The 64,794-nt window shown below is 42.5% G+C and overlaps 1 long non-coding RNA gene across 1 annotated transcript; it reads right to left on the minus strand.

Annotated features, from left to right (window-relative positions):
• Positions 1–20,056: 20,056 nt before the first annotated feature.
• On the minus strand, positions 20,057–60,438 carry LOC129061043 (uncharacterized). Its single transcript, XR_008528009.1, has 4 exons — positions 60,269–60,438; positions 55,999–56,069; positions 55,619–55,679; positions 20,057–21,484 (listed from the first exon to the last, which is right to left on the minus strand). It is a non-coding gene; the product is annotated as an uncharacterized LOC129061043 (long non-coding RNA).
• Positions 60,439–64,794: the final 4,356 nt, after the last annotated feature.

Here is a 64,794-nt window from a genome sequence, read left to right on the forward strand (position 1 = left end):
AATGTTGCTGGCTTCATGCTATGGACAGCTTTTCCCAAGGTGGCAAAACAAGAGCCCTCATCGTAATGAGACTCTAGCTCCTCTTAGTTTTTTCTCATTTATGTCTATCTCTTTCACTTGGCAGGATAATCATGTAATTAAAGTTTCACAGATACTACTGGGGGTTCCTTGACAGAATCTGACCTAAAAATATTTAGTCCACCTAATGAGTAACTTTAACTATCCTCAATACATCTATTGCTCATTCCGCTTTAATTCAACTCAGTCATGAGATACTAGATGATAGAAATACTCTGTAGTATCTATTGGCTAAATAAGAAAATGTCTGTGCTATTGCTAATATTACATGCTGTACCTGGATAAATTTCTCTGGGAACATTGAGTCTCAAATACGCAAAATAATAAAACAGGCCACATCATTACAACAGATCTCATCTAATTCACCATAGTCATTTGATTTACTCAATTGGTTGCCTTTAAGCCTAGACTCATGGCTCAAAATTGTTATATAAACTGAGATTATCATATTACTATTATTTTTCCTTCGTATTTTCTTTTCTTTTCCTTTTTTTTTTAACTTTGTACCCGTTGCTTGTCAAATTTCTACAATACAAATCCTAACAAAAGAATGCTAGCCCAGCACTTTGAGATGATAATCAATGTTTATGGAACAGACAAAATTAAACTTAACAATGGACTACAGGTAGACTTGAAAGCCACTCTTTCAGAAATTCCCTGTGGCTCAAATGTGGCTAAAAGAGTTTTGACACTGACTCCTAGTTGTCAATCACTCCCTCCAATGTGGGACCAGACCAGCCCATTTCGGGTCCATTCTGGCACCAAAATGTAACCAAAACCTAACTCCAGGATTATTGATCAGCAGTGCTTTCAGAGAAAGATCTCAATCAAAAGGGGAAATTGTAAAAGTTCTGAAAATCAAAATAAGTCACCGTGTGAAAATCCTGACAAATAGAGCCAGTGAAAGCCGTAAAGGAAAAGATCTCATACATGTGTATCTGGTAACAAGAACTATCACAAAAGACTCTGCAAAAATCACAACCTTGCAAATGGGCCACCACAATCTTACACAAAAAAAGTGCTGCTGCAATGGCATCTGTCCAGCTGCTGCTTGTCCAACCTCGGACTTGTGCTACCCTTGTTTGGATCCTTGTAGCCAAGGATAATTGTTTCAAAATAACTTATGTAATCTTCCTCATTTTTTTTTTCTTTTAAAGCCCTTGTCTTCCTTTACCTTCCCAAATATGCCTACTGTATTCTTATTGCAACGCTTACTCTGAAATAAATATCATTTAATTTTAGAGAGTCTCTCTCTCTCTCTCTGTTGTTTAAATTCTAACAACACAATACGCAGTTGTCTTTGTCTGTCTTCTTTCATTGAGCTAAGGTTTCCAGGGTTCATCAATGTGTAGCATGTGCCAGTAGTTCATTCATTTTTATGGCTGAGTATTATTCCATTATGTAGCTATGGCCCATTTTGTTCAGCTAGTCATCAGCTGATGCTGGACTTCTGGCTCTTTTCTACTTTTTGGCAATTATGAATAACCCTGCCATGACCATTCAAGTAAAAGTTTTCTGTGAACACATGTCTTCAGTCCTTGCATATATACCTAGAAGTGAAATTGCTGGGTTGTATGGCAATTCCATCTTTAACTTTTTTTAGGAATAGTCAAACTGTTTTCCAAATGACTGTACTATTGCACTCCCACCAGCAATGCATAACAGTTCCAATTTGCCCACTTCCTCACCAACAATTGTTACTGTCTGTGTTTTTTATTCGAGCTATTTTAGTGGGTGTGAGTGGTTTCTCATTGTGCTTTTGATTTGCATTTCCCTGAGGAATATGTTGAGTATCTTTTTATTTGCTTCTTGGTAATGCAAGCTCTTATTAATCTATTAATTCATTCATGTATTTGAGTCCCAGCTTTATCAGTTGTGTGTGGTCTTGGACAAGTTATTTTACTGCTCTGAACTCAGTTTTCTCATTCATAAAGTGGAAATAATAATCTCTGTCTTATGGGATTGTTGAAAGGACTAGAATGAATATATGCAAAGCTCTTGGCAGAAATTGAGAACTCAATGAAGACAGAAGAGATGTAAGTCAATATAATGAGTATGTCAAATGATGCTGGAGTTGGGTCTTGGAAGGAAAACAACATTCAAATAGGTAGAGGTAGAAAGAAAAGAGATTCCAACCAGAATGAGTGTGAACAAAGAGGAAGCCACAGTACAGTGGGATGTGTGCAATTACTGAAAACTTTGCATAGATTTGGCTAGAGTAGTAGAGTTCTCCTTCAATAGGAACAGTGGCAGAAAAAGGACTGGAGGGAAGGATGGACTCAGACACAGAGGGCAACAAGATAAGGGCAAAGGGTGTGTGTCTCCTTGGAGGCCACCATGTGCTGCCCTGCTGTTGTCTGGGGACTGGGTGAAAGTCAATATTGCCCTGCTCAGGACCAAGAGACATTGCTACCATTGGCACTGCTTGGATGTTCCTGATGCTCCCAGAACCTCTGTCACTTAGGAAATTACAAAGGTTTAGACACTTTGTACCAGAAATGAGGCAAAAGCCAAATATATATTTATTTCTCCTTATATATATATATATAGAGAGAGAGATGGGGTCTTGCTTGTTGCTCAGGGTGGTCTTCAACTACTCCTGGCCTCAAGCAATCCTCCTCTTGGCCTCCCAAAGTGCAGAGATTCATATATATATATAATATATATGAGATTATATATCATATATATCTCATATATATAATATATGTATTTTATATATATAATGACATAATACATAAGAAATATATATATTTTTTCTTGTTTTGTATTATGTCATAATCTCCTATTATTTTTATCTGACCCATCAAATTCTGCTGGAAGGATCTGGTATCATACCTTAGTATGGACTTATCCAGTGAGTCCCTCTGTTATTTCTCTAGAGGTATCTTCACCCTCAGCAATCCTCCTGAAAGATGCTCATCCTGATTGCAGCACTATTCACAATAGCAAACATGTGGAACCAACCCAGATTCCCATCAATGATAGACTGGATAAAGAAAATGTGGCACATATACACCATGGAATACTACGCAACCATAAAAAGGGTGAGTTCATGTCCTTTGCAGGTACATGGATGAAGCTGGAAACCATCATTCTCAGCAAACTAACACAGAAACAGAAAATCAAACACCACATGTTCTCACTTATAAGTGGGAGGTGAACAATGAGAACATATGGGCACAGGGAGGGGAATATCACACACTTGGGCCTGTCAGGGGGTTGGGGACAAGGGGAAGGATAGCATTAGGAGAAATACCTAATGTAGATGATGGGTTGATGGGTGCAGCAAACCACCATGGCACATGTATACCTATGTAACAAACATGCATGTTCTGCACATGTATCCCAGAACTTAAAGTATAATAAAAACAAAAACTAGAGAAAAAAAAAGAAATCCCAGATCCACTGATTAGAATGCACCATTTTCCCGGATCCTGTTGGAAAATGGTACAAGGAAGATGTCAACAATAAACAGGATGACACATGAAATAGGATGATTCATTCAAACACAAAGACACTGTGGTTTCTCTTCTCCCAGCTTGTTTAACAACATCCTGATTCACAAGCACCCTTTGCTGGTGCTGGCTCAGTGTGGAGGAAGGCATAAGTTTGGGGGACAGATACAGCAGACTCTGCCTGTGACCACTGTCACCAGGGTTGCTCCCCAAGTTTTGTTTTAGAATCTACACCAAAGATGCACTATTCACACATTACACCAGCAACAAGCAGTTTAAAGCCTGAGCTTGTTCCTGTGTCCACTTAGGTTTTCTGATTTTAAATGGGGCCTGGAATGATACATGTGGCTGCTCTGTTGAAGGATGAGGAACAGAGGCTTTTACAAGAGTTGACGTCTGCAGAAAATCAAATGCCTCTTTTCCCCACAGGTGGCCAAATGTCCAGGATGAGCATTCTGTGGAAACAGAAGACGAAAATACAAATATGTCCAGGAAAATGCTGCCAGCGGCACAATATCTACTGCATTTCTCTTTCAGGGCTAAGGAATTGGGTTACTTTGTGCCCCGCCTCTGCCCGCAGGGAAGACCATTCCTGGATTTACCCTTCCAGGGAGCAGTAGAAGCGGATCCGGCATAAAGTGGGGGACACGACTCCCCTTACACTCCCAGCACATCTCCTGGGCTGAGGCCATCTCAAATTGGAAGACCAGCTTTCCAAAGCAAGTCTCCTCCACATCATGAAGGAGAAAAAGATGAAACATTTGATGCCCTGATGGTAATAGGATCATAGATTCAAAAACATGAGGGAGGTGGGGCTGGACAAAGTCTTTAGGAGACTGCTGAATTGTTGACTTTATTCCAAGTCAGGATCCCGAGTAATCACTGAGCCTCAGTATAATTATATGCACATGAGAAGCTATTTATTTCTTGCATTCTGCTTATCTTTGCCAAGAAAACACTCCTCCCCCATGCCTTAAAATGCCCAGAAACATGGTTCTGGATGAGCCATTTGAAGGGCCAAGGGCACCTGCTGGCCGAGGCCCATGAGAACACAACAGCCCTGTGGGGAAAGTGTGGAGCTCATGTACCCACTGCCCTTTCCCTGCTCAGAGCAGGGCATCCCTACAGCAGCTATGAATGCACCTGCTCTGAGCATCTCCCCGCCAGGGTCTGTGCACTCCATCAGGGTCCTCTTCTGAGCCTGGCACTTTTCACTTGGGCAGAGAGTCCACTCAAGCCCCAGAGTCCTTGGCTTCCTTGGAAGTTCCTCCCAGGAGCATCAACACAGCCCTTTCCCCCATATCCATTGGCTTTTGGGGAGCTGGGCCTAGGAAGCCCTTTTCTCTCCCTATGCTGTATTCATGCTGCCAGCCAAGCTGGAGCCTCTGCATTTTTTAATCCAATTATTGGCAGCTGTACAGGTTTCCCAGAACACCTGGCCCTCCTCACCCTCATTCTGTGGCATTATTTAATCAAACTGGCTAGGACTATTTATAGCTCCCCTGAAAGGCAGCAGCCACTCCATTCCCAGGAAAGTGGAACATTGAGACATTAAAGAGTATTTTCAAAAGAAAAAAACTCCTCTCACGGACTCATGAGGTTGCCATCCCTATGTGTCTTCCAAAAATAGGCCTCCCGGACAGCTCCTCGGTGCCACCAGCTCTCTCCTCTGTGTACCTGCCACCTGCCAGGCTCAGAGTGAGAAAGCTACCTGCTACTGTTCCCAAATGGTCAGTTCTAATTCTCCAGCCCTCCTCCAAACCCAGAAAATCCCAATATTCTTCCCTGGGTAGATGTCCATTTGATTGAAACAGATGGAGTCAAGGGAAATAACTAAATCACAACTAAACATTCCCTCTAGCGCAAGGAGTCAATGATTCTGGATACTCTGCCACTCTGTTCTCCATGGGAGCACCAAAACCCATCTTAAATACAACCTCTTTCATGCTTTAAGACTTATGGAAGGAAGCCCAGGCCCAATGATTTGCTCAAAGTCCCAAAGGCTCTTTGGACTCAAGGCATTCTGGTGGAGCATCAGACAAATGTGTGGCTCTTGGCCAAGAGCCAGGGAGCACAGAAAAGTCTGAAGCTGGGGCAGGTGCATGCCGGCTAGGCAGAAACAGTTACAGACCTTTGGAGATGAAGAGCAACTGAGAAGGTATGGTTGGAGAGCCTAGGGCAACAGAGCTAAGCATGGGGTTCAGAAGCAGATGATGCAAGCTCTCACCCCAGCTTCACCACTGTGTGTGATCTCAGATAAGTGACATATTCTCTAACCCAAGTGTCTTTATCCTATGCAGATCACATTGTTGTATTATATAAGATAATCCAGACACCGTGCCTGACACACAGGAAGCATGTATCATGGGTTAGCATAATGTTACAGAAGAAGAAACTGAGATACAGACCCTTTGAGAGACTTGTCCAAGGCTACATGGCCCCAGGATCAGAACTGAGTCTTCTGGTTTCCAGTCTGAGATCTATTTATTATTATTATTATTATTATTATTATTACTTGTGTGTATGTGGTACCAGGAACCTCTTATAAGAGAGTTAAACAAGACAAGTGGTCAAGAGTTTCAGGCATCAGTGAACACTCAGGAACTGAAGTATGAAGAAAAAATTATAGAAAGAGGAGTATATACTCAGGGAAACTTGAATCTATGCTCCCATGTTGTAAAAAATAAAAAATAAAAATAAACCACATAAAGGAGCAAGAACCAAGAAGAACCTTCACAACTCTGGGAATATTTTGCTTCAGCCAGGGAGCCCTCACATTTTCCTGTTGTGTTGAAAGCCAGTCCTCAAGTTGGCTAAGCTGAGGGCTACAGGACAGAAAAAGGGGACACCCCAAACTGCAGGGGAAGGAAGGTGCCACTGCTTCCAGGCTGTTCCAGGCATAGGGAGGTAAAGAGGCTGGCAAACATGGGGCATCAGGCAAGAGCTAACAAGCTAGAGAGCGCAGGCAAGACTAAACAGAAAACAAAGGATAATGCAGACAAAGGGACAAACGCTGTATGATTCCACTTGTATGAGATACCTAGAGGAGTCAAACTCACAGTAACAGGCAGTAGAAGCATGGTTGCCAGGGGCTGGGAAGGGGAAGAGGAGTTACTGTTTAATGGAGACAGAGTTTCAGTTGGGAAGATGAGAGTTGTGGCAATGGATGGTGGTGATGGTTGCACAACAATGTAAATGTACTGAATGCCACTGGACTGAACATGTAAAAATGGTTAAGATGTAGATTTCATGTTATGGGTAATTTACCACAATAAATAATAGATGATAGATAGAATTTTACAAGACAGAACTGCAGACCAAGGAGTATGGTACACACCTCGGGGGTCTGTGCAGCCTGGGAGGGGATAAATTATTTTACACTGAAGAAACCAATGACAGTTTCATAAAGACAATAGTTGTGGCAATGGATGGTGGTGATGGTTGCACAACAATGTGAATGTACTGAATGCCACTGGACTGAACATGTAAAAATGGTTAAGATGTAGATTTCATGTTATGGGTAATTTACCACAATAAATAATAGATGATAGATAGAATTTTACAAGACAGAACTGCAGACCAAGGAGTATGGTACACACCTCGGGGGTCTGTGCAGCCTGGGATGGGGATAAATCATTTTACACTGAAGAAACCAATGACAGTTTCATAAAGACAATAGGACTTCAGTTAGAATTTTGTATTAGATAGGACCTCTTGGTTGTAACTATAAAAGACTCCACTCAAATTAACTTAAACACCAAAGGGTTGTTTTTTGTAAGGGCTGAGTAGTAGCCTATAGACGCAAAGCTGAACAACTAAAGTCAGAAGAAGGAGAAAGAAGGGCATCTAGGCCATCCGAAACAGTGACTTACAGTCTTGTTCTCTTTAATTTTTGCCTCTCTCTGGGTGTTGCCTTCATTCTCATTTATTGTAGACTGGCTTTCCCCACGAGTGGAAGATTTAAAAATTTATCCCAGCCGGGTGCAGTGGCTCAAGCCTGTAACCCCAGCACGTTGGGAGGCTAAGGCAGGCAGATCTCTTGAAACCAGGAGTTCAAGACCAGCCTGGGTAGCAAAGCAAAACTTCATCTCTACAAAAATGAAAAATAAATAAAAAGTAGCAGCTACTTGGGAGGATGAGGCAGGAGAATGGCGTGAACCCGGGAGGCGGAGTTTGCAGTGAGCTGAGATAGTGCCACTGCAGTCCGGCCTGGGCGAAAGAGCGAGACTCCGTCTCAAAAAAAAAAAAAGAGTAGCTGGGTGTGGTGGTTCATGCCTGTAGTCTCATCTACTCAGGAGGCTGAGGCAGGAGGATCACTTGAGCCCAGAAGTCAAAGCTGCAGTGAACCATGATCACACCATTGCACCCCAGCCTGGGTGACAGAGTGAGACCCTATCTTAAAAAAATTAAAACCTTACCCTGGGCCAATGGTGGCCAGGAGGACAAGATGCTGTGACTCTTTGCCCCTGCTAGAGCCACATGAATGGAGTTGGGAGAGATGTTCCCTCAAAGAAGGTGAAGTTCCCTAGAAACAGCTCCTGAGATGGGACGCGTGTGCAGAAGGATTACTGGAGAGTGTTCTTGGGACACACCCATAAGGAAGAAAGGCAGGCAGGATTGGACAGTGGAAGAAACTAACCCATAATGTGGTTACACCTGGGGCCTTAGCTACAGGGAGATCTGGAGCTGAGAATTGTCCCCAACTGAGACAAGGAAGCTGGACTACTGTGTCCCATTGACCGGTCATTGTTATGTGTCATTTATATGTGTCATTTCCCTATGAGAAGGTATGACCTTGGGTGAAGCTGAGGGTGATTCCCAGGGAAAGACACAGCTACAAACCATCAGCAGCGGATATTCCTAGACACCAAAGAATGTGTTTGCTGCTTTAAAGAGGGCATTGAGGGATGTACCACAGCATACAGAACTGTCCACACTTCGCCCTGTTCACGTCTATTTATTTCTTATGATAAGTTTGTCCCTATGAGAACAACTGCTCTAAGACTTTGGTTGGTCTTATTTCAAGGGAAATTTACAAGAGAAGGTTGTATATTGCTCTTGAGGTTATATCTAATACTCATCATCCCCTCCTCCTCAACTCATTCTAGATTCAACTCGCCCTTGGCTAGAGCCTGTTGGAGTGACTCAGACCTTTATCCTTGAGGAGTCTGAGACCCTGTTACCATGTCCTTCTTCGGCCATCATGGCTGTACTTATCCATTTACCACTAAAACTGGGCATGAGAAGCACTAAGCCATGTCCCAGTAGATCACCTGAATGGTGAATGTATTTTTCCCTTCTTTCTCATGCAACATCAGTCCTGCCTCTTCCTGATGATCAGGATCTATAATCCCTATCAGGATGGTGGCTGTTTTTCTCGCCCACAGAGCCTGAAGTAAGGGAGATGGGCAGCCCACGCTCCCAGAGTGGGTCATTGCAGTACCGGTAAACAGTGCATTCCTCCTCAGCCCATGGGGACACATCAGTATATAATAGTTATTGCTTTAGGTTGTATTTGCTTCCTGGAGGGTGACAACTCATCTTCACAGGGAATCCTCCAGGAGCAGCATCTTTAAGGGAAGTCTACTGCTCTATCAGGCTGGCAGCTTCTGCATGATACAGTAAGTAATTGGACTCTGTGCTGGTGGATTCTCTGTGCCTATGGCCACACTTTTGTTCTGTAAAGTGCCTCTTGGTCTGCAGTAATGTTTACAGGATCCTTTGTAGATGGAATGAAATAAATACTTTGTAAGTGCTCATAATGGCCAAGGCCCTGTGGACAGGAAAGGCAGACCATATTGAGAATGTACATCTTCTCAGTCAAATCAATCGTAGCAAGGGGTTTCATTGAGGAATGTATAAGTTGGTCTTCTTGAGGAATGGTGCTGTGTCAGAGGCTCAATGTCAGGTTGGACATTTGGCAGCGGAAGTAGCTAGATGAGACTAGGTGGGTGGAAACTCTTGCCGCTGGGCCCATGTGTAGCCTCCATCTCTGCCATGCTGGCCACTCTGCTCACACACTCCTGGTAGCAGCACTGGGATGGTTGACATGAACTTGCTGAGTCATTGTGTCTGTCTTGTTGTTTAGAGCCTCTTTTATAGTGGGTGCCTTTTAATGGCTATTAACATGGAATACATTCCCATGGTTCCATCCACACCTCCTTGTCTCGACTTTCTAATTCTTCTACTACAAGGCTCTGACCAACCAGCTAGGCTATGAGTTTCAGTATATTCTTATCTTGGGCCTCTTCTGTTTCCACAGTCGGGTGACCAGGTATGCTGCCTGGGTCTATACCCATTGGAAGAATTTTCCTTCACTGCTCTTTCAAGGTCAGTCCTGAACAGTGCAGCTGCCATCTGTTCTCAGCATCCACTGACACAAGCTGACTCATCCATGAACCAAGCTCAGCCCTTTCCTTTCCACTGTTCACAAAGGAAACTCCCCTGCAGCCACCACTGTGAACTGGAGAAGAGGCCAGTGCAAGAGCGATGGGTGACATAAAGTTTGGGCTACCTGTTCACACAACTTGCTTGTGTCTTCTGGCCCCACTTGTGTTGATCCTAGATGTACAATTTCCATCTTATGGTGGATTTCTGTTGGGCCATCTGACCTTATGATTTGGTGGGTCCGACAGAATCCAGTTTAGGATGGGCATTTCTGGCCATGTGGTCACTTGATGTTCAAGGTCATATGCTCCATTTACCAAGACCCAATAGTGTACCTGAAGTTGTTTTTTTCAAATTGAAACCATCTTTGCAAAAATTTAGTGAGAAACATCTGACATAACTGGCTCTATCTTGCTTCTAACCCCACAAGCTATCGTTGCTCATTCCAAGCTAGCTTTGAGAGGAATATAATTCATAGTTTAATTTTAGAACAAAGATGATAACAGCCCCTTCCTGAAACTAACCCCCTTCTCACTTGGGGACCCAAACCACCTTTGTAAAACTAATAAAAGATAACAATATTGGGATTGTGATGAGGGTCCAGATTCTGCAAAGATGTAGACATAGTTAAACTCTAATCAGTCATTGTTGTATAACTTGCCTTTCTTTAACTACTTACTACTCAGGAGTAACAGCCAGGGGTCATGAGATTTGTAACTTCCCCAGTTGCTTTTATGGATAACATCACTATTGTAAAATATAAGGCTGACGTTTGAGATATTTTTCAGACTTGGCATTCTGTATGAATCAACTGACACCATCCTGACCAGTAACCCCACCCAGGAACTGACTCAGTGCAAGAAGACAGCTTCAACCCCCTGTGATTTCATCCCTGACCCAAACAATCAATATTTCCCATTCCCTATCTCCCTGCCCACCAAACTTTCCTTGAAAAACTCTAGCCCTCAATTCTCAGGGAGGTGAATTTGAGAATTATCTCCCATCCTTCTGCTTAGCTGGTCCTGAGGCAATTTGTTTGTTTGTTTGTTTGAGACAGAGTCTCATTCTGTTGCCCAGGCTGGAATGCAGTAGTGCAATCTTAGCTCACTGCAACCACCTCACTGGTTCAAGCAATTCTCATGCCTCAGCCTCCCAAGTAGCTGGGATTACAGGTGTGTGCCATCACACCCAGCTAATTTTTGTGTTTTTTGAGAGACAGGGTTTCACCTGTTGGTCAGGCTGGTCTAGAACTCCTGACCTCAAGTGATCCACCCACCTCAGCTTCCCAAAATACTGGGATTACAGGTGTGAGCCACTGTGCCTGGCCAGCTCTGCAATAAGCAAACTCTTTCTTTGCTATTCTCGGTGCATTGGCTTTCTGGGCAGTGGACAAAAAGAACCCACTGGCCAACGATGAGATGATGTGGTGTTCTCTGCTACAGGTGGCATGGCCTTGCACCAGAATTCTAGCTGTCTACTTTGTGATTCTCCTACTGAGGCCTGCCATAAATGCCACAAAGCATCTCTCCTCACCACAGATAACATTAGTAACTGAATCAAGTGGCCCAAGCAGCACGGCTGCACGCATTGCCACCTGGATCTGCTGCAGAGCCCTGCTCCACTCTGGGTCCCATTCAGATCTTGGAGCCTTCCATATCACTCAGTGAATGCATCAGAGCACCTTCCCAATGGTGCAATATGCTGCTTCCAGAACACAAAGAGGCCTACCACACATTGCATTTTGTTTTGTTTTGTTTTGCTTGAGACAGGGTCTCACTGGAGTGCAGGCCAGGCTGGAATGCAGTGGTGCAATCATGGCTCACTGTAGCCGAATTCCTGGGTTCAAGCAATTCTCTGCCTCAGTCTCCTGAGTAGCTGGGACTATAGGCATGCACCACCATGCCTGGCTAATTTTTTTCTTAATTTTTATTTTGTAGAGATGGGGTCTTACTATGTTGACCAGTCTGGTTTCTAACTCCTGGCCTCACACGATCCTCCTGCCACAGCCTCTGAAAGTGTTGGGCATGAGCCACCATGCCCTACCTGTACTTTGTTAATTTTAGGTATGAGATGCAATAATTTGTTCATCTGGTCTAATTAACATTACACCATTGATGTGATAGACTAATGTGATATTCTGTGGATTATCCATACAGTCTAGGTCTCTTTGGACTATATTTTGGCAGAAAGAAGGAAAGTTAACATAGCCCTAGGGCAATACCACAAATGTATACTGTTGTCTATGCTATATGAACACAAACTCTTTCTGATTATTCTCCCTGACAGGGTTGGACAAGCACTCACTCAGTGAATCAATGGCCACATCCTACATGTTAGAGGTTAATCTGCTCTTGCAAAGATAACACATTTAACACAGTAGCTGCACTGGGGGCTGTTCTTGGGTTAGGTTTGTTGTTGTTCACTGTCATCAGCCATGAATCACTGTGTTTGCAGAGACCAGACTGATGAGTTATGTAGGGTTTCACAGAACCATCACTCCTGCTATCATTGTTTTTGCATTCTCCATAGAATATGGTATTGTTTTTTACTTACTGTCTTGGCATGGTTAGGGAGTGGTTTTAAACCTTCTTCTGAGCCTTTCTTACTTTAATACTTTTTGACCTGCAGGTCAAAGAGCCAGTGTGAAGGTTCTGCCAACCATCAAGCATGGCCACTCCAATTATTCATTTAGTGACCAGGAAAATGGCCTCCCAGAGAACTCCCCATAAGACATATGTGGGCCAGGGCCCCAGATATCAATAGTAATCCCAATCTTGTACCCAACATTTTTGAAAGGACTGGGTATTCCCCCTGCCCCCAGTGCATGGTTACCATGGTTACCTGAATAAATGGCAATAGATCCTATTGGGGGAAGGTCAACTATGCTGGTTAATTCCACATGTCAACATGGCTAGGCTGGCTATGGTGCCTAGATGTTTCTTTAAACACCAGCCTAGATGTTACTGTGAGAGTATTTTCCAGATGTAATCAACATTTAAATTAGTAGACTTGAGTGAAGCAGATTACTTTCCATTTGTGGGTTGGCCTTATCCAATCAGTAGAAGGCCTTAAGAACAAAGACGAAGGTTTCCCAAAGAAGAAATTTTCCTCCAGATTGTGAACATAGAAACCCTGCCAAGTTTTCAGCCTGCTGCCCTGTGGAATTCAGATTCAAGACTGCAATGCCAACTCTCCTGAATTTTCAGGCTGCTGGCCCACCCTATTGATTTCAGACTTGCCAGCCGCCCTCTCTCTTTAGCTAGTGAGCTAGAAGTTTCCTAGATAAATAGTAAATTCCAAGATGTATTACTCAGACTTCCTCAGAGAAACAGAACCAATAATAATATATACAGAACCAATAAAATACTATATATGATATATAGTAGATAGTATATATATGATCTATATATGACATCATATATATAGTATATTATTGGTTCTGTTTCTCTGAAGAATGCTGACTAATATATCCAGGAATTTACTATTTAGTACACTTGCTGCATTATTGCACGGTCCTTCCTCATAGGGACTTGATCTCTTCTTGAGTCACTGGGTTCCATTTCTAAGAAGTGGCTGGCTTCAAAAACTAGGCAAGGAATTTTCACTTTATGTTGGGAGGACTGCCCTCAGTCTTCTGATCAACCTTCCTTAATTTCTTTGGACTTTATACATTAAGCAACATTCTTGTTGGGTGCCCATTTGTCTTTTCTCTAGAGACAGTGTGTTTTATGAACCATCCTTAGCTCTCTGCAGACCAGCTTCCCTATGCTCTCACTCAGCCTTGCTCCTTATTGTGATAATTGCACCCAGCTGGCTTCTGATGTTTAATTATCACCCCCTGACCTCTATTATTTCAGGATCTTATCACTCCTATTGCAATCATCATCCCTGGCTGACAGAGGACATCCTCCACTGAGCTTCTTGGCAAGGCTGGGATTTTCACCAGCCCGTTCCTTATGACTTTGGTAAACAAACATCCTTTGGGCCCTCTCACAGAGTCAGCTGGTGGATTTCTCACCTCGCATTCTTGGCCTTGATCCATTTTAGGAGGCCCACTTCTCTGAGGCTTTGAGGCTTTTCTCTTCCATCTGCCAAGGAAGTTATGATATTTCTATTTCACTAAATGTGAGCCATCACTCTTTCCAAGATCTTGAAAGCCTAAGATCTTAGTAGCCCTGTTTCCCAGGGTGCTATTAACCCTGTTTCCCAGCATATTAGCCCTTGCCAGGATGCTAAATCCTTTATCATGGAAGAAGCTCCTATAATAATAAACCATCTTTCATCTAACTTTATTGCCTGTTTCCTCTCGATTTAGCACCTTCAAGATTCCATTCCATGCATGCTCTCCCAGCTCCTGCAGGTATATGTTAGCCAGATTCTGCAGCTCCTTGGTCCTTCTATTTCCTTAGTAAGCCCAATACCCCATCAATAGACCTCCACAGAGATTTGACTTTTATAATTTGCCAGGATGGGAGGTGGGGTAGACCATGAGGGAAGCAAACTGTGTCTCACAAAATGCCAGCCTTACTTGAGGCTCCTGCACCATCTTTGAGCAAAGGCAAGAGCCATCTTCTAACAAGGGAAAATGGACCAATTCTAAAGGACCAGCTGGTTCAGGGGAATCTGGGGATTCAATATTCACAAATACCTATATCCAGACACTGCTGTCCCGAATTGCAGGGTTCTATTCCTTCCTCATGAAAGACTTGACCATGACATAGGAGACCTAGTGGAGTGGGGAATTCAACCATCCCAGAAACTCCTCTACTCTTAGGATTAAGTCCTGAGCCTGGTCTTCTCTCTGCCCTCCAGTTGTAAGAGATCAAGATTTCCTTAAAAGCTGCAAAGAACGCTTTTACTTTCAGTATTGCCTTGAATTGGTGGTTAATTACTCTGACTGTCCTTATCTGTCATCAATAAATCAAGAGTACTCAGCATCAACCACCCACTTCCATAGTCCTTGTTGCTATGATTGTCTTCATTCTCTCAAGCCTCAGAGATATTGCATCAGTCCATGCGATCCCTTCTACTGGAAAGCCAACCCAGTTCATCACTGGTGGAATGTTATGGCATCTGCACCCCTACAGCATCACCTCCTACCATTGGTGATGGGATCCTTACACCAACTGGCCAGCAAGTGATCCTGCTCCGACATCCCCCTCAAATGATTCTAAATTAGAGGCAACTGCCTAGGGCCACTTCTGGTACTAGTAAATGGCCCTAGATTGGGTTCTCTGGAAAAAGACTCAAAGCCAGACTTTATGCTGAAGACTTTCTGCAGGTACAGTCAGGAGATATACCTAGGGGAGTGAAGATGGCAGGACTGGGCAGAGGGAGAAGCCACCCTTCCCTTTGTTGCTACTAAGGCCTCAGGTGATCCTTTATAGAGTTCTGCATCAGCTGATTGTTGGCCACAGAATACCCCAGGAGGGGACGTAACCCTGGGTGAAGCTGTTTCCTGTGGCTGGGAGGGATGCAACTGTGAGCTGTCACCCACTGACATTCTTGGCCTCTGGGGAATAGACAGTTACATGGGCCTTGAAGTTGGGATCTGGGATGAAAACCAGTATCCCACATACAGCTCTATATGAAAGGGTACTTGGCAGACAAAACAAATAGATGTCCACTCTAACCTTAAAGAATGGATAGCCCAGCATCTTGGGAGGCCGAGGCAAGAGAATTGCTTGAGCCCAGGAGTTCAAGACCAGCCTGGGCAACATAGTGAGACCCCGTCTCTACAAAAAAAAATTAAAAAAATAGCCAGGCATGGTGGCTCGTGCCCTGTAGCCCCAGCTACTTTGGAGGTGGAGGGATCACTTGAACCCAGGAGGTTGAGGCTGCAAATGAGCTATGCTCATGCAGCTACACTCCAGCCTGGACAACAGAGCGAGATCCTGTCTCAAAAAAGAATAGGAAAGATCTGGATAGGTGTAGTGGGTGGTGAGGTTATCTCAAACGAGGGAGAGAGCAGGGGTAAAGGCTTCAACATGGGAGTGAACAGGGACTATTCTAATGTGCAGTCACCCACTGGGCAAAAGGGAGGGGGTGAAAATCAAGTCTGTTTTGGGCATTTGTAAGAACAGAAAAGGTCTCAGCTTGTCCATGCCTAGTTGGGAAAAAAATTTTTTTATATCTGGATTGTTCTGGAAATTCTGTGAAATTATAGCTTATGAAACAGTAGTGCTATAGATTAAATGTTTAGGTCTCCCCAAATCCATATGTTAAAATTTTAATCCCTAATGTGATGGTATTTGAAGATGTAGCCTTTGAGAAGTGATTAAATCAGGCAGGTGGAGCCCTTATGAATGAGTCCCTTAGGAAAAAGACCCCAGAGAGCTCACTCACCCCTTCTACCATGTGAGAACACAGCCAGAAGGCATGTCCATAAAGCATGAAATGGGCCCTCATCAGACACCAGCTCTGCCAGTGCCTTGATCTTGGATTTGCCAGCCTCCAGAATTGTGAGAAGCAAAATTTTTTTTCTTATAAGCTATTTGGTCTATGGTATTTTTTTTAGAGCAGCCTGTTATATTTTTTCCTAATTTGGTCTTAAGGTTCTCTCCTGAGGGAGGCTGTAAACTCTAGGCCTGTGCTGATGGGGCTGTAGGGGAGGTGGTCATGAACGTTTACTCTGTGTCTTTCACAGGATACTTCTTTATCCTAATAAAGGATGCCTAACTGTCTGGCCTGTGACCCGGGGTCCCTATCACAGAAAATGTGTTTCCCTTGGTAAATGCTTTTGTGGCTCTTGTTTGACCTATGTCCAGTTTCTTCCAAGTGAGATAGCCACTGTCTCAGGGAACGCTGACCTGGAGAGAAGTTAGCTTCAGGTGTGTTGGTCAGGTGAGACACAGAGGAGACAATGCAACAAAACACAGGAAATATCAAAAGAAGTGGATTACTTACAGATCCACAAGAGAAAGGGAGAACCAATAAGGTAAACAGGAAGACTGCAGGGGCAGGGCACTCAACCAGCAGGGGGAGTACCAGAGAGGGAAGGACCTAGGGGCTGGGGACTTCACTGGGGTCCCAGGTGTTACCCAGGCAGGTTTCCTGCTGGGAGTTCTAACTGATGGTTATAGAGCAAGCAGGCATGAGTTCCATGGAGTCACGCTTACTGAAAGATGATCATTGCAGCATATCTGTGCAGCCCTCGTCGAGTGTGGGGGTCAGTGGGGTGAGATGCAATATAGGCTGCATCTAGCTGTCCCATAGCAAAGTGTTCACCAGGAGGCAGTTTTTTAAGGCAGATACCTGGGTCAACCACCTTGAGAAATTGGGAAGAGGTGGGTAACTGGAAACTGTGTCAACGGTGACTATTCTTTGCTTCGGGTATAAGAAGGTCCAACTTGTATTCAAAATAGATGCTGAAGCAACATAAAATTATAGGAATTCACTACATAGCTTGAGTGGATTAAGACAAGTAGGAATATACCAAAGATTGCAAATTCAGATGTGTACAGTGCTGACCAGGCAACCTAAATAAGTAAAGCAGGCTGAATTTTACTCTTTTCACACAAACACACATCACATATAAAATATGCCCAGCCCCTGCTAGTCTATATGAAGGCTTTGAGCAAATTAGAAAATGATGTCCCCTCTGGGCTGATGCTGCCCCAAGCCAGGGGTAAGTGTGCACTGTATACCAGCCCTGACTTGTGCTGTTTGTGCAGGACACAAATTACACAACCATTAGGCAATCTTGCAAATATGTTCTGTTCCATTTTTCTTCAAACAGATGGTCTTTTCTACCTTTCATTCACAGACAACAGAAGAAGCAGCAGGAAAATAACAGCAGACTTTCAGCCTCAGTGCCAGAATGATAACAGGGAGAGCTGGGGACTGAGGCAAACTGGTAGCGACATGCTTTGTTGTGCCCTGTGGAATGTGGACTTCTTGCTGCTACATTCTGTAGTTTTCTAATGATGTAAAAAAATCTGAATTTTTAATGTGAAATCTCCTGTTCTTTGTGGCTTAGTTTTTACTTTTATTTTTTAAAAAACATGGTTCCATCCTAAGAAAACATACCGGCTGTCTGGTGTTTTCTATCTGCAGCCCTTTTGCAACTTGTCAATTAAACAGTAAACCCCTGGGTGTGACAGTCAGGGACCATGCTCACAAGACGTCTCAGAGTTTGCGATGCTGCTCAGCACGAGAGTCTTTTTGGTTTGGAAGTGGATTTGAAGTCGTTTCTTCAGTTCAAAATCAAATAAGTTGGGGAAAAATAAAATAAGATAAAGATGCTGCAGAACAAAGTGTTCATAGCAGAGACATAGAGAGCTGAGTGCCTCAGAATTAGTGAAAGGCTGTTCTCTGGTAATAAGTAAAAGGAGTGGCAGGCATTTTGCTGAGTGTATTAAAGCAAAGCGAAACCTCTTGGGAATAAAATGATGAAGACATTTTTACTTTTTAAAACCTAAACCTGAAATCTGAGATGTCTCAACAATGATTAATAAGATTCCTCCTATAAAGGGAATGCAATCACTACTCCTTCAATTTTCTGATTCTCAGAATGAGAAGAATGGGAAATTGTCATGTTCTTTTCTCTCTGGATAGGGGTGCAAGTATATCTATTGGCCTAGGACTCAAAGACCAGAGTTCTGGAAATGCATTAATGAATTATTTATTGCAATCAACATAAATCAAATCTGGTTACCTTAACCAAGAAGGGGATAGATTGAAAATATAATAGAGAACACAGAATCCATATGAGGTCAGAGGCGAGGCTTGGAAAATGGCTGGGAAGAAAGGCGTTCTCAGCTGGGCAAGGTCACAAGCACCTGTAGTTCCAGCTACTTGGGAGGCTGCAGTTGGAGGACTTCTTGAGCCCAGAAGTTCAAGGCCAATCCAATCTGGCAATCCAATCTGACAATCTTTCTCATTTTTATTGAAGTATCTAGTAACTTCATATTTAATGTAATTGCTAGTATGTTTGTGATAAAATTTATTATAGTTTAATTTTTGTTTCACTTTTTAATGTTTTTTTCTACTCTCTTGGTTTCTTGTGATTAAATATTTTTATAATTCAGTCATGCATTATTTTACTATTTTTATTGATAAATTACACTATGCACCCTGAACTTATTAAAATATCTTATAAGCTAATAATTTTGGTACTCCCTGGACAATGCAAAGAGCTTAGAATATTTTAGCTACATTTATCCCTTTTCTGCCTTTCATACTGTTATTGAGCATATATATGTACATGTGCATATATCTATATATACACATATATATGCTTAAATCCCACTAGACATTATTATCATTATTATGCGGAAATCATACTTCTTCTGTTGGAAACTTCTATCTGGGATAATTTGACTTCTGCCTAAAGACTCCCTTGACTATATCGTTTAGTGTAGGTTAGTGGGTGACAAATTATTTCCGTATATTTGAATTATGAATGTGTCTGAAAATATATTTATTTCACCTTTATTTTTAAAGATTAATTTTACTAGGCATAGAATTCCAGCTTGGCAGTATTTTCTTTTAGCAATTTGAAGACAGACATTGTCTTTTGCTTCTGTTATTTTTGTGATAAATCAGCTGTCAGTTGATTTACGATTGCCTATTTGAAGGAATGACGTCTTATTTTTTTCTATGTGCTTTAAAGTGTTTGTCTCCTGTTTTCAGAAGTTTGCGTTTGTTGTGCCTATGTGTGGCTTTCTTTGTATTTGTCCTGCTTAGAATAAATATAACTTCTTGACTCTGTGATTTGATGTTATTCATCAGTTTGAAAAATTTTTGGGGTGGGGCGCAGTGGCTCACACCTGTAATCCCAGCACTTTGGGAGGCCGAGGCAGGTTGATCATGAGGTCAGGAGATCGGACCATCCTGGCTAACATGGTGAAACCCTGTCTCTACTAAAAATACAAAAAATTAGCCAGGCATGGTGGCGGGCGACTGTAGTCTCAGCTACTCAGGAGGCTGAGACAGGAGAATGGCGTGAACCTGGGAGATGGAGCTTGCAGTGAGCCAAGATCACGCCACTGCACTCCAGCCTGGGTGACAGAGCAAGACTCCTTCTCAAAAAAAATAAAAAATAAAAATAAAAATTGGTCATTATTTACTAAGTATCTTTTACAGGTCCATTTCATCTTCTTTACTGACTAGATATGCCCATGATATGTACCATATGTCATATGACTTTTGTGTTCTTTTCTGCATTTTAAAAATCTACTTATACTTTTATCTGATTATTTCTTCTGGTTTGTATTCCGGTTCATTATTTCTCTCTTCTATTGTGTCTAATCTGCTGTTGAACCTATTCATTGATTGGGTTCACTGAGTCTTTAATTTTAATTATTATAACTTTTAGTTATAAAATTTCAATTTTATCCTTTGTAGTTTGCATTTCTCTGGCCTATTTTTCATCCTGTTTTTCAAGTTCTTGAATGCGCAAATCATAGTTTAAAATCCAATTCTGATCATTTCAGTATCTGGGTCTCCTTTGGGAATGTTTCTATTGTGTAATTTTTTTATCTTCTTGGTTTCTGGTCTATTCTTGTATTTTTGTATGCCAGATCATTTTTAATTGAATGTCCATATTTTGTATAAAACATGTTTTGGGATTCAATATGTTATCTTCAGTTTACTTATGCTTAAGGCAAGCAGTCAGGGTAGACATAGATTACTTTCAAACAATTTGAGACTGAGTTGATTTGAAATTGATCTTTAGCACTTGTGAGAGCTGGTCTATTTCTGATTCACTTGTATTCTAGGGTACAGTATTTGAGGATCTCACCTGAAAGTCTGGGGTGTTTTCTGGGGCCCTATTTCCTTGGTGATTACTGAATATCAATTTTTGCCCCTGCCTCATAGAGATGCCAAAAGTTCTGCTCAGCTTCTCAGGCTCTTAGTTGCTGTTTTCATTTTTAGAATAATTACAATATTGCCTCAAAGGGAGCAGCAAACATAGGGCTCATTTTTGGGGGTTCCCTTCTCTCTGGAATTTTGGCCACTAAGCTTTCACTGCTTTGGTATCTCTAATGCTGGCAAATAAATTTCTTAAAAATATTTTTTCCATTTCTTTGTTCTTTCTCAGTGGGAGGTTGGTCAAAACAAGCTACTCTATCTTTGCCAGAAATAGATGTGCCCAGCATATTTTTAAACTAAACAGAATATAAAACAAATAAAAATATTAGAATGTGTCATGTGTACTAAGTATTGCTTCATAAAACTTTTGCTTTGGTTATATATTTATATATTTTTGTATTGTATATGGGTGCAGATGTAATATATGGTGATTAATATGGATCATGATCCAAAAAAAGTTTGAAATGCACTCCTTTAAACCATTCCCAAGTGTAGGCTCTGTGCTTTACATTCAGCATAATACACAAGAAAAGGCAATGGCCCCTCAACTCAAAAGACATGGATTTACACCCTCACAATGTCTTTACTGAGCTGTGTTAAAATAATCAAGACACTTATGCTCTTTGAACTCAGTTTATCTGAGAATTGAAGAATTTTGATAAAATACTTTATAATGTTCTTGCATCTTTTTTCTGTCAACTTCTCCAATTTAAAACTTGCTTAGGTTCTCCATTTCTCATTTTCCGTACCTGTAAATAGAAGCAGTGGAAATAATAAAAGTTCATAAGTATGTTAGCTATTTGCATTGCTATAAAGAAACACCTGAGGCTGGGTAATTTATAAAGGAAAGAAGTTTGATTGGCTCATGGTTCTGCAGGCTGTACAAGAAGTGTGGTGCTAGCATCACTTCTGGGGAGGACCTCAGAGGCATCTAATCGTGGTGGAAGGTGAAGAGGGAGCAGGCATCTCACATGGTGAGAGCAGGAGCATGACAACAAAGGCAGAGGTGCCACACACTTTTAAACAACCAGATAGCACATGAACTCACTGAGTGAGAACTCACTCATCACCAAAAGGATGGTGCTAAACCATTCATGAAGATCTGCTCCCATGATCCAGTCACCTCCCACCAGGCCCCACCTCCAACACTGGGGTTTATATTTTAACATGAGATTTGGAGGGGACACATATGCAAACCATATCAATAAGGAAGTACATTTCCCACATGTTGATGTCTTTGTAGTTGGGATGTATCTTACAGGGGATGGCATCTTATAAACACTGCCAGCCAGTTGTGACACAGTGGTCATGGCCTGTGCACATGCAACCTTGGTCAGAGCTGTTTATATTGTCATCACTTCAGTTGAGTTACATACATTGTTGGTACTACCCATATTAAAATTAGTTGCCACTTAAAATATCTTCAAAAAGATTACACTATGCTTTAGCATTAAACTAAAAGTTTAAGGCTCAGAAAATGGCAGTAGAATGTAAATTTGATATCAGTGTTTGCCACAAATTGGCTGTATTAACGTAAGATGAAATAATTTTTCTCAGAATCTCGAACCCTATGAGGTTTCAGGTTAGAACTGACCAAACAAGGTACCTCTACGACATTTAAAAGGTGGAAATGGGGCTGGACGCGGTGGCTCACGCCTGTAATCCCAGCACTTTTGGAGGCCAAGCGGGCGGATCATGAGGTCAGGAGATCGAGATCATCCTGGTCAACATGGTGAAACCCCGTCTCTACTAAAAATACAAAAAATTAGCTGGACATGGTGGTGGGCGCCTGTAGTCCCAGCTACTCAGGAGGCTGAGGCAGGAGAATGACGTGAACCTGGGAGACGGAGCTTGCAGTGAGCCAAGATTTCACCACTGCACTCCAGCCTGGGCAACAGAGCGAGACTCCATCTCAAAAAAAAAAAAAAAAAAAAGAAAAAGAAAAAGAAAAAGGTGGAAATGAAATGCACTCAGTACTCTCAGGTGGCCCTTGTGGTCAGATGCAGTGAAAGGCAGATGCAGAGGGGCCAGCAGATTCCAGCTCCTTCTTTGTTTTCATGGCTTAATCCCCATCTTTATTTCCCTTTTCTTTTTTTTAATTCAAGGATCAGTGTCCCTTCTTTCTTTATTTTTCCTATTTCAATAGCTTTGGGGGAATAGGTGGTGTCTGGTTGCTTGGAAAATTTCTTTAATGGTGATTTCTGAGATTTGGTGCACCCATCACCCAAGCAGTGTACACTGTACCCGATGTGTATTGTTTTATCTCTCACTGCCGTTCCACACTTCCTCTGAGTCTCCAAAGTCCATTATATCATTCTTATGCCTTTATGTCATTATAGTTTAGCTTGCACTTATAAGTGAGAACATAATGATGTTTGTTTGTTCATTCCTGAGTTACTTCTCTTAGAATAATGGTCTCCAACTCCATCCAGGTTGCTGTGAATGCCACTATTTCATTCCTTTTTATGGCTGAGTGGCCCATGGTCTATATATACCACATTTTTCTTATCCACTCATTGATTGATGGGCATTTAGACTGGTTCTATATTTGTGCAGTTGCTGATTGTGCTGCTATAAACATGTGTGTGCAAGTGTCTTTCATGTGATGACTTATTTTTCTCTGGGAAGATACCCAGTAGTGGGATTGCTGGATCAAATAGAGGTTCTACTTTTAGTTCTTTAAGGAATCTCCATATCATTTTCCACAGTGGTTGTACAAGTTTACACTTCCACAGCAGTGTAGAGGCGTTCCCTTTTCCTCACATTCATACCAACATCTGTTATTTTCGATTTTTTAATTATGGCCATTCTTGCAGGAGTAAGGTGGTATCTCATTGTGGTTTTAATTTGCATTTCCCTGATCATTAGTGATGTTGAGCACTTTTTCATATGTTTCTTGGCCATTTGTATATCTTCTTTTGAGAATTGTCCATTCTTGTGCTTTGCCTACTTTTTGGATGGGATTGTTTGTTTCTTTATTGCTGATTTATTTGAGTTCCTTGTAGATTCTGGATATTAGTCCTTTGTGAGATGCATAGTTTGGAAATATTTTCTCCCAATCTATGGGTTGTCTGTTTACTCTGTTGATCATTTCTTTTGCTGTGCAGAGGCTTTTTAGTTTAGTTAAGTCCCATCTATTTATCTTTGTTTTTGTTGCATTTGCTTTTGAGTTATTGGTCATGAACTCTTTGTCTAAGTCAATGTCTATAAGAGTTTTTCCAATGTTATCTTCTAGAATTTTTATGGTCTTGGGTCTTAGATTTAAGTCTTTGATCCATCTTGAATTGATTTTTGTATAAGGTGAGAGATGAGGATCCATCTTCATTCTTCTACATTTGGCTTGCCAATTATCCCCACACCATTTGTTGACTAGGGTGTCCTTTCCCCACTTTATGTTTTTATTTGCTTTGTTGAAGATCAGTTGGCTGTGTTTGGCTTTATTCTGGGTTCTCTATTCTGTTCCATTGGTCTACATGCCTATTTTTATACTAGTGTCATGCTGTTTTGGTAATTATAGCATTGTAGTATAGTTTGAAGTCATGTAATGTGATGCCTCTGGATTTTTTTCTTTTTGCTTAGTATTGCTTTGGCTATGTGAGCTCTTTTTTGTTCCATATTAATTATAGGATTGTTTTTTCCACTTCTGTGACAAATGGTGATGGTAATTTGTTGGGAATTGCATTGCATTTATAGATTGCTTTTGGCAGTATGGTCATTTTCACAATATTGATTCTACTCATCCATGAGCATGGGATGTGTTTCCATTTGTTTGTGTTGTCGGTGATTTATTTCAACAGTGTTTTGTAGTTTTCCTTGTAGAGATCTTTCACCTCCTTGGTTAGGTATATTACTAAGTTTTTTTTGTTGTTGTTTTTGTTTTTTTTTTTTTTTGCAGCTATTGTGAATGAGGTTGAGTGTTTTAGTTGGTTCTCAGCTTGGTCATTGTTGGTGTAATGCAATGCTACTGACTTATGTACACTGATTTTGTATCCTGAAATTTCACCAAATTCATTTATCAAATCTAGGAGCTTTTTGGATGAGTCTTTAGGGTTTTCTAGGTATATAATCATTTCAGTGGCAAACAGCGACAGTCTGGCTTCCTCTTTACCAATTTAGATGCCTTTTATTTTTTTCTCTTGTCTGATTGCTCTGGCTAGGACTTCCAGTACTATGTTGAATAGAAGTGGTGAAAGTGTCTTGTTCCAGTTGTCAGGGAGAATGCTTTCAACTTTTCCCCATTCAGTGTAATGTTGGCTGTGGGTTCATCATTTATTGCCATTTATCTTGTATTACCTTGAGGTATGTCCCTTCCAACTATGTGGTCAATTTTGGAATAAGTGCAATGTGGTGCTGAGAAGAATGTATATTCTGTTGATTTGGGGTGGAGAATTCTGTAGATGTCTATTAGGTCCACTTGGTCCAGAGCTGAGTTCAAGTCCTGAATATCCTTGTTAACTTTCTGTCTCTTTGATCTGTCTAATGCTGACAGTGGGGTGTTAAAGTCTCCCATTACTATTGTGTGGGAGTCCAAGTCTCTTTGTAGGTCTCTAAGGGCTTGCTTTATGAATCTGGGTGCTCCTGTATTGGGTGCATATATATTTAGGATAGTTAACTCTTCTTGTTGAATTGATCCCTTTACCATTATGTAATGGCCTTCTTTGTCTGTTTTTGATCTTTGTTGGTTTAAAGTCTGTTTTATCAGAGACTAGGATTGCAACTCCTGCTTTTTTTTGTTTTCCATTTGCTTGGTAGATCTTCCTCCATCCCTTTATTTTGAGCCTATGTGTGTCTCTGCACATGAGAGGGGTCTCCTGAATACAGTACCTTGATGGGTCTTGACTCTTTATCCAACTTGCCAGTCTGTGTCTTTTAATTGGAGCATTTAGCTCATTTACGTTTAAGATGAATATTGTTATGTGTGAATTTGATCCTGTCATTATGATGTTAGCTGGTTATTTTGCTTATTACTTGATGCAGTTTCTTCCTAGCATTGATGGTCTTTACAATTTGGCATGTTTTTGCAGTGGCTGGTACCAGTTGTTCCTTTCCATGTTTAGTGCTTCCTTCAGGAGCTCTTGTAAGGCAGGTCTGGTGGTGACAAAATCTCTCCACATTTGCTTGTCTGTAAAGGATTTTATTTCTCCTTCACTTATGAAGCTTAGTTTGGCTGGATATGAAATTCTGGGTTGAAAATTCTTTTCTTTAAGAATGTTGAATATTGGCCCCCATTGGGCAGGGGCACCTGCTATCTCTCTGTTGCTCCAGCTCATGAATGCTTGGCTTATCGCCCAGCCCCACTATAACTAGGCTATAATTTTTTCTGTACTCATGGTTTCTCCTGCCACCTTCCCTCACTTTATTTTTAATTTTTAAAATATACTTTATTTTATAGAGCAGTTTTAGTTTCACAGCAAAATTGAGCAGAAATGACAGAGATTTCTCATACAATCCCTTCCCCTCTCCCAAAACCTGTGTGCAGGTTTTGTGTGAAGTCTTTTTGCATCTTGGTAGCTTATTTCCTTTTAGCACTGAATAATATTTCACTGTATGGATGGGCCACAGTTTATCAATTTACCTATTGAAGGATTTCTTGGTTGCTTCCAAATTTGGGCAATTATGAAAAAAGCTGCCGTAAAAATCTGTAAACCAAAAATAAAATTCTAAGCTCCCCAATCAACTGGATGGACTCCCTCATGGCCAAGGGATCCCAAAGAAACCTGAAAAACTCGTTGAAATAATGACCAAAAGTGGAAAGTCAGACATAGCTCATTATACCCTCTTCCCTTTGGAGTTTTACACAAAACTTACCAGCATTAACATTAAGATAGGAATAAGACTGACAAAACAGACTCTTTGTAGCAATGAGATACCTAGTTCCAACCTGACTCTGGTATAGCATCACATGGCAGATAGTAGGCTCTGAAGAAAATCAAAGTATTTTATCCCAAAAATGTATTTTCTTTGACATATTTTGTGCTGGACCTGCAAAACCATCTCTTGTGTGGGAATTTGCATTCTGTAGAGAATCTCCTTCCCTTACTAGGTCTTTTCTGAAGAGTCTGACACCTTTTAAGATCCAGTGAGGAGGCTGGCAAGATGGCTGAATAGGAACAGCTCTGGTTGCAGCTCCCAGCGAGATCAACATAGATGGCAGGTGATTTCTGCATTTCCAACTGAGGAACCTAGTTCATCTCATTGGGACTGGTTGGACAGTGGGTGCAGCCCACGGAGGGTGAGCCGAAGTAGGGTGGGGCGTCGCCTCACCCAGGAAGTGCAAGGGGTCAGGGGATCTCCCACCCCCAGCCAAGGGAAGCCATGAGATCCTCTACCGGGAGGAATGGTGCACTCTGGCCCAGATACTGCACTTTTCCCACGGTCTTCACAACCTGCAGACCAGGAGATTCCCTCTGGTGCTTACGCCACCAGGGCCCTGGGTTTCAAGCACAAAACTGAGGGCCGTTGGGCAGACACCGAGGTAGCTGCAGGAGTTTATTTTTTCATACCCCTGTGGCACCTGGAACACCAGTGAGACAGAACCATTCACTCCCCTGGAAAGGGGGTTGAAGCCAGGGAGCCAAGTGATCTGGCTTGGTGGGTCCCCCCACATGGAGCCCAGCAAGCTAAATTCCACTGGCTTGAAATTCTCGCTGGTAGCGCAGCAGTCTGAGGTGGACCTGGGACGCTCAAGCTTGGCTGGGGGAGGGGGTCCACCATTGCTGAGTAGGCAATGATGTAGGCGGTTTTACACTCACAGTGTAAAGAAAGCGGCCAGGAAGTTCAAACTGGACAGAGCCCACCACAGCTCAGCAAGGCCGCTGTGGCCAGACTCCTTCTCTAGATTCCTCCTCTCTGGGAAGGGCATCTCTGAAAAAAAAGGCAGCAGCCCCAGTCAGGGACTTATAGAAAAAATCCCCATCTCCCTGGGACAGAGCACCTGGGGTAAAGGGTGGCTGTAGGTGCAGCTTCAGCAGACTTAAATGTCCCTGCCTGACAGCTCTGAAGAGAGCAGCAGATCTAGCAGCACAGCATTCAAACTCTGATAAGGGACAGACTGTCTCCTCAAGTGGGTCCCTGACCCCTGTGTATCCTGACTAGGAGACACCTCACAGTAGGGACTGACAGACACCCCATACAGGAGAGCTCTGGCTGGCATCTGGTGGGTGCCCCTCTGGGATGAAGCTTCCAGAGGAAGGAACAGGCAGCAATCTTTGCTGTACTGCAGCCTCTGCTGGTGATACCCAGGCAAACAGGGTCTGGAGTGGACCTCCAGCAAACTCCAGCAGACCTGCAGCAGAGCGGTCTGACTGTTAGAAGGAAAACTAACAAACAGAAAGGAATAGTAACAGTATCAACGAGAAGGATGTCCATACCAAACCCCATCTAAAGGTGACCAACATCAAAGACCAAAGGTAGATAAATCCATGAAGATGGGGAGAAACCAGCAGAAAAAGATTGAAAAATCCAAAAACCAGAATGCCTCTTCTCCAAAAGATCAAAACTACTTGTCAGCAAGGGAACAAAACTGAACAAACAACTGGTTTGATGAATTGACACAAATAGTCTTTAGAAGGTGGGTAAAACCAAACTCTTCTGAGCTAAAGGAGCATGTTCTAACCCAATGCAAGGAAGCTAAGAACCTTGAAAAAAGGTTAGACAAATTCCTAACAATCACCAGTTTAGAGAAAAACATAAATGACCCAATGGAGCTGAAAAACACAGCATGAGAACTTCGTGAAGCATACACAAGTATCAATAGCCGAATCAATCAAGTGGAAGAAAGGATATCACAGATTGAAGATCAACTCAATGAAATAAAGCGAGAAGATAAGATTAGAGAAAAAGTGTGAAAAGAAACGAACAAAGCCTCCAAGAAATATGGGACTATGTGAAAAGAACAAACCTACGTTTGATTGGTGTAACTGAAAGTGATGGGGAGAATGGAACCAAGTTGGAAAACACTCTTCAGGATATTATCCAGGAGAACTTCCCCAGCCTAGTAAGGCAGGCCAACATTCAAATTCAGGAAATACAGAGAACATCACAAAGATACTCCTTGAGAAGAGCAACTCCAAGACACATAATTGTCAGATTCACCAAAGTTGAAATGAAGGAAAAAATCTTAAGGGCAGCCAGAGAGAAAAGTCAGGTTACCCACAAAGGGAAGCCCATCAGACTAACAGCGGATCTCTCAAGCAGAAACCCTGGAAGCCAGAAGAGAGTGGGGGCAAACATTCAACATTCTTAAAGAAAATAATTTTCAACCCAGAATTTCATATCCAGCCAAATGAAGCTTCATAAGCGAAGGAGAAATAAAATCCTTTACAGACAAGCAAATGCTGAGAGATTTTGTCAACACCAGGCCTGCCTTACAAGAGCTCCTGAAGGAAGCACTAAACATGGAAAGGAAAAACGGTACCAGCCACTGCAAAAACATATCAAACTGTAAAGACCATTGACAATAGGAAGAAACTGCATCTACTATCAGGCAAAATAACCAGCTAGCATCATAAAGACAAGATCAAATTCACACATAACAATGTTAACCTTAAATGTAAATAGGTTAAATGCCCCAATTAAAAGACACAGACTGGCAAATTGAAAAAAGAATCAAGACCCATTTGTGTGCTGTATTCAGGAGATCCATGTCATGTGCAAAGACACACATCAGCTCAAAATAAAGGGATAGAGGAATATTTACCAAGCAAATGGAAAGCAAAAAAAAGCAGGGATTGCAATCCAAGTGTCTGACAAAACAGACTTAAACAAGCAAAGATCAAAAGAGACAAAGAAGGCCATTACATAATGGTAAAGGGATCAATGCAACAAGAAGAGCTAACTATCCTAAATATATATGCACCCAATACAGGAGCACCCAGATTCATAAAGCAAGTTCTTAGAGATCTACAAAGAGACTTAGACTCCAACACAATAATTGTGGAAGACTTTAACACCCCGCTGTCAATATTAGACAGATCAACCAGACAGAAAATTAACAAGGATATTCAGGACTTGAACTCAGCTCTGGACCAAGCAGACCCAACAGACATCTACAGAACTCTCCACCCCAAATCAACAGAATATACATTCTTCTCAGCACCACATTGCACTTATTCTAAAATTGACCACATACTTGGAAGTAAAACACTTGTCAGGGAATCCAAAAGAATGGAAATCATAACAAACAGTCTCTCAGACCACACTGCAATCAAATTAGAACTCAGGATTAAGAATCTCACTCAAAACTGCACAACTGCATGGAAACTGAACAACCTGCTCCTGAATGACTATGGGGTAAATAACTAAATGAAGGCAGAATTAAAAGTGTTCTTTGAAACCAATGAGAAAAAAGACACAACATACCAGAATCTCTGGGACACATTTAAAGGAGTGTGTAGAGGGAAATTTGTAGCACTAAATGCCCACAAGAGAAAGCCGGAAAGATCTAAAATCAACACCCTAACATCACACTTAAAAAAACTAGAGAAGCAAGAGCAAACAAATTCAAAAGCCAACAGAAGACAAGAAATAACTAACATCAGAGCAAAACTGAAGGAGATAGAACCAGGAAACACCCTACAAAAAAATCAATGAATCTAGGAGCTGTTTTTTTGAAAAGATTAGCAAAATAGATAGACCACTAGCCAGACTAATAAAGAAGAAAATAGAGAAGAATCAAATAGACACAATAAAAAATGATAAAGAGGGTATCACCCCTGATCCCACAGAAATACAAACTACCATCAGCGAATACTATAAACACCTCTATGCAAATAAACTAGAAAATCTAGAAGAAATGGATAAATTCCTGGACACATACACCCTCCCAAGACTAAACCAGGAAGAAGTTGAATCCCTGAATAGACCAATAACAAGTTCTGAAATTGAGGCAGTAATTAATAGCCTACCAACCAAAAAAAAAAAAAAAAAATCCAAGATGAGATGGATTCACAGTTGAATTCTACCAGAGATACAAACAGGAGCTGGTACCATTCCTTCTGAAACGATTCCAAACAACAGAAAAAGAGGGAATCCTCCCTAGCTCATTTTATGAGGCCAGCATCATCCTGATACCAAAACCTGGCAGAGACAAAACAAAAAAAAAGAGGCCAATATCCCTGATGAACATCGATGCTAAAATCTTCAATAAAATACTGGCAAACTGAATCCAGCAGCACATCAAAAAGCTTATCCACCATGATCAAGTCAGCTTCATCCCTGGGATGCAAGACTAGTTCAACATACACAAATCAGTAAATGTAATCCATCACATAAAGGGAACCAATGACAAAAACCACATGATTATCTCAATAGATGCAGAAAAGGCCTTCATCAAAATTCAACAGCCCTTCGTACAAGAACTCTCAATAAACTAGGTACTGATGGAACGTATCTCAAAATAATAAGAACTATTTATGACAAACCCGCAGCCAATATCATACCGAATGGGCAAAAGCTGGAAGCATTCCCTTTGAAAACTGGCACAAGACAAGGATGCCCTCTCACACCACTGCTATTCAACATAGTATTGGAAGTTCTGGCCAGGGCCATCAGACAAGATAAAGAAATAAAGGGTATTCAATTAGGAAAAGATGAAGTCAAATTGTCTCTGTTTGCAGATGACATGATTGTATATTTAGAAAACCCCATGGTCTCAGCTCAAAATCTCCTTAAGCTGATAAGCAAATTCAGCAAAGTCTCAGGATATAAAATCAATATGCAAAACTCACAAGCATTCCTATACACCAATAACAGACAAACAGAGAGCCAAATCATGAGTGAACTCCCATTCACAATTGCTACAAAGACAATAAAATACCTAGGAATACAACTTACAAGGGATGTGAAGGACCTCTTCAAGGAGAACTACAAACCACTGCTCAATAAAATAAGAGAGGACACAAACAAATGGAAAAACATTCCATGTTCATGGATAGGAAGAATCAATATTGTGAAAATGGCCATATTGCCCAAAGTAATTTATAGAGTCAATGCTATCTCCATCAAGCTACCATTGATTTTCTTCACAGAATTGGAAAAAAAACTACTTTAAAGTTCATATGGAACTGAAAAAGAGCCCATATAGCCAAGACCATCCTAAGCAAAAAGAACAAAGCTGGAGGCATCATGCCACCTGACTTCAAACTATAGTATATAGTATAGACTTCAAACCAAAACAGCATGGTACTGGTACCAAAACAGATATATACCAAAACAGACCAATGGAAAAGAACAGAGGCTTCAGAAATAACACCACACATCTACAACCATCTGATCTTTGACAAACCTGACAAAAACAAGCAATCGGTAAATAATTCTTTATTTAATAAACCTGACAAAAACAAGCAATTGGTAAAGAATTCTTTATTTAATAAATGGTGTTGGGAAAACTAGCTAGCCATATGCAGAAAGCTGAAACTGGATCCCTTCCTTACACCTTATAAAAAAATTAACTCAAGATGAATTAAAGACTTAAATATAAGATCTAAAACCATGAAAACCCTAGAAGAAAACCTAGGCAATACCATTCAGGACATAGGCATGGGTAAAGACTTTATGACTAAAACACCAAAGCCTTCATGACTAAAAAAGCAATGGCAACAAAAGCCAAAATTGACAAGTGGGATCTAATTTAACTAAAGAGCTTCTGAACAGCAAAAGAAACTATCACCAGAGTGAACAGGCAACCTACAGAATGGGAGAAAATTTTTGCAATCTATCCACCTGACAAAGGGCTAATAACCAGAATCTACAAAGAACTTAAACAAATTTACGAGAAAGAAACAACCCCGTTAAAAAGTGGGTGAAGGATATGAACAGACACTTCTCAAAAGAAGACATTTATGCAGCCAAGAAACATATGAAAAACTCATCATCACTGGTCATTAGAGAAATGCAAATCAAAACCACAATGAGATACCATCTCATGCCAGTTAGAATGGCGATCATTAAAAAGTCAGGAAACAACAGATGCTGGAGAGGATTTGGAGAAATAGGAACACTTTTACACTGTTGGTGGGAGTGTATATTTATTCAACCATTGTAGAAGACAGTGTGGTGATTCCTCAAGAATCTGGAACTAGAAATACCATTTGACCCAGCAATCCCATTACTGGGTATATAGCCAAAGGATTATAAATTATTCTACTATAAAGACACATGCACACTTATGTTTATTGTGGCACTATTCACAATGGCAAAGACCTGGAACCAACCCAAATGCCCATCAGTGATAGACTGGATAAAGAAAATGTAGCACATATACACCAAGGAATTCTATGCAGCCATAAAAAAGGATGAGTTCATGTCCTTTGCAGGGACATGGATGAATCTGGAGACCATCATTCTCAGCAAACTAACACAGGAACAGAAAACCGAACACCGCCTGTTGTTCACTCATAAGTGGGAGTTGAACAATGAGAACATATGGAAAAGGGTAGGGGGGCATCACATACGGGGGCCTGTCGGGGGCTGGGGGGCTGGGGAGGGGTAGCATTGGGAGAAATACCTAATGTAGATTGACGGGTTGATGGGTGCAGCAAACCACCAAGGCATGTGTATACCTATGTAACAAACCCGCACACTCTGCACATGTACCCCAGAACTTAAAGTATAAGAAAAAAGATCCAATGAGACATTTTCCATCTATTCTATCTGAAGCCTGCTACCTGGAGGCTTCATCTACGTAACAAGAACCTTGGCTTCCACAACTTCCCTTAGTGTAACTTAAGCATTTCTTTATGCTAACTTCAACTCTTCAGACAAAGCTTAACTCTTTCAATTAGCAATCAGAAAATCTTTAAATCCCCCCTATGACCTGGAAGCCCCTGCTTTGAGATGTCCCACCTTTCTTGGCTGAACCAAAGTATACCTTACATGTACATAATATATTATGTATTTGCCTGTAACTTCTGTCTCTCTAAAATGTATAAAACCAAACTGTAACTCAGCCATCTTGGGCACATATTCTCAGGATCTCCTGAGGCTGTGTCATGGGCCATGGTCCTCATATTTGGCTCAGAATAAGCCTTTTCAAATATTTTACAAAGTTTGGCTTTTTTCATCAACGCATCTGTGTGCAGGTTTTTGTGGGACATAAGTTTTCCACTCATTTAGGTAAACACCAAGGAGCCAACTGCTGGATCCTATGGTAAGAACACACTGAATTTTGTGGAGTTCCCATTGCTCCACATCCTGTAATCACCCAACGAGTTCTTCCTGTCTTCTGCACAGACAAAATCAATTCACTGAGACCATGCTCTTGCAGTAAAGAGTTTAATTGACATGAGGCTGGCCACACAATGCGAGAGACGGAGTTATTGCTCAAATCAATCGCCTCAAATATTTGGAGCCTGAGGTTTTTCAAAGACAGTTTGATGGGCAGAGAAGTAGGGTATGGGTGCTGCTGAATGGTTGGGGATACAATCATAGGGTTGTGAAAAATGGTCCTCAAGTATTGAGTTCACTTTTGGGTGAGGCCCACAGAGGAGTCACTGGTCTCGGTGGGGCCAACCAGTCATCAGAAATGCAAATGTCTGCAAAGACATCTCAAAAGGCCAATCTTAGGCTCTACAATAGTGATGTTATGTACAGGAGTAATTGGGAAAGTGGCAAATCTTCTGACCTCTGGAATAATAGCTAGTAATTTTTAACCTATGCCTACATCTTAGTAGAATTCAGGCCCCTCTCATCCTCCTAACCTAGTGGTCTTTCATTAGTTTTACAAGGGCAGTTTAGTTTTGGGGAAGGGCTACTGTCATTTAAACTATAAACAAAATTTCTCCCAAGGTTAGTTTGGCCCACACTCAGGAATGAGCAAGGATAGCTTGAAGGTTAGAAGCAAGATGGAGTCAATTATGTTAGATTTCTCTCACTGTCATAATTTTGCAAGGGCAGTTTCAGTCCTCACCAGCATTTGGTATTGTCAGCGTTTTGGATTGGGCACCAATTCAAAACATGTAACTGCTTTTAGAAAGTCTTCCCATTTCTTGAAGTCTTACAGAAGAAACGCATAAAGACATGTCAAAAATTGTCTTGTGCATTCAATGTGGAGGTGTCATAGGGCAAACCCCAAAATTGGGGTTCAGCCTGAGAGACCATCTTGGTTCTTGGCTTCACGCAGGAATTCAAGAGTCAGCCAAGACAGTAAAGTAAAAAAAAGTTTATTAAGAAAGTGAAGGAGTAAAAGCGTGGTCACCCCATAGGCAGAGCAGCCTCGCAGGCCGCTGGTTGGCTATTTTTGTGGTTATTTCTTGATCATATGCTAAAGAAGAGGTACATTATTCATGAGTTTTCCAGGAAAAGGGTGGGAAATTCCTCAGAACTGAGGGGTCCTCCCATTTTCAGACCATATAGGGTAACTTCCTATGTTGCCATGCCATTTGTAAACTGTCAGGAGCTAAGCAGGTGGAACTTTTACTATGCTAATGTATTATAATTAGCATGTAATGAGCAGTGAGGATGACCAGAGGTTGCTTTCATTGCCATCTTGGATTTGGCAGTTTTGGCAGCTTTTTTTTTTTTTTTTTTTTTTGAGATGGAGTCTCACTCTTTTGCCAGGCTGGAGTGCAGTGGCGCAATCTCAGCTCCCTGCAACCTCTGCCTCCCGGGTTCAAGTGATTCTCCTGCCTCAGCCTCCCCAGTAGCTGGGACTACAGGCACCCGCCACCATGCCCGGCTAATTTTTGTATTTTTAGTAGAGACGGGGTTTCACCATTTTGGTCAGGATGGTCTCAATCTCTTGACCTCATGATCTGCCCACCTCAGTCTCCCAAAGTGCTGGGATTACAGGTGTGAGCCACTGTACTCGGCCTTGGCAGCTTCTTTACGGCATCCTGTTTTATCCGCGGGGTCTTTGTGACCTGTATCTTGTGAAACCAGATGCTGAACTCCTATCTCAGAGGTATAGGTTATCTTGAGGTTGTAGGAGTACAGAGGAGAGTAACACACTTTGTAAGGATTAACTTGGATGGAGAAATTCCTAACTTCACAGGAATTTTGACCTAACCTAAAGCCAGCCCTCTTGTAGAAAACAAACGCAGTGATTATGTGTTTTTAAAACTCAAGTGGCTGAGCCCGGGGTGGGGCTTTTCTTCACACAGAAGCCACTGCTACTTATTAAGACAACGTGCTGATAGAGGGACCTCAGGGGCACCTGTCAGCTGAGGGCCTGAACTCTTACACAAAACCTCCCACGGAGCCACAGATTCACTCAAATACCTGAGGTGGTTTGTCACAATACATGTTAGAACTAAGCCATCAAAAGGAGGAAGGATACGCCTTTCCCCTTGCTTCTGGCTGCTCTCTCCTTACTGATCCAAGATGTCAACCACATCTAGTGTGAGTCTCCTGCTTACCCTTCTCACTGGCTGTTCTTAAAGGGACCTGAAATTAGGATAAAGATTCTATTAGTTGAAGCCAGGTGCGGTGGCTTGTACCTACAGTCCCAGCTACATGGGAGGCTTCAGTAGGAGGATCTTTTGAGCCCAAATGTTTGAGGCCAGGATGGGCAAAAAAAAAAAAAAGAGAAAAGATTCTATTCATTGACTCTATTTGTCAAAAGAGTTCTGACGGTGAGGAAAATGAATCTGTTTTGTTTCCTTTTTTTGAATTGAGTCGTGTTGCATGAAGCATCTTTTGTTTCTCTCAAGCCTGTTTGGTAATTGCCCCACCCCCATCTGCTCTGCGCTGCCAGGGAGAAGTGTTTTTCCTGCCACTTCACAATGGTTCTCTTTCCCCTCTAGATGCCCCCAGGGAGCCTGCCAGGCCTGCATCTGTTCAGAGCTGCCACTCAATTTGGCACAGCTCAGCCAGCTTAGTCCAGGCAGCTGGCAGTCAGCTGAGAGAGGACGGGGTGAGGTGCAGGTGGGGGGAGGCCTCCAAACCAAGATGGGAGAGGAGGGCCTGGGAATGTCAGCTGTGAGCACCTGTTCCTGCCTGAGTCACCAATTACACACAGCACTTACATTCCGCAGGTGTGCCAAGCCCCTGCTCCCTGCAAAGCACATTTTAGGTCTGGTAAGAAAAGATGAAACACATGCACACACACCACTGTATTAATGTGCCAGGGCGACCATCACAAAGCCCGGCCTGCTGGGTGGCTTAAACCACAAGAATTGACTCTCACATTCTAGAGGCTGGAAGTCTGAGGTCCAGGTGTCGGCAGGATTGGCTTCCTGTGAGGCCTCTGTGCTTGTCTGGTAGATGGTCAGCTTCTCCCTGTGTCCTCACACCATCTTCTCTCTGTGTGTGTCTGTGTCCACAGTTCATCTTATAAGAATACCAGTCATATGGGATGAGCGCCTATCCTAATGACCTCATTTTAATTTAATTACCGCTTGAAGGACCTCATCTGTGAATACAGTCACATTCTGTGGTCCTAGGAGTTAGGACTCAACATATTAATTTTGTTCAGCCCATCACACACACACATACACTCACACACTCACACACATACACATTCTCACACACACACACACACACACACACACACACACACACACACACAACACACACACACCTTCTTTCCTCCAGGAGTTTGATATTGCTGACCCCATGGGAAAAAAGCAATTTCCACCCTCCAGCTTCTCCACAGCATTACTTTAGGTTATAGCCAGGGGGTTGCAAAATTGCTCCTGACCTCAGTTAAACTCAGGACCTGGCTCTGGTTCTTGAGGGGCTATTTTTATGTTTTCTGCCATTGTGATTCTAAGGTCCCGAAGAACAGGGCTGTGAGCTGTGCCGCCTGGGTCTGGTGCAGTATCTCTCACAGAGAGGCCTGGGTTGCCTGCCTCAGGATTGCCATGGATGCGTGTCAAAAATGCATTCTTGTGAATGTTCCCAATATAAAGAGAAGTGTTTGCGGGATTGAATATCCCAATTGCCCTGATTTGATCATTACACATTGTATGCAGGTATCCAAAAAGTCACATGTACCCCCAAAATATGTATAACTATTATGTATTGATAAAAGAAACTTCCATCACGTAGAGATAACAAGTATTAACACTTTGAAAGAAAAAAAATGCATTCTTTTGACAGCAGTAAAAGTGAGTGAAATGCTGCCATACTTAACAATGTGGTGAATCCATAACATTGAGCAAAAGAAGCCATCACACAATAATACGTTTGGTGTGATCCCACTTTTAGTTGATATTTCAAAACAAGGCACAATTAATCTGTAATGCTGGAAGGGTATGGACATGACTGGCAGGAGGGTAATTGCCTATTTGGATGGTGGTTACATGAACATTTCTCAAACCATATACTTTGACTTCTGCAATTTTCTGTGAGCATGTTATTCTCAACTTTAAAAGTGTATGCAGGAAAATGTCCCCAGCGTTTTCCCTTAGATTTTCCAAGCCACCGTTTCTCTTACTTTGAATTCTACTGTTATGAAGCCATGGGGTAATAGGTTCTGTTTCCCTTTAGTAAATTGAAATCTCCTGAAATTTTCTGAAAGAATTTTACCAAGGACTACGGCATGCCAAACAAATACCAAAAAAGAACATTTTAAAAGGAAAAAAAAAAAATGGCTTATTTAGAACACTGGCTTTTAACACAGTTTGAAAGTCTTCTGCCCCTTTCATTTAACCGGCTATGAGAGGGAAGGAAGGGGGAAGGGAGAAGGGAATTGTTCTGTAAAGGGGAAGATTCCTCTGTCCTCATACACATTTCTCGTCTTAAAGTAGGGCTCTTCAAACAAAGCACACTTGCATACATACCTCGTCGAATATGTGCTGGATTGCAGGGACTGATTCACTTCAGAGGAGCACTCCTCTTTCTTGTTCGTCTCTGAAATTCCTGGTTTTCTTTAAGCTTAGTGAAATCCTGCATTTTGCAGGCCCCTTGTGGAGCACAGGTCTAAGGGTGCGTTCAGTGGGAACAGCTCAGCCTGGTCTGCTGAAGGCAGCAGTTGCTGCGGCAGGACAGAGTCCAGGGAGGAGGTGTCGCCTGAGCACACAGCTCCTTCCTTTCCGAGTTCTGCCCCTAGAGAGTACAGCCTGGACCAAGCTGTGATTCCGGACTATTTTGGCCACAGGGGTGAGATGGTCAAATGTGACAGATTTCTGAGTCCCCCAAATAACCTGTATGCATCACCCAAAGCAGCTAGTCATCTTGAGAAAACGTCATAAGTTCTGTGTAACTGAGCAGATGAGAATTGCTTGAACCCAGGAGGTGGAGGTTGCAGTGAGCCGAGATCGCACCACTGCACTCCAGCCTGGGTGACAGAGTGAGACTGTCTCAAAAAAAAAAAAAGAAAAGAAAATAGGTTTAATTGACTCACAGTTTCACAGGGCTGTGAAGCCTCAGGAAACTCACAGTCATGGTGCAAGCTGAAGGGGAAGCAAGGCATGTCTTACATGGTGGCGGGAGACAGGGAGAAAGAGCAAGTGAAGGGGGAGGTACCACACATTTTTAAACAACCAGATCACGTGAGAACTCACTCACTATCACAAGAACAGCATGGGGGACATCTGCCCCCATGATCTAATCATCTCCCACCAGGTTCTTCCGCTGACATGTGGGGATTACAATTCACTATGAGATTTGGGTGGGGACACAGAGCCAAACCATATCATGCACCCAAGACGAAAGCAGTGTAGTAGAAGACAGCAACGGCTTGGAGACCGGCCAGTGTGGGTTCCAATGTAGGCCACGCAGTTTAGCGATTTGAGGAACCTTCTACCTCTGTGAAAATGAGTATGACTTCATAGGATTGCTGGAAAATTAAATGAGACAACACATGTGAATGCTTAGCTCCTAATATGCAGTAAGTGATCATTAAAAATGAGCTGTCTTTGGCTGAATTGAGAGAGACAGAAAACAGGAAGCATTGGCAAGGGTGTAGAACACCAGATGCTCATACACTGCTGGGTGGGGTGTCCCTTGGTACCACCACTTTGGCACACTGGTGCTATGGTTTGAATGTCCCCTCCAAAACTTAGGTTGAAACTTGATCCCCATTGTGGCAATGTTGGGAGGTGGGGTCTTTAAGAGATGATGGGATCATGAGGGCTTTCATGAGTTAATGGATTAGTGGATTCATGGGTTATCATGGGAGTGGGACTGGTGGCTTTATAAGAAGAGGAAAAGAAACCTGAGTTAGCATACTCAGCCCCCTTGCCATGTGATGCCATCTGCTACCTCAGGACTCTGCACAGTCTCCATCAGCAAGAAAGCCCTCACCAAATACACCCTATTGACCTTGACCTTCTTAGCCTCCACAACTGCCAGAAATAAATTCCTTTTCTTTGTACATTATCCAGTTTCATGTATTCTCATATAAGCAACAGAATATGGACTAATACAACAGGTTACTAAAGCTGAATTTATGCATCCCTCTGACCCAGAAGTTCCATTTATAAGTACAGACCCAACAGAAATGCATATAAATATGCACCAAAATGCATGTATAAGAATGTTCAAAGCAACATTGTTCATATGGGGCAGACCTGAAAACCACTTAAGTGGGCATCAACAATAGAATAGATAAGCCATCTGTGGGGCAGTCCCACAATGCACTACCCAGCATCAAGGACAACAAACTCCATCCACAGACAACAGGGTTGACCCTCACAAACATAATTTTGAGCCAAGAAATCACACACAAGAGTCATATAAAGAACAAAAGTGGGTGAGACGAACCCAGGAGGTTAGAAGGCAGGATCAAGAGAGGCCACCCTTGCTAGGAAAGGTGCTGGTGACTGTGGGCTGGGGGGCACCCATATGAACTTCTGCTTCTTGATGTAGGTACCAGTTACACAGGCAACTCTGTTGATAAAATGTGCCAGGCTATATACTTATGCTCTATGCAAATTTCTTTATGTGTATTATAATTCAATAAATGCTTTTTAAAAGAAGACATAGTTTAAAAAACTGGATATAGGATGTTCTGATGCTGCTGCTGAGGCATAAGGAGATTCTGATGCAGTTTAATAAGCAAAGAGTGAACTTTTGTGTTTTAGTTGGACGAAAGTTTACAAAAAATACTGGGGCGTGGTGGTGCACCTGTAGTCCCAGCTAGTTGGGAGGCTAAGGCAGGAGGACGGCTTGAGCCCTGGAGTTTGAAGCTGTAGTGTGCTATGATCACTCCAGACTGAGAAACACAGCGAGATCCTATTTCTAAAAAAAAAAACAATTCTTTAGCTATTTTTAGTATCCCTCAGTATCACCCTGCTCAGGGGAGGACAGCAGGTTTGCATGTGCGGATGCATTCTCTTTGCAAACTCATTCAGCTCAGCCTCCCGAGTAGCTGGGACTGCAGGTGTGCACCACCATGCCCAGCTAATTTTTGTGTTTTTAATAGAGCTGGGGTTTCACTATGTTGGCCAGGCTGGTCTCGAACTCTTGGCCTGAAGTGATCCACCTGCCTCGGCCTTCAAAAGTGTGGGGATTACAGGAGTGAACCACCGTGCCCAGCCTAAACCTCTTTTCTTTATAAATTACCCAGTCTTAGGTAGTTCTTTATAGCAATGTGAGAACGGACTAATACAATGCATGTAAGGCCAGTGCTAGTGCCTGTGGCTAGGAGCATTTTCTTCAGGAGCGTTGTTTCTAAATCCACACCGGCAGTCACTGTACTTGTGCCTGATTTTCTGTTCAAGGTTTTACTGCCTTTCATGTAACCTGTGTTCAAGCACCTTAACCCTGTAAGAAAATGGGCACAGAGAGGGTCAGCCAGATGCATAAATGGAGAGTGGTCCCCAGACTCCTTCCTGTGGCTCAGTGACACCTCCTCCTTCTGAGGACAGCAAAGAGCTGGGAATCTCACACTGGCAGGACTGGATGTGACATGCCCTGATGCTGCTATTGTAGCGTAAGGAAACTCAGATGCAGTTTAACAAGCAAAGAGTGAGCTTTGGTGTTTTACCCGGTTGAAAATAGATCTACATCAGCCATAAAAAAGAATGAAATCCTTTCCTTTGCAGCAACATAGATGGAGCTGGAGGTCATTATCCTTAGTGAATTAACTCAGACAGAAAATTAAATGCTGCATGTTCTCACTTATAAGTGGGAGCTAAACAATGGATACACATGGCATAAAGATGGGAACAATAGACACTGGGATCTCCAAAAGAGGGGAGGGTGGGGAGGGGATGAGGTTAAAAAATCATTTATCTGGTACTGCGTTCACTATTTGAGTAATGGGCACACTAGAAACCCACTCCCCATTGGTATATCTACATAACAAACATGCACATATACCCCCGAATCTAAAATAACATTTAAAAAACACAAAAGATAAGAAATGTTGGCAAGGATGTGGAGGAAAGGGAACCCTGTACACTGCTGGTGGAAATGTGAATTGGTGCAACTGCTATTGAAAACAATATGGAGGTTTTTTTAAAAAAAATCAAAACTAGAACTACAATACAATGCAGCAATCTCATATCTGGGTATATATCCAAAGGAACTGAAATTAGAATTTCATGGCCAGGCACAATGGCTCATGCCTCTAATCTCAGCACTTTGGGAGGCTGAAGCGGGCAGATCACCTGAGGTCGGGTGTTTAAGACCATCCTGGCCAGCATGGTGAAACCTCGCCTCTACTAAAAATACAAAAAATTAGCTGGGCGTGGTGGCAGGTGCCTGCAATCCCAGCTATCAGGAGGCTGAGGCAGGAGAATCACTTGAACCCAGGAGGTGGAGGTTGCAGTGAGCCGAGATCATGCCACTGCACTCCAGCTTGGACAATAAGAGCGAAACTCCATCTCAAAAAAAAAAAAATTAGTATTTCAAAGAGACAACTATATTTCCCTGTTCATTGCACGTCATTCACAATAGCCAGCCCACAGAAGCAACCTAAATGTCCACGCATGAGTGAACTGATACAGAAAATGTGGTACTATATATATAATATAGAATATTACTCAGTCAAAAAAATAAGAAAATCCTGCCATTGGTGACAATATAGATGAACTTGGCGGACATCATGCCAAGTAAAATAAACCAGTCACAGTGGGACAAACACTACCTGATCCCACCTTATGATGAATCTAAAATAGTCAAACTCATGGAAGGGAAGAGTGGAATGGTGGTTGCCAGGGGCTGGGGCAAGAAGAAACGCAGAGTATTAGCTAAAGGGCACAGAGTTTTGGTTATACAAGATGAATAAACCCCGGACATCTATTGTGCAGCACCATGCCTATGGTAAACAATACCGTATTTTATACTTAAAGAAAAATTGCGAAGAGAGTGTATCTTATGTGTTCTTATCACAAAATAGTAATAATGATAATAATAATTAGAGAGAATGGGAAGAAACTTTTGGAGTTGATGGATAGATTTATGGCATAAACTATGGTGACGTTTGCATGGGTTTATACTTGTCTCAAAACTCACTAAGTTGTATACATTAAATATATACAACTTTGTGGGTGAGTCATTCCTCAATAAAGTGGTTTTTTAAAAACTGAAGAAAATAGATTTACAGGGATTGGATTATAAAAGTGCTATCTATAAATTGTACATCTTGAGATAAATGAAAACAAAAAGGCACAAAGAAGGTGTAAGCCAACTACAATCCTGCTCCAAAGAGACAGCTTCTTTAAAAGATATAATTTGGTATATTCTTCCAGATATTTTTCTATTTTTCTAAATGTAAATACATGTGTATGTGTCTATGTATACTATTGAGAGACCAAAACAGACACTCCTTTATCAACTAAGGGGAACCCTAATGTTAAGGAAACAAAAGTTACCTATGGGACAAGGGTTCAGGGCCAGCTGGCACAGCAACTCCCTGAATCCCTATAGCTACCAGGAAAACCACACCTTTGCTAAACTCCCTAACAATAGGAGCTAGCAGGCAGATTGTCAGACCCTTTCTGACTCTGATTGACAACTCAGACCACTGCAACTCTGTTGGACAGAGGACCGGACTTACAAATGTTATTTTCTGATAAGCAACTGCAGATCTTAAGCCAGTTTCAGCAGCCTATAGAGGCTGTGCACAAATTGTCTTTGGGTCTTATAGTTCACCTTTTGATGTTAAGAGTCAAATTCCACCTCATTTTAATGCTAAAACCCTGCCCCAAAGTGAACATGGGATGTATGTTACATATATGTTCACTCATTGTGCATGTGCTCAGCTCCCTCATAAATATGCATAGCTATTCCTTCAAACCTGCTGAATATGTATGGCTCCATTGTGTAATACAGGCCCTGTGAGGCATAAGACCCATCCTGCCCTTTCCCTCTTGGAAGAGAGAGTAAATTTGGTCCATGCCAGAGACTATTTCTTGCTGATTTGCAAACTGAGATCGCCAGTAAAACTCTCCTTTCTACTGTTTAGCCATCCCTGGGCTTTTGGACAACAACAACACACACACACACACACACATACACACACACACACACACACACACACACCAGTGGAAGCTCCAGGACAAAGCCTGGGACGTGTCCATGCCTGGAGAGAAATATGGGGCTTCTTTGGCTTCTGAGGTATAATAAAGAATTTGTTTGGTCTTAGTCCCTCATTCCTGGGAGGTAACTCTCAAACCTTTGGGACTCCCCAAGGGATAGGAGTATGTTTTGCTATTCATTACAAGCCCCTTTCAACCACACCTGAGTTTATGCTAAAGAGGTGACTCTATGGGCCCTTAAACAGCTTCAAGGGAGGGACTGGCCATGCCAGAAAGACCAAGCCTATGGTTAAAGGGTTGGAAGTTCAGCCAGACCCTCTGATCTCCAGGGAGAAGAAGGTGGCTGGAGGTTGAGTTCCATCACGTGGCCAGTGATTTACCCCATCCTGTCTCTCCATTAAACCAGGTGGGTGAACACAGGACAGAAGCTCCTGTGCTCATGATCCTCCTGGACCTTGTCCTGTGTGTCTCCTCATCTGTCTGTTTCTATCCTTTGTAATAAAACTGTAATCCTAAATACAGCACTGTCAGTGAGTTCTGTGAGTCATTTTAGTCAGCTCTTGAACCTCAGGGGTTGTGGCCCGAATTTGTAGCCAGTGGGTCAGAAATGCAGGCAGCCCCTGAGATTTGTGGCTGGCATCTGAAGTGAGGATGAAACTGGCCCCATTTCCCCATAGAACAGATGTTTATGGGGTTTTTTTGAGTAAACATAGAAATTGACCCTTCCAGGGCTCAGCCTGAAAGTTACATTTGTGTGTCTGAGTTCCTTCAGGCCTCCCAGATGGTATCAGGGAAGTGAAACTTACTGAATCACCACATCCAGACAGGGAGACACCAGACCCCTCACGACTGCCTAACCCACCATCTGCTTCCTGCTGACCAACTCTTCTTCCTTCCCCTTACTCTTTTTCTTCCCAGCTATATTAACCCCTAATTTTAGTTGGAGGCAGAGGAGGCAGCTGACATCACCCGAATAAAGCCTTCCTCCCCAGCAAAACTTGTCTCAGGGAATGGCTTTCTGTGCAGTGAGCAAAGGGCCTAGACTGAACTGCTGGTGTTTGGTAACAAGGACAATCTTACGGAGAACTGAGCCCTTAAACCTGTGGGGTGTGCACAAACCCTGGGTGGTGAGCATCAGAATTGAATTGAATTGCTGGACACTCAGCTGATATCCCAGAATTGGTGTCAGAACAGCTTTTATGGTGCGAAACCAGAGCTCTGCTTCCCACTGAGGCATCCATAACAAGGGATGCTCCCAAATAACAAGAGGCGTTGGCTCCTCGGCAGCCAAAAAAATGACAGCTCCCAATTTCAGATGGTCCAATCTATCTATCTTTTACGAATATGGTATCTTTTCCTAATTTTTTTTTTAAAATGAAGTCTCTGCCGCCCAGGCTGGAGTGCCATTGCGTGATCTGGGGTCATTTGCAACCTCCGCCTCCCGAATTCAAGCAATTCTCATGCCTCAGCCTTCTGAGTGAGTAGCTGGGATTCCAAGTGCCTGCCACCATGCCCAGCTAATTTTTGTATTTTTATTAAAGATGGGATTTCACCATGTTGGCCAGGCTGGTCTTGAAATCCTGACCACAGGTGATCCACCCACCTCAGCCTACCAAAGTGCTGGGATTACAGCCACGAGCCACTGTGCCCGGGCAACCTCCATGTATTGATTTATGACTGCCTGTAACTTCTGCCTCCCTAAAATGTATAAAACCAAACTTTAATCTGACCACCACAGGACCACTTACTCAAGGCTTCTTGGGATTGTGTTTTCACTGGGCTGTGGTCACTCATATTGGCTCAGAAGAAAACATTTTACAGAGTTTGGTTTTTCTGTTAACAACGCTACACATCTCTCTGAGCCTTAGCTTCTTCATATGTAAAAAGACAGGCTTGGATGATGTAAGGTTTAGGGTACTTCTAACTATAAAATTCCATAAATTATATTCTGATTCTAGTTTTAAAAAATTAAGAAACTATTGCAGCCGCTGATGATTCACTTATACACAAAATGACAAAACCCACACAACATATGCCTGCGCATTAGTTTGAAATCTTACTAGCAATAACAAAAAAATGTGTTTGTATTCTGTAGTGGTCATTTAATCAAATGGCTGCATGAAAATGTCCTGCCTCCACCCATTCTGCATCTAAACAGCAATTCTGGACAAATCACAGCTGGCTGCACTGAACGTGGCTGGCTGAGAGGGCACGCAGGCCTCATAGGAGGGGCCGGCCTCATGGCAAGGGAGGTTGACACAGTGTGTGGCTGAGCCATGACTTCACTCTGGACACACTCCTTCTGTCGTTTCCTCTCTGCCAACTTTCTCCAGGATTTCTCCTACCGCCCCTAAACAGAATTCTGCAGTCTCATTGTAGAAACCATGTCTTTTATTTTCTTTATTCTGATTCTTTGACATCTTAGGACCTTGTGGACCCTGGAGGGACTGCTCCTCCCAAGTAAACCAATTCCTACAGAGAGTAAAGGACCAACTACCAGTGCCTTTTATATGCAAACCAACCCGTCCAGAGCCTCCACTGCCCCCATCTCCCCTATGAGCTATCATGGTCTGGCCACTATCCACCTGCCTCTCCATGCCCCAGAGCACACTGAAATTATTCAAGCCAGCCAAGCCTAAGCTTGTTTGCCCTGCCCTGCCAGTTCCTTCCTATAGAAACCACAATAAAGGCTCCTGCCCACAGGCTCTCCCATCCCTCTGCCTCCTGATCAAGCCCAGTGCTTTCCCATGTGGTCCTGTACAGAATAGAATGCTCTCTCTTCTTGGATCTATGAAAGACAAACTCTTTTCAATAGTAGATATTTCCTGATCTGTTGGCCTTACTATATCTAAATAATAATAATAAAACCTATATTAAAAAACCCATGGTGCATTAATTCCCTGAAGATTATCCCCAACTTTGGCCCTAAGCCCTTTGTGCCACCTATCATGGCACCATGGACTGCCTTTGCATGCCACTTCCTTTCTGTTCCCAGATCAGCCTGTGACCGATGAATACCGAAGGTTTGCTTCATCCCCACGTCTCTTCTGGCTCTGATCACTACACTTCTCATCATGTCTGCAGGGGCTGCTGAAGCAGTGAACTCAGATTGGCTACAACTTTGCAACTACCATCCTGAGTGGCAGTGGCCATCCACCCACATACTCGTCTCTGCCTGGAATTGAATTCCATCATTTCTGCTTGTGCAGAAAGGTCAAAGCTCCTTTTTGATTCTTGGGTAGAATTTTGCCTCTCGGGTCTTGAAGGGATGAGGTGACTACTCCACCCTCCTTACCTCCGCACTTGGCCTCTTGGATTTGCGGTCTGGACTTCCTACCTGAGCTGCAAAATCTCCACACTCACCCCTGTAACAGGCCCACATCCTGTTTCCTCGCAGCCCTTACCATCTGCTCTATGGCCTGGCAGAGTGTCTGGTACCCAGAGTGGTAAAGTGGAAAGACCCCACAGGTGAGGTCAGTCCCCAGCCATCTCAAGACCTTCAAGTTGCCAGCAGGACTATAGACTCAATCTGTTAGGCCATTGGTGAATAAATACCCCTCCCAGAAACTCAGAGCACCAAGCACAGGTGCTGGATTACTCTGCCCCCAACAGTTTCAGGGCTTGCTCTCCATTTCCATGGCCAAAAAAATCAACACTAACCTTGAGTCCTAAGTCAACCTCTACTTCACACCTAGGTGATGATGCCACACTGCCCTTGAAATGGCTTTTTCCTAATTCCTGGGAGTCAATGCACAGAGCCTCTGAAATTCCACCTTAATGTGTATAGCCTTTTACAGTTTGGAGGCTTCTCCTATATACTGTCTTGTTTCATCCATGTGAAACAGCTGGAAAACAACTGGGCTGTAATACAGAGCAATGTAGATAATACGATTATAAAGTTTGGTTTTCTGGATGAATTGTGGGGAAAAAAGAATGAGGAAGAGAAGGAGGAGAAAAGAGTTCAATTCATTTTAAATGGCCAGTTAATTCATAATATGAAGGTGGTTTTTCTCTTATTCACCCCAAGTTTTTCTGAAGATCCTAGTGAGGTCTTTATAGAATAATAATTGTTATTTATACTTACATAATGAGTTGTAGTTTTTGTTTTGTTTTGTTTGTTTTGTTTTTGAAACAGGAGTTTTGCCCTGTCACCCAGGCTGGATTGCAGTGGTGCGATCTCAGCTCATTATAGCCTCTACCTCCCGGATTCAAGTGATTCTCCTGCCTCAGCCTCCCAAGTAGCTGGGACTACAGGCGCATGCCACCACACCCGGCTAATTTTTGTATCTTTTAGTAGAGATGGGATTTCACCATATTAGCCAGGCTGGTCTCAAACTCCTGGACTCAAGTGATCCCCCCTGCCTCAGCCTCCCAAAGTGCTGGGATTACAGGTGTGAGCCACTGCACCTGTCCACATAATGAGTTATAGCTTACAAAATATTTCTGAGTCCATTCTCTTATTTAATTATCACTACATAGCTAATTCAAGATTGATGCTTTATCCCTATTTTATTAATGAGGAAACTGAGGCTCAGAAAATTAAAGTTAGAAAGCATTCTCAGTTGAGCATATGATATCAGATGAATTAAAGTAGCCATACTAACATGTTGAAATGAAAACAAGCTCATTTATGGCTTCATCGCAAAGTTCTAGCTCTGCCTCTCTGTGCTTTTTCTTTTCATTACTTCTCCGACTCTGGTAAATTCTGTTCCTAGACCCACTTCCACACCACAGTGAATCATGCATTATCTTGCGGTGCTCTGAGATGATGGAGGCATGACCCAGGTGGGTGAAGGGTAGGAAAGAAGTGGAGCACAGAGAAATACTGATTGGGGGTCGAAGGATGGGGATGTGGGCTCAGGCAGTAGGGGTGTTGTTTACAAAGTGTTCACTCACTGAAGTGCAGACCTTTGGGGAAGACCATGCAGTGAATACACAAGGCAAACTTAAGCTTAGCAGTCAAGCTGGTGAGAAAATACCTCTCATCCCATTCCATGAGGGTATTCTTAGAGTGTATCTGTTATTTCTCTGGGTAAGGGCTTGTAGAGTAAATCATTTATTCATTCATTCATTTGAGATGAGCAGGGACCCCTCTTAGGGACCATATGTCCCTGAGTTTCTTTTTAGAAACTCAGACCCCAAACAATGGATCTGCTGGCATGTAGACCTCAGATAAGGGGGAATAAAGGATTGAACTCCGACAGCTCTTCTTTTTTCTAAATTTCTTCCTGAGGGCCCTGGAGGAGGTCACACCCACAAGCCAGAGCTAACATTCTTTTCTGCTGATCTAAAAGAAAAAAAGGTTTTTGTATTTTTTTAAAGACAGAGTCTCACTCTGTTGCCCAGGCTGGAGTGCAATAATGCAATCACAGCTCACTGCAGCCTCAAACTCCTGGGCTCGAGCAATCTTCCTGCTTCAGCCTCCCAAGTAGTTAGGACTGCAGGCATGTACCACCATGCCTAGCTAATTTTTAAAAAATTTTTTTATAGAAACGGTGTCTCACTGTATTGCCCAGGCTGGTCTTGAACTCCTGACCTTAAGTGATCCTCCCACCTTGGCCTCCCAATTTGCTGGGATTACAGGTGTGAGCCACTGCACCCAGGCTAATACCAAATTTTTAGACAAAGTTTTGCCTCCTTAACCAACTGCAAATCAAAACATCTTTCAATCCACCTTTTGACCTGTGGGCCCCCACTTCAAGATGTCCTGCTTTTTTAGGTCAGACTGATGTATAGTCTCCATGTATAGATTTATGACTTTGCCTATAACCTCTGCCTCCTCCCGTTAAAAGCCCTTACCTCTAAGCCATCTGGGAGATTGGGTTTTACGTGCAAGCTGCCTGATTCTCCTTGCTTGGCGCCTTGCAATAAATACCTCCCCTTCTCTTGCTCCAATCTCATTGTCAGTGTTTGGCTTTGCTGTGCTGGGCAAGTGGACCCTAGTTCAGTTCAAAAACACATTCACTCATTCAATGAATGTTGTGTTGCCAGCAGCATGCTAAGGACACAAAATGACATCACAGCCCTCCTCCCGCTGGGTGATAGTGAGTAGGGGCGGCAGACATCTACAGTGACCCCTGGGAAGGAAAACTGTACTTTTTACGCCCTGAAAGGAATTGACCCTCCAGAACGGGGATCAAAGCGAAGGGTCAGGGCTACAGTGACTTCCCAGATGCCTAATAGCCTTTCCCTTCCCAGAATTCCTCTAAGTTCATTTTTTGTGAAGACTTTGTGTTTTGTCTTATGTCAAGTTACCAGTTGAGACCATTTCAATAGGTAGATGGGCCTTTAAGGTATTTATGCGGTAATATTTATGCTCCCTGCATCATAGGGCAACCCCAGTGCCTTCTGTGCCTATGGCCACACAGGAAACTGGGTGCTTAGACGAATTAAGCCCAGATGGAATGGGACAGTAAAATTAATCAAACATTCACATCCCCCCTGGGTGAAGGGAACCTAAAATTGGGACCTGTTATAAGGCTGATTTCATGAAACACACACAGCCTAAGGCCATGGGGGAAGGTGATTAGAAGAGAAATAAATCGCAGCACAGTTAGGGCTGGGTGGATTCCCTCCTCCCACCTGCCTCCCCACCAGCTAAAGGAGAGCAGCTGAGCCTTTGGAAGCAACAACACCCTAAATAGAGAGAAAATTTCACACATATGCTCTGCAGATTTTCAGAAGACGAAATAATAAAGTACTTGTGATAGCAAGTAGCCTTTCTTGTATTATTTTTCAAAGACTGCTGGATTTAACCCCCTGTGGCTTCTAGGCTGCCCAAGTGAGTTCATAAACAATAATATTATTCTAATGCCTTAAGAGGCCATTGACCACTCTTTGCAGTAAGGTTATGAAAAATAGTCATCACTGAGGTTGAGAGCCTTAACAATTCCTGGCTCAATTTCAATCTAAATGATTAAAACAATTCTATGATAGAATTCTTGAACTCTTGGCCTCAAGTGATCCTCCCACCTTGGCCTCCCAACATGCTGGGATTATAGATGTGAGCCACTGCACCCCGGCTAATTAGATAATCTAACTGTATTATATTGCTAGGGCTGCCATAACCAAGTACCGTGGACTGGTGGCTTAAATGACAGACATTTATTTTCTCACTGTCCTGGAGGCTGGAAGTCCCAGATCAAAGTGTTGGCAGGGTTGGTTTCCTCTAAGGCCTCTCTCCTGGGCTTGCAGATGGCTGTCTTCTCCCTGTGTCTTCACATGGGCTTCCTCCTGTGTGTGTCTGTGTCCTAATCTCTTCTTCTTGTAAGGACACCAGTAATATTGGATTAGGGCCCACTCTAGTGACCTCATTTTTCACTTAATTTTCTCTTTAAAGACCCTATCTCCAAATACTCTGAGGAGCTAGGGGTCAGGGCCTCAGCATATGTATTTTTGGGGAACACATTTGAGCCCAAAACACCAACCAAGAGCTACTCTTCACACAAAAGCAATGGTTTATGTGTTTCTCTTTCTTTACACACAGAGGCCTATGTAGAATTCTGTGTTCTGCTTTTTTCATCAACACTCTTCCGTATTCCATTTTTTTTTGTATCAAGGTCTTCATATTTATCTTTCACAGCATAGCTGCCTTGTATCATAGAAGTGGTATACCATGGACAATATGGGAAAAATAGACACTGTGGACTACTAGAGAATGGAGGGAAGGGGGATGGGTTAAAAAAAATACCTATCAGGTACTTTGCTTACTACTGGGGTGATGGGATCTATACTCCAAACCTCAGCATCATGCAATATTCCCATGTAACAAATCTGCACATGTACCTCCTGTATCTAAAATAAAAGTTAAAATTTAAAAACAAAGTGGTATACCATCACATATTCTTAGGCATTTAGGTTGTTTCCAGTTCCTCAAACATAAATACAAGGGAAAACGAAAACAGAGTCAATCAAACAGGCAGGCAGCTTGGCAGGGCAGACAGTGAGAGCCTTGCCATTGTCAGGCCCAGGTTTGTGTCTGGGCTCAGCCAGCTGTTACTGTGCAAACTTGGGAGGCTGGGACTTAATCTTCCTGAGAGTCAGTTTCCTCTTCTGTAGAATCATCCTATATTATGAGGCCATGAGAATAACCAAATAGTATAATATTTGCAAAGCTCTTAGGGCAAGGGCTCAAAGTAACTCCTTTCTTCTCTTGTTCATTAACACCTTTGTACGTAGAATTTATCTATGATTCTTCAAAGTACCACCAAAATTCCCTCTACCTCCAAAAACTTTGAGCCAATTTATACTATTATTGCCCAAGTAGCTGCACCTTGACGCCTATACCAGTTATTATTACTGTGTAGCAGATCACCCCAAAATATAGTGTTGCCAAACACCAGTTCCTAATGCTCACTGATGCTTTGAGTTTGGAATGTAAACAGGTGTGAAAATAAATAATTAAAAATCTAAGCTGTTGGAATTTTAAATTGCTTTGAGCCTCAAAGGAATGTGCTTATGAAACCTGAGTCACATGACAGGCAGCTGTAAACTTGGTCTCTCTGATTATAGATTAGCCTTCTTCCTTACCTACACTGTTTTGTGAAATGTTGCAAATGATTAAACAGTGCCAGGGAAGACTCCTTCCCTCTTAGTGTTGGTCTTTATTATAGATTAACTTCCCTCTTACCTTTTCCACACGAAGACTTTGTGACTATGTTAAATATACTCTCTTAAATTGGAAAGCAAATGAAAGCAAGCCATACAGAAAAGAAAGCAAACTATAAAATTGTTAGAACTCATAAACCAGGCTTGTATAGAAAATGTTGTAATCCTGTTAAATTTCTTTATTTTCCTCTTATATAAGCCAGACCTTAACTTTTCACTTCAGAGCACTAACTCCATTTCTGTGGAATCCTTGTTTTCTGAATGGTCATTCCCAGCTTTTTACTTGAATAAACTCTTTAAAGCTGATTCCAATCCTTTCACTTATTTCAGGTTGACACAGGGCATGAGGATGGTTTGTCTCGGCTCCCCGATGTCTGGGCCTCAGCTGGGAAGAATTCATTGGCTAGGGCTGAAGGCTTCCCTGCTGGAAACTTCCCCACATCTGGTACCCAGGCTGGGTAGACTGAAAAGCTCAGCTCAGCGGAGGCTGTTGACAGGGGCACTAAGACAGGGACTTCCTGGGGAGCCTGGGCTTCCACAGCATGTTCTGACCATGGGTGAAAACCAGCACAGGCCCATCCAACTCCAAGAGAAGGCACATAGACCCCGCTTCTCCATGAAGAGAGTGCCAGAGGACTTGCAGCCATTTTAATAAACCACTGCAAGCCCCTTTGGTGAATTAGGGGGTCACGGGCCAGGACACAGTGAGGGCTGAGCTGCCACCTTCTCTGTCTTAGGGAGGGGGGAAGGAGAACACACAGATGTTAACAATTTTTGCCCTGTTTCATTGGGAACTAAATGCATTATTTTAGTCCTTCCAAACATAGACAGGAACCCTCATCATTCTGGGCCTCAGTTTCCCCATTTGTAAAATGAAGGAGTTGGAATGGATGATCTTTTGAAGTCTATTTTGACTTTTTAAATCTAAGGTTCCACCGAGCCCTGCCCCTGTGATTTGGCAGATGAAAATCCCTAGTGGATTGTTCTTAAAGACCACCTGAGCTGGAGCCACACGGCTCTCACCTGCCCCCCAGGCTGCTTCTTGACAGAGCAGGAGGATCGCCATCTTGGACATGCCCCTCATTCTAAAGTTCACCTTAATCAAAAACCACCAAAATCCAAAGGACATCAGCCTAATGGCTAAGGTCAGCACGACCTTAAACCATAAATAACATCTCCAACCAGAAACATTTCAAATTCCTCCCCACCCAGAGACATGCTAGTCCCGAGATCATCCTGCTCTGGCTGGGAAGATGCCATCCCTGAGATAATCCCCTTCCAGCCAGAAAGATGTCATCCCCAAGGTAACCTCCCCTCCGTCTGGTGACATTCCAACCCCGCCAGAAAACTTCTCCCTCACACAGAAATATTCCAAGCTTGTGATAAGCCCTCTCACTCTAAAACCAATATATACTTTTAGTCTGTAAGAGAGAGTGCTCCTGACCGAAATCGGCCAGAAGCCCCTCTCAGGTTTATTTTTCTCTAACATAAATCTGTCTTTAACTGTGAAGCCACATTTCGTGTTTCTTTCCTCTTTCTTTAAAACTCTTACACTTCTCAGGCTGAAGGTCCTTTTGAGAGCACCTGTTGCAGTACCTTCTTCTACAGAGGCTTTCCTTACACCCACTCCCATGTCGCCCTCTCTCAATTCCATCAGAACTGGGTCTCTCTGAGGCTCTGTGTTCAACTGCCAGGCTCAGCTCGGCTTCCCTCAAAGGCCCTCTGTGTTCAGGTCTCTCAGGTCTGCCCTGGCCATCCCTCCTGGATGCATCTAAACAAAAATATATTATAGGAAGCTTGGAAACATTATGCTAAGTAAAAGAAGCCAGTCACACAAAAGGGCACTTATTTTATGATTCCATTTATACAAAATGTCCAGAAGTCTATAGAGACAAAAAAAGTCAATCAGTGGTTGCCTAGGGCTAGGCTAGGGTGGAGAAGGCAGTGTTGAGGGAAAATGGGGAGCTGTTGCTCTAGAACATTGGGTTTCTCTGGAAGATGATGAAAATATTCTAAAATTGGTTTTGATGATAATTGTTCAACTCTGTGAATATACTAAAAGTCAATGGCTGATACACTTTTTAAAAAAAGCTTCTCTGGTGGTAAAACCCACTCTCCCAACCCTCTCATCCCCACAGCAAGTGAGTGACAGGTGTCAGAACTATAGATGCTAGACTCTGCTCCCACCTCTGCCCACTCTCCCTGTGTTCCTCCCAGTGCTTACCACCAGGTGCCACACCCAGGAAAAATGGAATGCAATTTAGCAGAGTTCTTAAAAAGCACCTGAGAAAATACTGTTTCTATTACTACATGAGTGAGGGAAAATGCATATTCATAGCATATTTTATTATTTGATTCCATCATTGTGTTTTATCTGTTTGTGTCATACTGTCAAAGACAAGATTCTAAAATGCCAGTCTGGCATACTTATTCTGAGAAGGAAATTCCAGGAAGTTGTTCAGGCATTTTCCCCCCTGAAACAGCACTGCCCGTAAGCACTTACTGTCTACATCACTCATGTGACAAGTACGAAGACCCGCCCTGCATCCTAAGTGTTGTCACTGAGAATCCTGTGTTGTCCTCTGAGAATAGGTCTGGGGAGGGCCAGGCATTATGGCTTTTACAGCCTTGTGCTCTCCTTTTTCCTCTCTCTCAGCGATCCTCTCACCCTGCCATCAGCATTTCGTTTGGAGAAGGGGATAGACAGCTATGTTCTGGATGATGCTGAAGCATCTCCCTCCTCCTGGAGCCTGCATCCCTATCACTCCTCTCCTGCCTCCTCTCCTTCCTTGAGGCCTTTCCAGCCCCACCTCACCTTATCTCATGGATCCTCAGGATGCTGATGTCTGGGATCCAATTCTAGGACCCTGGCTCTCATTTGAAGAGTGAGGGAGCACAAGGGTTACTTACCCTGCAGCCCCACAGTGTCCCTTGCTGCTGTCTCAGGGCTTCTCTTGCTCCCTGGGTGCTCCTGTTAGCACAAGATAACACAGTCAAACCTCTTTTGGGCAGGATTCCAGAACAATCACCATAATTCCTCCAGCTCCCAATATGAATTCACGTTGCTTGATTAAACATATCCGTTTAAAGTAAAAGCCTCATTAATACCCAGGGTTGTAAGCCCATTTTGTTTGGCTAACTGCTTGCCTTACTGTTTTATTTGATTTATTCCTCTGCCAAACTCACATCATAAGGTCTCCTCTCCACTTAATTTAGCATCCAAACAAAACACACCTGTCTCATCAGGCCCACGCAGTGTTCAGGAGTGCAAAGTCTGGAAGGGATCTCACCTCTTTCTCTTTCCAGCGGTCAAACTTCCCCCTTTCTTTCCCTGGGAAGACGGTCCCATTATATTTCAATTCTGGGAAGATGAGGACAACAAAGCAAAACACAAAAGAATAAATGAAGGCATGCTTTCTGCATGGGACTTGAGGGACATTGGCTTAAATCCATCAAATTCAAGTTCAGTTCTGCTCTGGGCCAATCCCACTCTGGAAACCTTCACTGACAAGCTTATGAGATCATAGGGATGATCTTCCCAGGAAAAATGGGGAGGATGATGATGGTGGTGGTGGTGGTGGTGATGGACATATACTCATCCTATTCACATTGATGACATTATCCATCCAGGGTCACAGCTAACACAGGGTCATCTTGGCCAGAATGCAGTGTTCTTTTCCACCTCCCCCAAAATGGCTAACACTCTTTCTTTCTTTCTTTCTTTCTTTCTTTCTTTCTTTCTTTCTTTCTTTCTTTCTTTCTTTCTTTCTTTCTTTCTTTCTTTCTTTCTTTCTTTCTTTCTCTCTCTCTCTCTCTCTTTCTCTCTCTCTCTTTCTTTCTTTCCTTCTTTCTTTCTTTTTTGTAAGACAGAGTCTTGCTCTGTCACCCAGGCTGGAGTGCAGTGGTGTGATCTTGGCTCACTGCAACCTCCACCTCCTGGGTTCAAGCAATTCTCCTGCCTCAGCCACCCCAGTAGCTGGGACTGCAGGTGCTGCCAACATGCCCAGCTAATTTTTTTTGTTGTATTTTTAGTAGAAGTGGGGTTTCACCAAGTTGGCCAGGTTGTTCTCCAACTCCTGGCCTCATGTGATTTACCTGCCTCAGCCTCCCAAAGTGCTGGGATTACAGGCGTGAGCCCCTGTGCCCAGCCTAGCAGTCTTGAACTTCTATAAAGAACCACTCTACACTGGGCACCATCCTGGCTGGCATTCTCCGCATAATCCTGAACTTCATGGTTTTCCAGATGGGAGCATAGGGGGAAAATATGTCACTCTGGAGCTGACCCCTGCTAGTTCCTAGAGCAGGACTCTGATAATTATGGGGCAGGAGGGAGCGGACTGTGCTGTCTCTATTACACATAATGCTCTGCCCCCACCTTCCTGCTAGAAGAAGATTCTGATCCTCTTCCCCCAGGGAGAGCTCCCTCCACTCCCATGTCCTGAGAGAATGACCATGTGGGGGTGGTTCCAGGGAGAGCTCCTCTCCTTCGAATGTGTTGAGATCTGGTGGAGGGCTTTGTAGGGGATGTGAGTGCCTGTGCTGAGGGGCGTGTCTCTGCCCTTCTCCCTCATGCTCTCTAGAACATACTGGAGGAAATGTGTAGGAAACTGTTGTCCACACCCCTCGATTCTTCTGATACAAATATTGAGGCGGGCGCCAAAAGTCGACATTCTAAAGGAAGGGGTGGAGCGCAAAAACAAAAACCTCCTATTCCTACAAATCAATGCCACACAAATCTAGAGATTACTGGGAGCCCCTCCTCCATCTCTTTCACAGCGGTAAGTTGTGATGTGAAGGCTGAGGACAGAATGGTCAACTTAGGGGGCTCCGAAGAATTGCAGGGCTGGCAGCAGGTGTCAGCGGGTAGGTGAAGAGGAGCTGCTGGGGACGCTGTGATTTATCCATCATCGGGAAGACCTGTGGATGATTTCTCATTGCAAAATGAATTTGAGTTGACTGGAGATTACTACAAGGTAATTTCACACTAACTTACCCGCATTCAAAATACATCCTGAGTGGGAAGGAAGGGATCTCATGGCAGAGTACACTCAGAGGCCTCACCCCATGCCGAGGCAACCATTATTCCCTTTCCTGAGGACAATTATTTCCTCACAGAATGTTTTTGGCTGTTCCATCAAAAAAAGTGCATGCATGGAATCCTGTCAAGCATGTGGACTTCATCCATCATGTATGATGTGGCAGGGGAGAAAAACGGTGAGATTCACAATGGTTGAACTAGTTCAACCATTGTGGAAGTCAGTGTGGCGATTCCTCAGGGATCTAGAACTAGAAATACCATTTGACCCAGCCATCCCCTTACTGGGTATATACCCAAAGGACTATAAATCATGCTGCTATAAAGACACATGCACACGTATGTTTATTGTGGCACTATTCACAATAGCAAAGACTTGGAACCAACCCAAATGTCCATCAATGATAGACTGGATTAAGAAAATGTGGCACATATACACCATGGAATACTATGCAGCCATAAAAAAGGATGAGTTCATGTCCTTTGTAGGGACATGGATGAAATTGGAAATCATCATTCTCAGTAAACTATCACAAGGACAAAAAACCAAACACCACATGTTCTCACTCATAGATGGGAATTGAACAATGAGAACACATGGACACGGGAAGGGGAACATCACACTCTGGGGACTGATGTGGGGTGGGGAGAGGGGGGAGGGATAGCATTAGGAGATATACCTAATGCTAAATGAAGAGTTAATGGGTGCAGCACACCAGCATGGCACATGTATACATATGTAACATATGTAACCTGCACATTGTGAACATGTACCCTAAAACTTAAAGTATAATAATAATTTTTAAAAAGTGGGGAAAAAAAGAAAAATGGTAAGATTCACTGGTCTGGATAATTTCCAAAGGCCCCCTTCTGATCTGCAATTGAGGAGGTCAGGGCTGCCTGCCTTGGGGAGTGTTGGAGAGAGGAGCCGTGGCTTTCCACTCACTCTCACTTACACAGACGGGTTTAAAGCCAAAACAAAGGGAAGCCTCCATCTCACACACTCATCGCTTCTAAAAACACCCACAAGCTGCCTAAAATGGCTTTCTGGCAGTGAGGAGGAAAGAACACTAAAATGGGGGTTGAAATGGTCAGGGATGCCAAGACGCAGTCCCGGGCTGTAGCAGAGACAGTCCAGTGCATTGTCTATGGAGTGAGGGGACTAAGCTGCATCTTATTCGCACTTCACATAAGATTAAGGTCAATTGTCCCCACTACTGGGTGCAGATGGGTGCTGACATCCTGCCTTCTCCAACCGTTAAAGAAACCAATGACTAAATTCTTGGGCTTACAGGGTAGCGGATAAGAAACAACTTGGTGAAAAGCTGAAATTGAAACGGCGCCCCAAAGTGTAAGAAACTAGTAGCTAACAGAAATTCTTGTGTTTGCAGGATAGCAGATAAGAAAAAAACCAACTCGCTGAAACACTGAAACTCCCTCTGCTTGTGAGATCAAGAAAAGCCGGCTGAAATCAGCTGGAACCAAGGTGGCCAACTGGAGCTTTTGCAAAACAAGGGTGCTCACGTCAGAGCCTGAATTTCCACTGCAGGTTTCATTCTAACTCCCTCTGAATTTGCACATGGGACCCATGAGGTAGCATGGAGACATAACTGCGCATGCCCAAGACTTTTCAGCCCTCCCCTTTCCTTCCACCAATCACCTTCTGATCCCAGAATCCACCCCCTGAACGTTTTCTAGTAAAATACTGCCTTGAAGCCAGCCTGGGGAAACAGATTTGAGCTTGACTCTTGTCTCCTTGTGAGTTGACTTTCGACATAAAGCTTTTCTTTTTTTAAAACCTGGTGTCATAGTACTGGCTTTCAGCACATTGGGCAGCGAATCCCTTTTGCTGGATAACAGTGCTGATGGAGATGATGGGGAAGCCAGAGCCCCCAGGCTACACCTTGGTGCTCTGCTAACTGGACCAAGGTCTGACTCCAAAGTCAGAGGGCAATTCGGGATTCTTCTCTTAGTGCTGCCCATAGGATATCACATTAAACTTTAGCCTAATGCTGAGGGAATGTGAGAATTTGCCCAATAGTAATGATGCCCAGTGGAAATTATGTTTCTCCTGTGGATTACCCTCTGCCCACACATTCCCCACCCTGTGCCTTGCACATCCAGTGGCTACCAGTGTATCCCACCTAATCCAACATCTTGCTGCAATCCTGAAAGGGCTTCTAGACTGGCCTCCATCACTAAACCAACAGGAATCCTCCACTATGAACCAGCAGGGTCCTGGGTTGTTGTTGCTATGGTGACAGTTATCCAAGAGTACATCAAGAGAAAAATAGCCACGTTTTAGCAGGTGCACAGTCCTAGCACAACATACTGGTACTGGCTCATAAAGTTTTCTAGTTTTCCCTAAGACTTTTAAAATTAGGAACCAATATGTAACCGCTCAGAACACAATTTCCCTAGCAACCAGAGAAATGCCAGTCCCTCCTGTTAGGGAGGTTAAAAATAACATTGCATGTGCCACTGTAACCAACTGGAATTTCCAAATTCCCTTCTGTAACAGTCACCTGGTCACAGCAGATGTCCAACTCCCCAAATCTCATCTATCATCAACATAGCCTTTCCAAGGCACGAATGCAATTCAGCTTCATAGAATTACTCAGGTCTCTCTCTGCCTGCAGAAAAAAAAAGTCATAGTCAGCTTGGTCTGCATAAGCAGGGGCTGCCCTCCTTTCCTGCCCCTTTCCCACATAGCACCCATGTTCTAGGCATAAGCATTTCCTCAAAATTCTCTGACCAGACCATATGCCTGCCTGCCTTCTTTCATTCTTTCTCTTCTCTTCCTTCCTTTTCTTTTTCTTCTTTCCTTCCTTCCTTCTTCTTTCCTTTCTTCCTCCCTCCCTCTCTCCTTTTTCCCTTCTTTCCTTTCCTCCTTATTTCCTCCCTCCCTCCCTTTTTCCTTCCTTTCCTTTCCTTCCTCCCTTTCTTCCTTTCAATGTGATTAGCTTACAAAAACATAAAAAGATCTTAAGTGATCAGTTCAATGAGTTTTGACAATTGTGTATGCAAGGCAAAAACACGGAACATTTCTACCACTCTAGAAAGTTCTCTCATGCACCTTTTCAGTTAGTCTACCACCCTTCAACCCCAAGGCAACCATTTTCTCACATCAATTGCCACAGATTAGTTTTGCCTGTTTTTAAACTTCATAAATGGAATCAAACAGAATGTATTATTTTGCTTATTTCATTGTGTGACTATGCCACAATTTAAAAATCTATTCTTCTGTTGATGAACATTTGGTCTGTTTCCAGTTTGGGATTATCATCAATAAGGCTTTTACAAATATTTTTGTGCTAGCCTTTTTGTGGACACTTGTTTTTATATATTTTGGGCAAATATCTAGGAGTGGAATTGCTAGGTCACAAGGTAGTTGTGTGGTTAAATTTACTAGAAACCATCACACAGTTCTCCAAAGTGGTTATGCCTTTTGACTTTTTCATCATCATCTATGAGAATTCCAGTTGTTCCACATCCTTACTAAAATTTAGTATTGTCTGTTTTTTTTTTTTTATTTTAGCCATTCTAGTGTATGAATAGTAGAATCTCATTGTGGCTTTAATTTGCATTTTCCTGATAACTAATAATGTGAGCATATTTTCATGTGTTTGTTGTCCATTTGTATATGTTCTTTTGTGAAGTACCTGCTCAAGTCTTTCGTTCATTTTAAAATTCAATTATCTTATTAGTTATTTTATTAATAACATATCCTGAATATAAACATTTTTTCAGATATGTGCTCTACAAATAGTTTTCCCTGTTTGTGGTTTGTCTATTAATTTTCTTAAGGGCATATTTGAATAGGCAGAAAGTTTTAATTGTAGTGAAGTCCAATTTACCAGTTATTTTTCTTTTATGGTTAGTCCTTTCTGTGTCTTGTCTCACAGATCTCTGATTAACTCAAATTTGCAAAGAATCTCTCATATATTATTCTAGAAGCTTTTCGGTTCTGGCTTTTTCGTACAGGCTTTGGGTCAGCCAGTTGTGTATGTGTGTGTCTGTGTGTGTCTGTGTGTGTGTGTGTCTGTGTGTGTGTGTGTCTGTGTCTGTGTGTGTGTGTCTGTGTGTGTGTGTGTCTGTGTGTGTGTGTGTCTGTGTATGTGTCTGTGTGTGTGTGTGTCTGTGTGTGTGTGTGTGTGTAGTGCTACAAACAGGGGTTGAGGTAGCTCCAGTTTCCTTTCACCATTGAATTTCTTTGGTGCCCTTGTGAAAAATCAGTTGAATATAAAAGTACAGGTCTGTTTCTAGACTCTATTTCATTGACCTGGGTGTTTATCCCTAAACAATGCCATGCTGTCTCGGTTACTGTGCTTTAGAGCAAACCTTGGAATTGTGCAGTGTAAGTTCTCTGACACTTTTCTTTGTCAAGATAGTTTTGGCATTTCTAGAGCCTCTGAATCTTCATTAAAATTTTAGAATTAACTTTTCTGTTTCAAAAAGAAAGGTGCTGGAATTGATAGTTGAAACTGTAGATCAATTTAGAATGAATAAACATTTTAAAATATTGAGCCTTCTAATTCATAAACATAGTATATCTCTCCACTTATTTGTGTCTTCATTAACTTTTCTCAATAATGTTTGTAGTTTTCAGCATAAAATTATTACACGTCTTTCATTAGATTTACTCCTAGATTTGATTAAAAATCAAAAACACTTATTTGACCCTTCAAGTGCTATTGTAAATAATGTTTTATTTCTAATCAAATATTATCACTTGTTACTTCACCTGTGTACTTTTGCACATGTAGTTCCAGACATGTGTCTGGAACATGTGTCTGTGTACCTGCCTGCTACTCTTCCTTCCAAATGCCGCCTTCTCTCTGTCCTTCTAGGCTGAGTTAGTAATCATATCTCTACATTGTGATCAAGGCCTGTGTGGGTCCAGTTGGTCCCATTTCATGTTTTAGAATGCTTTACCTTTACATTTATCTAATTAATATGTAATATTTACATGATTTTTGGTATTCATGTCAATTCTAGGCAGCATTTTACAGTGATAAGTTATAGCTGCATAAAACTTTTTGTTCTGCCACTCATTAGGTATATAATTTTGTCTCTTCATAAGTAAGAAAATGTGGGCAAGCATGTTTCTTGCACAAATTACACATTTGTAATGAGGAACCCTGGTTGCTCATCTCCAAGGACTTGGAAAGGTAAAATGTGTTCAATGCATTTCATAGAGTACCATCAACAATTAGAAATAGTGAATTCCGTGCATTTAGAGCAACATGATTGGATCATGAGAAGTGCATTTGGGTGGAAAGTAAGAAATATATAACACAAAAGCATTTGTGTACATTAAAAATTCACCTAATGTCGAAAAAATGCATCAAAACAACAAACCCTATTTTTCAAGAACACATTCACATGAAAGTATACATTAGAATCATTGTAGGGGAGGAAGGATGTGTTATAGGAGTGGGAAATCAGGGATAAAAGGAAATCAATTAACCAAGGAAGGGTCCTAGCAGGTCACTGATGACAACATACTGGAAAACAAGGAGTTAGAGAAACTCAAGCTACTGCTGCTAAGATCCCAAACAGAAAATAGAAAAGGTAAAAACAAGTTTTTGAGATGATGAAGTGAGATAATCCATTAAAAGCACTTAGCAAGTGCCTAGCACATAATAAGCACTGAATAATTTTATTGAAGTGATATTAGTAGACTACTAATATGTGCCAAAAAGCACAACTCCATGTGGAAAGGGATCTTGTCTAACTTGTTTATCCCAATATCTTGAACACTGGAACAGTGCCTGGTGTATTGTAGATGCTCAATCAATATTTGTAGCATGAATGACAGGCACTGTGATTCAATGATGAGCAAAAGCAATATTATTTCTGCCCTAATAGAGCTAATAGCTTGGAAGGGAGACAATCACTAATAAAAAAAATTAAAAATATAAGATTGCAACTGTATCAAGTACAAGTGCTCCTGGTTCTAGGAGAGTCTATTAATGGGATGATTTGAACTGGCCAGAGAGATCAGAAAAAGCTTCCCAAGGAAGTGACTACTGAACTAAGATGAATAGGGATTAACTAGGTGAACAGAAGAGGAGGATTATTTAGACAGAAAGAACAGCATATGCAAAATCCCTGTGCCAGATAAGTGCTTGGTAAATACAAGAGCCTGAAAGAAGGCCAGTGAGCTGGTGCTCAGAGAATGAGATGTCCCAGTCAGGCAGGAGGCTAGAAAGGGAGGTGAGGTCATAATGCTCAAGGCCTCATCAACCATGCCAAGGAACTGTCTTTATTTCCCCTGCAATGGAAAATGGGTGAAGGGCTTTAAGAGCGGAGAGACAAAATCCGATATGGATTTTTAGAAAATTGTTCACGCATCAGTCTGGAGCCAATTGGAGGAGCCCACAGTAGATGGTGAATCTCGTTGAGAGGACACTGCCATAGCACAGGCGAGAGCTCACTGAAGCTTGCACTAGGCTGGTGTTGGAGAGAGAAGTGGCTGGATGGTAAATGGTGGCTAGAATCATGACCATCTCACCACTGATGTAGAACATGTGCCAGATCCATTCAATATGGCTGGCTCCTAGATGTCAAGAAAAGTCTGAATCTGCCTGGAATAATTTTGGTGTTCATGGGAGGGTCTAATGGATCATAAGATGCTCAAAGCTCATGATAAGATGAAATCCCTGAACAAACAGGACTTAAAGTCTCCTCCTCCCATGTTTCCTGATACTGTCTTACCACTTGACAACTGGAGGGAAATGGGGTCTGTAAGTGTCTTAGTCCAAATGACTTTCAACCTAGTTGGTGCTGGTACTGGCCTTATTAATGTATAAATTCATGACATTCATCAACTAGCCTTGGAGTCTGTTTCTGCTAACAGGCCCCACAGCAGCATGATCTCTGCCTCCTGATCTCCATAACTTTTCTGATCACACCAGTCCAGACTACACCCCTGCCTGCCAGGAGGAGAGAGCATACACTCTCTGCAATTAGGCAGTCACCTACAGGGTCAGGCCAGGGGACACCCCAAGTCCATCCAGCACCACACCTCCCACAACTATCCCAGCCC

This window comes from Pongo abelii, chromosome 1 (assembly GCF_028885655.2).
Source record: "Pongo abelii isolate AG06213 chromosome 1, NHGRI_mPonAbe1-v2.0_pri, whole genome shotgun sequence".
In the NCBI taxonomy this organism is placed as follows: Eukaryota; Metazoa; Chordata; class Mammalia; order Primates; family Hominidae; genus Pongo; species Pongo abelii.